Source organism: Benincasa hispida, chromosome 5 (assembly GCF_027475165.1).
Source record: "Benincasa hispida cultivar pf3 chromosome 5, pf3_genome.v1.1, whole genome shotgun sequence".
NCBI lineage: Eukaryota > Viridiplantae > Streptophyta > Magnoliopsida > Cucurbitales > Cucurbitaceae > Benincasa > Benincasa hispida.
Window position 1 is genome coordinate 56,613,149 of NC_143482.1, and position 72,089 is coordinate 56,685,237.

At 33.9% G+C, this 72,089-nt stretch overlaps 5 protein-coding genes across 15 annotated transcripts; 1 reads left to right on the forward strand and 4 right to left on the reverse strand.

Moving 5' to 3' along the window:
- Positions 1 to 218: 218 nt before the first annotated feature.
- On the reverse strand, positions 219 to 3,770 carry MEF7 (Tetratricopeptide repeat (TPR)-like superfamily protein). The gene has a single exon (XM_039031431.2). The coding sequence runs from the start codon at positions 3,542 to 3,544 to the stop codon at positions 341 to 343; it is 3,204 nt and encodes a 1,067-aa protein (XP_038887359.1). The 5' UTR covers positions 3,545 to 3,770; the 3' UTR covers positions 219 to 340.
- Positions 3,771 to 14,864: 11,094 nt separating this feature from the next.
- Positions 14,865 to 21,092, reverse strand: PHYC (phytochrome C). Of its 4 annotated transcripts, none has more exons than XM_090314135.1 (6): positions 20,638 to 20,912; positions 20,329 to 20,493; positions 17,905 to 20,220; positions 16,656 to 17,469; positions 16,255 to 16,545; positions 14,865 to 15,570 (listed from the first exon to the last, which is right to left on the reverse strand). In XM_090314135.1, exons 3-6 carry the CDS (start codon positions 19,946 to 19,948, stop codon positions 15,360 to 15,362), a joined length of 3,360 nt encoding a protein of 1,119 aa, XP_090170261.1. In that variant the 5' UTR covers positions 19,949 to 20,220; positions 20,329 to 20,493; positions 20,638 to 20,912; the 3' UTR covers positions 14,865 to 15,359. The 4 variants fall into 4 exon arrangements, with proteins under 4 accessions (XP_090170261.1, XP_090170262.1, XP_038887328.1 ...); XM_090314136.1 differs by having other exon boundaries at positions 20,634 to 20,894; XM_039031400.2 differs by having other exon boundaries at positions 17,905 to 20,493; positions 20,634 to 20,981.
- A 10,828-nt stretch (positions 21,093 to 31,920) lies between these two features.
- On the forward strand, positions 31,921 to 33,913 carry LOC120077379 (maltose excess protein 1, chloroplastic-like). Its single transcript, XM_090313620.1, has 5 exons — positions 31,921 to 32,142; positions 33,047 to 33,124; positions 33,271 to 33,321; positions 33,616 to 33,717; positions 33,806 to 33,913. Exons 1-5 carry the CDS (start codon positions 31,921 to 31,923, stop codon positions 33,911 to 33,913), a joined length of 561 nt encoding a protein of 186 aa, XP_090169746.1.
- A 3,564-nt stretch (positions 33,914 to 37,477) lies between these two features.
- Positions 37,478 to 39,711, reverse strand: LOC120078267 (beta-1,2-N-acetylglucosaminyltransferase II). The gene has a single exon (XM_039032491.2). The coding sequence runs from the start codon at positions 38,975 to 38,977 to the stop codon at positions 37,667 to 37,669; it is 1,311 nt and encodes a 436-aa protein (XP_038888419.1). The 5' UTR covers positions 38,978 to 39,711; the 3' UTR covers positions 37,478 to 37,666.
- A 20,860-nt stretch (positions 39,712 to 60,571) lies between these two features.
- LOC120078368 (SNF1-related protein kinase regulatory subunit beta-2-like) lies at positions 60,572 to 65,282 on the reverse strand. 8 transcript variants are annotated; one of them, XM_090313678.1, is made up of 6 exons: positions 65,063 to 65,282; positions 64,346 to 64,536; positions 62,382 to 62,575; positions 61,438 to 61,553; positions 61,174 to 61,336; positions 60,572 to 61,080 (listed from the first exon to the last, which is right to left on the reverse strand). In XM_090313678.1, exons 3-6 carry the CDS (start codon positions 62,571 to 62,573, stop codon positions 60,751 to 60,753), a joined length of 801 nt encoding a protein of 266 aa, XP_090169804.1. In that variant the 5' UTR covers positions 62,574 to 62,575; positions 64,346 to 64,536; positions 65,063 to 65,282; the 3' UTR covers positions 60,572 to 60,750. The 8 variants fall into 8 exon arrangements, with proteins under 8 accessions (XP_090169804.1, XP_038888563.2, XP_090169801.1 ...); XM_039032635.2 differs by lacking the exon at positions 64,346 to 64,536 and having other exon boundaries at positions 65,063 to 65,273; XM_090313675.1 differs by lacking the exon at positions 64,346 to 64,536 and having other exon boundaries at positions 61,438 to 61,619; positions 65,063 to 65,273.
- Positions 65,283 to 72,089: the final 6,807 nt, after the last annotated feature.

Below are 72,089 nucleotides of genomic sequence, written 5' to 3' on the forward strand. Positions count from 1 at the left end.
TATACTTTTTTTAAAAAAAAATCAGAGATTCATATCTTTCATACTCATTTGTCGCACTAAAAAAAATAAACTTAGACAAAAGTAACATTAAAAAAAGTGCAATGATATTTATTTTCACTATATCATTAACACCAATACTAATTTAAACTTGAACTCAAGTGAAATAATAAAAACTTCTTTTAAAAAAAAAGTGAAATAATAAAAACTAATGTAGACCGTTTAAAAACATGAAGCAATTGTATATTCATATGTACGAATCTCATGAAACACTATTTTTCATGGGCAATAATATTAATACCACATTTGAATGCGATAAATATCTTCAAAAGAAACTATTGTTTTACCAAAAATCCCCACATGAACATTGACCATTCTCAAAGTGGTGAAATCTATTTGAATCTCTCAAAACTATCTGCCTTCCAACAATCTTTGAAATGTATTTGAAAGCAGAGTGGCAATCCCCACAAACTCTGAGGTTTTTCATTATTCTAATAGCCATTTCTGATGGACGAGTAAGAACAAAAGCAACTGCAATTTTCTCACTGTGATAGCTCAATAGTTCCTCCTTGTTCTCCCCTTCAAGGTCGAAAAGTGCGAATCTCGTCTCCGGTACATACCCGGCTACCCTCATTTTCGCATTCAGTTCCTTTAGTTTTTCATATATTAAGTCCTTTTCAGGGTGTGATTTGTCTCCTGCAACAAACACATGAACACCATCCTTCATTGTCACCCAACTGCATCCAACTTCCTTCTTCACGAAAGCCTTCCTCATTGCCACCCTCGTTTTCGCTACGTCGTCCCACTTTCCGCCTGAAGCATACATGTTTGAGAGAAGAACATAGTTCACTGCATTCCTTGGTTCCATTTCCAGCAGCATTTCGGCTGCTCTCCTCCCAAGCGCTGTGTTGCGACCGTTGGCTCTGCAACAAGCCCCTAAAACAGTCCTCCATATTAGAACATTAGGCTTCACTGGCATCTTGTTGAGAAAATCCTCCACTTTGTTTAGTTCCCCCGCACGGCCGAGAAGATCAACCATACATGAAAAGTGTTCCATTCTAGGAGCTAATCCGTATACTTCACTCATAGAATTGAAATGCCTGAAGCCTTCATCGACTAAACCCACATGACTACATGCTGACAGAACTCCAACAAAAGTGACATGATCTGGGAGTGGACCATGCAACTTCATTCGGGCGAAAAGATCCAAAGATTTTCTTCCATGTCCATGGCGCGCATACCCTGAAATCATGGAGTTCCAGGAATACAAGTTTCTGTCTGGCATCAGTTCAAAGAATCTTGAAGCATAGTCTATCCTTCCACATTTTGCATACATGTCCACGAGTGCACTGCCAATGACAATATCGGATTCTAAACAAGCTCTTACACTGCATCCATGAACTTCCATGCCACGCTCTAATGTTGCAATGGTTGCACAAGCACTAAGCACAGTTGCAAAGGTGAAACCATCCAATCTCTGGCCTCTCTGCATCATAAACCACACCATGTCCATGGCCTTGGGCAAGAGCTCGTTATGTATATAACCCGAAATCATAGAATTCCAACTCACTTCGTCCTGTCTATCGGACATTCTCGAAAAGATTTTCTCACAGTCACTCATATCTCCACACTTCCCATAGCAAGCCAAAAGTGCATTCTCTATAGCAGTGTCAGCTGGAACATTATGCTTTAAGACTAAAGCATGAATCTGCTTGCCTAGTTCATGAAGTGAAAGAGAAGATACTGCTGCAAGTATGCTAATGAAGGTCACTCTATTAGGATGCCAACCGGCTTGCATCATAAGGAGGAAAATTTCAACAGCTTCAAGCATTGATGGTTCTGAATCTGCTAAAACTCCAATCAAAGAGTTCCATGAAACTTGATCGTATTCGAGCATCAAGGAAAAAACTTTCTGGCATTCCTTCACATACCCAGACTCACCATACAAAGCTAAAAGAGCATTTGAAACAGAAACATCCAAATCAAGCCCCAGTTTAAGTCCTTCACAATGTAATTGTTCTCCAACAATGATCCACCCTAAGCTTGCACAGGAACTTAAAGCACTAATCATTGTGAAATTTGAAGGAAATAATTCTGTTCTTCTCATTTCTTGAAATGTTTTAACCGCACCTAAAAAGTGTTCATTTTGGTCAAGACCAGTGATCATGGAGTTCCACGTAATTGAATCCTTATTATCCATGAGCCTAAAAACCACACAAGCATCATCGATAGCTCCACATTTAGCATACATATTTATAAGGCCATTCCCGATTGCAATCATGGCATCGAGTAAGCCTGATCGGATGAGGTACGCATGAACCTCACTACCCTTCCGTATTCCATCTTCCAAAACATAGAACTCAGGAAAGGCAGTCAAAATGATCACATAAGAATTAAGGTTTAGTTCGACCGAATCCTTCATTTCCATGAAAAGTTCAACTGCTTCTTCACCTCTATTCTGTCTAACCAGTCCAATTATCAAACCGTTCAAGGATACTGCATTTCTATAACTCATCTTCTGAAAAATATATTTGGCATAATTCATTGACCCAACCTTCGCAAAACCACTAACCAAAGCACTACCTACATATAAATCATGCGAGAAACCAGATTTTTCCACCATGGTCAGCAGCTGTTCAAGCAAAACCAAACCAGAATCAACCAAAGAACAGGTAGTAGATATTAAACTACTAAAGGTATACTCATTTGGTTTGAGACCATCTCCCATGACTTCCTTTTGCACGGTTGAAAAGATATCAAATGCAGAAACTGCATCTCCCCTTTGGCAATAAACAGAAATCATAGAGTTCCAAGATATCAAATTCCTGGGCCAAATGCTATCAAAAATACGACGTGCATAATCCACAATGCCCAGAACACTTCCATACATTGATATCAGAGCATTACTTGTCGTAACATCAGTAGCATACTGAGTTTTCGACATCAACCCATGAATTTGCATCCCAAATTTCAAGCCGCACTCGCCACACTCTTGGCAAACTCGGATGGCGCTACTAAAAGCGTATTGATTAGGCATAAAACCATCAGAAACCATTCTCCGGAAGAGCTCACAAGCCTCATTTGGCATACGGTTATGAGTATAGCCTGATATCAAGCAAGACCAAGTAACCAAGTTCCTAAGGAGCATTTGGTCGAACACCTTCCGGGCGGAACCCAAATCACCAACTCTAGCATAAATATTAATAAGGGTATTACACAAAAACAAATCATTAACGAACCCATTTTTGCAAACCTGCAAATGAAGCTCTTCTGCATCTTTCGAGCAGCAAGAATACCGGTACCGTTGAGCAAGAGACTCAATCTTTTCATCACGTTGTACAGGATTGGGGTGGAGTTGAGATGACTTGTATTGATCAACTAAGATTTGCAATGGGATTGAAGATGGAGGACGAGGTTTGTTAAAGGGATTGAAGAGAAGAGGGTAATGGTGAGAATGTCGAATTGAAGAAGCAGAGCGTGGAGAGGTGAAAACAGGGCTATGGCTGTAAGCAGCTAGTCTTGTTGTATGGAATAACCAGCGGGACATAATAGTAGGATTACGAAACGAAAGCAGTAAATGCAAGTTTCCACGGTTTGATCACCGATCCATGGGAGCCGGCTGGCATCTACAGCCAATGCCCTTGCATCATCACTTTTGAATATTTGACCAACATAGGGAGTGAAAACTGATTCGGATGACAATTAAGTGTTGAAATAGATGTTACGAAAGTTGTTGTGTCGTAGAAGAATCACTGTCCTGAAAGTAAATACGACACGATCTCGGTACTAATCACTTATGCTAGTTGGTTAGTCCCAAGATTAACACAGTCTAGGCATTTAAATCTATCAATGTGGGACAAAACTTCCCACTCTCTCAACTTTTCCTATAGGCCTAAGCCCAAAAGTCATTTCCAACAATCCCCACAAATGACTACTACAAAAAAGTTAACAAGTAAAGAAAATAAAAGTTTAATTGAAAATAAAAGTTTAATTGAAAATAAGTGTTTTGAGCAAATAAAGGAGATCAGACTTAAACATCAATATCTAACAATTTGAATTATGCATAATGAAGTAGGGCAACAACCTTGTTTGAGAGGATGGGTTATCTCTTGAATTTTCAATAACACTGGTTAAGACCCCTACTAGTCCTCTCGATTTTACGATATAAAGTGCGCTTAATATGGCCATACACACAAACTTCGGGTCATTGTGAAAACTCTAGAAAGAGACCTTTAAACTCTTTCATAGAAGATAGTCACACTTTCACAATCACGTTAATTGCTTCATCAAGTCTATCATAATAGACCACTCAAAACTGAGCTATGAAGACTTCACCTCTAGTCCATACTAGGGCCTACTTCATCAAATATTTCAAAGACAAACCACTCGAAACTGAGCTATGAAGATTTTACACTCATCCATCAAGTCCATATCAGGACCACCCAAAAGAAGGCTATGGAATTTTAAAAGGTTTTAGTTCTTTTTATCAAGTCCGTACCAAATGAAGGGCTATGGACCATCAAGTCTATCGCAATAGACTATCCAGCTAAAGGACTATAGTATCCTATAAGGGTTTAAACCCCATGTTTACTGATGATTCTAAAATTATTTTCCTTATTAGGCCTTTGGTCAAAGGGTTAGCCAAATTTTGCTCAGACCTCACAAAATCCAAGAAAATAATTCCTCCCTTTGACAATTGTTTCACAGCTCCATGTCTAAGACGTATATGTCTCCTTTTAGCATTATATACACTATTCTTGGCAACACCTATGGCAGCCTATGAATCACAGTGCATAGATACTAGTATTGATGCCCCCACAATGGTACATCCCTTAGTAAGCTTCTAAACCATTCAGTCTCTTGTCCTGCTAGTTTTAGAACAATAAATTCTGATTCCATAATGGATCTAGCTATGCAAGTCTGTTTTGTTGACTTCCATGATATTACTCCTCCTCCGAGTAAAAAAAAACATAACCACTTGTAAAATTGACTTCATCATTATCAGATACCCAGTTAGCATCATAATAACTTTCTAATACAACAAGGAATTTGTTAAAATGTAAACAATAGTTCACGGTTCCCTTAAGATATCTTAACAGACGACAAAGAGCACTCCAGGATTATGTATATTTCTACTCAATGTACTAACAACATATGCAATATCAAGTCTAGTATAGTTCATTAAAAACATAATGCTACCTATAATTTTTGCATTTCAGACTACAATCACCTTTATTTTTCTTAAGACTTATACTAGCATCATAAGGAGTTCTTGCAGGAGGATCATCAAAACAATTAAACTTCTTTAGTAATATTTCAATGTAGTGTGATTGGCACAGAGAAAAACTATTTTCAATTTTTCTTATCTTATTACCAATTATTACGTCAGCTTCTCCTAAATCTTTCATTTCGAAATGGGAAGATAATAAATATTTGGTATTCCATATGATCTCTATGTTTGTTCTAAAGATGAGCATATCATTAACATACAAACATATAATCACACACTTAACTCTAAACAATTTTGAATAAACACACGTATCTGAAGAGTTTACCTTTAAATTATTGTTTATCAAAGTATCATTAAATTTTTCATACCATTGTTTGGGAGCTTGTTTAAGACCATAAAGAGGTTTTTTAGTTTACATGCTTTTTTTTCCTTACCGGCTACTGTATAGCCTTCAGGTTGTACCATATAGATTTCTCTTCTAGATCACCATTGAGAAATGTTGTTTTTACATCCATTTGGTGAATTAGAAGTCCATGGATAGCAGCCAACACAGTTAAGGCTCTAATAGTAGTTATTTTGTTACAGGAGAATATGTGTCAAAATAATCAACACCTTGTTTTTTGTATACCCTACTACTACCAATCTACCATTGTATCTTTCAATTGAACCATCTAACCTCATTTTCCTTTTGAAAATTCAGTTACACTTAATAGATTTACTTCTTTTTGGAAGATCTACTAAGTTCCAAGTTTATTTCATGATTAGAAAATCCAATTCACTCTTAATAGCTTCCTTCCATAAGCTAGAGTCTACAGAATTTAAGGCTTCTTGGTAAGATTTAGGATCCTCATCTATAAGGTACATACATGCAAACTAATAGTCAATATCATTTGGTCTCTCAACTAAAAAAGTAGTTAAAAAATCAGGACCAAAATTTTTCTCAGTTCGCTGTCTCTTACTTCTTCTAAGTTCTATAACAAGCATTCTATCCATGTTGTTAACATCTACAATGTCAGACATATTACTAGAAGCTATATCATGCATACTATTAGACAAGAAAGGCATGGAATCAGAATCATTCTCAGAATTAGTTGTTCTAGCAGTTTCAGTGTTTCCCTTTTTCAAAGGAAAAACATGCTCAGAAAATTTTGCATCTCTATATTCACATACAAATCTATCATTCAAGCACATAAATTTGTATGCAGTGCTACTTTGTGCATAACCAATAAACACACAATCAAAAGTTTTAGATCTTACCGTAGATATCTTGAACATAGGATATGAAACCTTAGCCAAACATCCCTACACCTTTAGATAAGAGAGATTAGGTACATATTCTTTTCAAAGTTCGTAAAATGTCTTATCCAGTTTCTTGTGAGGTACTCTATTAAGAATAAAATAGGCAGAAAACACAACTTCCCCCAACATGTTATCAGACAATTCAGAACTTAACAACATAACATTCATCATTTCCTTAAGAGTTCTGTTTTTACTTTCTGCTATACCATTTTGTTGTGGTGAATAAGGAGTAATAAATTCATGAACAATGTCATTTGATTCACAAAAATCTTTCAGTGTATTATCACTATATTCACTATATCTATCTGATCTTAACCTTTTAATCTTCTTATCTAATTGATTCTCTACTTCGCTTTAAATTTCAGAAACATACTACCAACTTCATCTTTTGTCTTTAAAAGATAAATTCTAGTATATCAAGAAAAAATCATCAACAAAAGAAATGTAGTAATTTTTCCCATCTCTACTTGTGGTGTTTTTTAAAACAGCCAAATCAGAGTGAATCAATTCTAGTAAATCTGTAATTCTAGATGTGACAAGTTTAAAAGGTTTCTTGACAAACTTTGTTTCTATATAAACAAGACATTTACTAGTTTCATGTGTTTTAGATGCATTAATCAATTTTAAATCCTTAAGTTTCTTAACTGATGCAACATGCACATGACCTAGTCTACCATGCCACATATCAAGAGACTCAACTATGTAAGCAAAATTGGAAGTACTTGTATTTATCATATTTGAAACGGATATAGTATTCAGTACAAAAAAAATTATCAGCTAGACATCCCTCACCAACAAAGTCTCCATCCTTTGTGAGGACAATCTTAAGGCCAGCCCGATTCAACAGACTCTCAGATACCAAGTTTCTACGTAAAGAAGGTACATACAATACATTATTTAAGGACAAAGTTTTTCCAAAGGTTAATTTTAAAATAACCTTCTGTTTTCCAAGCACTCTTGTTATGCCCGAGTTACCCATGAACACATATTCTCCGTCAGCAGTGTCCTCGTAGTCATGGAAGAGCTCTCGGTTTGAATAGAAATGTCTCGAAGCTCCGATATCAAGTATCCAGTCAATTTTGTTTTCCATAGGTTTGCTTCCACAACAGCAGCAATTATGAGTTCAGCAAGATTAGCTTGTGGTGTGGGTTGCTGATTTGACCTTCCTTTCTTTTGACTGCATTGATAAGATTTATGTCCTGGTTTTTCATAGACATAGCGAATCAATTTTTTCTTCTCAATCGTCTTACCATTAGTTTTGTGATGTCCATTTTTCCGAGAAGAATTATTCTTTCCAAATTGCTTCTTATGATTTTTGGACTTGTCTTTGTTAACAACAGAAGATTCAACCAAGTTAACATTAACTGAATTTAGATTTCCAGAAATTAGCTTATCTTTTAGCTTGTTGGCTTCTTCGGTGCACATGTGACTGATCAAGTTTTGGAGTGTCAGATCCTTCTTTTTGTGTTTCAAGTGATTTCTGTAGTTGCTCAAGGATGGGGGAATTTCTCAAGTAACACATTAGCTTGTAGAATCTCACACATTTTCATGCCCACGACCAGAACGTTCGCCACAAATTTTCCTACTCATGTATCTGCTCCACTACTGGTTTCTCGTTCGCCATTTGGAATTGTAGCCATTTACCAACAATGTATTTTTTTGCAACCAGCATCATCTTCTCCATACCGAGACTCCAATGTACTCCAAATTACCTTTGCTGATTTTTGGACCACGAATAAATCGAACATTGAATTTGTCATATGATTCAACAGATGGCTGTGGACTACTTTGTTGTCTTTATCGTCAAGATCATTTGCGGACTGCTTTGATTGATCAGAGACATCAATGGGTTGGACAGAAGATTCTAGATCAGAGACAGTGCTCACCTTTTCGGTAGACACTTTTGTGGTGAGGATGTAATCAATCTCCAGCTGCTCGAAGAAAATCAATAATTTCTGAGACCAATGACGATAATTTGCTTCGTCCAGTGGTTCAAGCTTGGACAGATCAGGGAGAACCTTACCATTCTTGATCGACATTTGTGTTTTACTTTCAGATTGTTGAAACAAATGTCATGAAAGTTGTTGCATCGTGGAAGAATCACTGCCCTAAAAGCAAATATGGTGCGACCTCGGTGCTAATTGCTTATGCCGGTTTCTCTCTAAGGTTAACACAACCTCCAAATTCAAGCGTGCACTCGTCGGAAAAAGGACTAGAACCGATAAGAAGATTGCTCAGAACAGTAGAAATTGAGTGGAGAGAAAGGAATGAAATTCAATTGTGTGTCCTTTCTCACAGATCTGAATAGTATTATATGATGTGTGAGAGGAGGACACCAAAGGACGGAAAGGAAAGGTCTGTTAACAGACGAAAATCAAAATTCCAACTGTAAATAGTTCGAATGATTAAGTAATAAAAATTTAATTTATAAATAAAATGATAAGTAATAAAAACTTAATTCTTTTTTGTGCAAGCACAATTACTCAAACTCACCCATCTAACCAAATGGATAACAACTACAACGACACATGTGTAATGAAAGGGTTATACTTCCACCACCAACTCACTTTGGATTCTCATCTAGAATCCCTTGGTATTTATACCCTCTAGGAAATTCTAAATCTATCTATGTGGGATAAAACTTCCCATTCTCTTAACCTTTCCTATAGGCCTAAACCCAAAAGTCATTTGCAACATTGAGAAGGCACTGTCTGACTCTTCACCAGCCGAGCACTTTATGGATCCGTATAAAAATCCCCTACTCTATAAACAAATGGTAGGACTCAAGATATTGGTTCGATGAATGAATGGCCAAATTTGAGGGGGGAAAATGAGATATGTTTTGCTTTTTTTTTTTTCTTTCTTTGAAGGTAATTTGTCTCGCTTTTTTAAAATGAGATTTTTTTTACCTTTTGTTCACATCAAATTGGGATGAAATTACCAAAATGAAATATCGCGAATGTGGATTGGGCTTTCTCACTCTCTCATTTTCTAGCTCTCTTTCTTCATTCACAGTCTCACTCTTCAATGTTCGGTTTCGCTCTACAACACAAACTAAAAAGAGGGAGAGAAGAACAAGAAGTCGACCGAAGAACAAGAAGTCGACCAAAGAACAAATGCGTGGACTTGCCGGAGTTGGTCATATGGTCTCACTAAAGCTGGTCGTGTGGTCTCGCTAGAGAAGAAAAGCAAAAGAACAAATGAAAAGAGGGAAAGAGAAAAAAAAAAAAAAAGAAAAAAAAAAGAAATCGAAGGGAGATGAAAGAAGAGAGAAAAAGAAACTAAGAGTAATTTTGTAAAATTACTTGATAATAATGTAAGCAAGATGTCAAAATTCTTAAGTTTTAAAAAATAGGGCAAAAATTGGCTTGGGATTTGGGTCTTTTAATCAATTATCTTCGAAATTTTTGCACAGGTGACCCATACTAAATGTACTAATGCGAAAGGATCAAATCCTACAAACCAATGAAAAGTAACTTTCTATTTACTTCATATAGCACTCAACTACACTTTCTTCTCACGATCACGACTTCTCACTCATGCAAATATTCGGATCCTAACATGGTTATGGTTAAATCCTTAATTTATTAGGATAGGATTAGTTTATTTGATTTATTAGGATTAGAATTAGTTTTTTTTTTATTTATTAGGATTAGGATTAGTTTCTTTTATTAATTAGGATTAGGATTAGTTTACCTTTCATTTATAAATAAAGTACTTGTATTCTTATATTCACAAGTTTTGATTCATTACAAAAATTCTCTCATTTAGTATACACCAAATTGGTATAAGAGCATTAAGATCAATTGGGCTTGATGAAGGGAAAGAAGCCTTCCACAGCATAAACTTCCCAAAACAAAGAAGCAAAGACACCCACCGTCCTACCACTGAAGACTACGACCAAATGCTTGCAGTCGATCGAAGGTTCTGTCGATGGTATCATGAGGTACTAGAGAAAATTTATTTTGAGTTGGATCAATTATCTGAAGGGCAGAAACAACTTCAAGATTTGGTAAATCCCACCCAAAGAATTGAAGTCAAAAGAAATCTTAGTGATCAAGAATGAGAATAGAACACCTACCAACCTTGAATCTTTCCAAGAACGTCCAAAAACCTCTTATACACGTTCAAGAACAACTAAAATTGAGTGCTTATTAGAGGAGACAAAGATAATTTGAAGAACTATCCAGTGAAGAAGAGAATAGGGAGTCAAACTTGGACAAAAGAGCTCGCAAACCATAATTTCAAAAAAAGGAATACAACAACTGCAAAACTATTTTTCAAATTGGAGCTTATGCGACTCAAATTGAAAAGGAAATAAATGTCGAAAATGGAGGAAAGTGACTCAACCCTCTAGTATCACCACAACAAAAGAGATGTTGAAATCGAAGTCGTGGGAGAGGTAGAAGAAGAGAATATCTGTGGGCAAACTTATTTGAACAAACTTGAAAACCTAATTCAAGTCGATTGTGAAGCAACGTGAGAGATGACATGTTTGGAATCGGAAAAATGTGGTTATTATGGTAAAATTGCCAACAAGGCTAGGGTGGCTGAATTATCAGATCCAATGAAGAAAGAAGAAGAAGAAGAAGATTACGTGGCTAACGAAGGAGAACATTGGAGGCCCGTTGACATCCCTTCGCAGTTGTTCACGAGAGAGAGAAAAAAATGAAGCAATGCCAGATGAATTATTTTGCAATTTTCCCACTCGGGTTTTTTTGCAAAATCGACCCAAATTCTTTTTGCCAAACTGACCCATTACCCATATTTTTTAACCTAAAACAACCCTAGACCAATTTTTATTTAGAGCCCATTTTTTTTATTGGAGCTTTCAGACCCACCCATACTCAAACCCATTACAATAAAATATGGCCCAACCTAAGTCAAATTTATTTCAGACTTTGAAACTAAGATTTTCTTCCGACTTGATTATGTTGACAATAGATCTCTTGAACAACATAATGCTTGGATTAATTCATGGTGATTTTGTTGAAAAATTTATTCCGTCTCAAAAGATAAATCTTGGCTCAACTTGTGCAATTTGGACGTTGCTGATATTAGTTTTTCAAAATTGTTTCCATTCAAGTGGCTTACTTTTTTAGTTTTACCTTCATTTTCGTTTTAAAATTGATGACGAGTTTTTTCCCTTAGGAATAGAATGATGTGGTAGGATTAGGATATTATGGTCAAATCCTTGATTTATTAGGATTAGGATTAGTTTCTTTTATTAATTAATAGTTTGCTTTTCATTTATAAATAGAGTACTTGTTTTCTTGTTTTCACAAGTTTTTTATTCATTAATAAAAAAAAAAATAATTCTAATCCTAATAAACTAAAGAAATTAATTCTAATTCTAATAAACAAAAAAAACTAATAATATCCTAATAAATTAAGGATTTGACTATAATATCCTAATCCTACTACATCAATCCCCGTGTTTTTAAAAAGTCTCCTTGATCTTGTTGGTCATGCACAATCACGAGTGCCTAACCATTGCAAAATTATAGTGGAGTCTGGTTGCAATTTTAATGTCAATTGCTATTTTTATGAAATCCATTCTTAGATGGTTGGACACCCGTGACTACAAATGAATTTTAGAAATCACAATTGGTATTGAAATCTTGATTGGGTTGTGCTATAATTTCACTGTGATTGGACACCCATGACTGCAAATGACCTATGAAGGGATCTTTTAGAAAATCCAGATACACATGTAAATCGAGTTAGGGATTCGAATATTTTGTGATGGGCGAGAAGCCACGATCATAAAAAGAAGTTATAGGCTATCAAATGTCTTATAACGTAAACAGAAGATTAGTTTTTATTGATTTCTAGGATTCGATCATTCTACATTAGCACACTTAAGATTGGATCATTTGAACAAAAATCTTATAGAATCAGGTATTAAATTTTCATTCACATGTGTTCCACATCAACTCAAAAAGTAAATAGACATTTTCAATTCATATCTTTAAAAAAATAGAAGAAACATATGAAAGAAACAAGTCTCTTTTGTAAACCATTTAAACTCTCAATTATCCTTTGGTTTTTAGTTTTTAAAATTACTAAGGCCCGTTTAGTAACCATTTATTATTTGGGTTTTAGTTTTTGAAAATTAAGTCTATAAATGTCCCTTCCACCTCTAAAGTTCTCGTTTTGTTATATATTTTCTACTAATATTTAAAAAAATCAAGTCAAGTTTTGAAAACTTTTCTTCATTGGTAACTTTTTCGTTTTTTTTTTTTTTTGTTTTAAAAATGAAGTATATTTTCTCTCAATTTCTTACCATGATTTACATATTTCTTAAGTACAAAAGTTGAAAATTCTAAGTCAAATACCAAAAACAAAACAAATGTTTTAAAAGCTACAATCCCTTTTAGTAACAATTTTGTTTTTTATTTTTGTTTTTGAAAATTAAGCATATAGACACTGTTTCCATCCCCAATTTTTTTCCTTTGTTATCTACTTTTCACCAATAGTTTAAAAAAATCGAGTCAAATTTTGAAAACTAAAAAACATAGCTTTCAAAAAACCTAAAACCAAATAGCTACAAAACGGGGTTTTTAGTTTTTAAAATTTTTCTTAGTTTTTGAAAAGAATGGTAAATAATAGATAACAAAGCAAAAAATTTAGAAGTGAAAAGAGTGTTTACAAACTTAATTTTTAAAAACCAAATAGTTACCAAACATGGCTTAAAAAATAGTTTTTAAAAACTTGTTTTTATTTTTGAAATTTGGCTAAGAATTCAACTCTTTTACTTAAAAAAAATGAAAACCATGATAAGAAATTAAGAGAAAATAGGCTTAATTTTTTTAAGAAACATAAACAAAAACTAAGATCTCGTTTGATAACCATTTAGTTTTTTGTTTTTTGTTTTTGAAAATTAAGTTCAAAGACACTACTTCCGTCTCCAAATTTGTTCATTTGTTATCTACTTTTTACCAATATTTTTTTAAAAAAATCAAATCAAAATTTTAAAACTAAATATAGTAGTTTTTGAAAACTTATTTTTGTTTTTTGAATTTGGTTAAGAATTCAACTATTAGACTTAAGAAATATGCAGATCATTGTAAGAAATGGGGAGAAAATAAGTTTAATTTTCAAAAACCAAAAACTAAAAATTAAAACCTCGTTTGGTAACCATTTGGATTTTGGCTTTTTATTTTTGAAAATTAAGCCTATAGACACTACTTCTACCTCCAAATCTCCTTCTTTGTTATTTATTTTTTCCCAATGGTTTAAAAAACTATGCCAGAATTTGAAAACTAAAAAAACCTTTTAAAATTTTGTTTTTGACTAAGTTTTCAACCATTGTACTTAAGAATGATGCAAATCATTATAAGAAATAAGAATAAAATAGACTTAATTTTTAAAAAACCAAAAATTAAAAACAAAGTGGTTATCAAACGAGGCCTAAATAGTTACCAAACGGGACCTAAAGCCCCATTTAGAAAATATTTGATTTTTAGTTTTTGAAAATTAAATCTATAAACATCCATTCCACCTGTAAATTTCTTAGTTTATGAACTACTTTTTACTAGTGTTTTTAAAACTAAGCCAAATTTTGAGGAAAAAAAAGTAGTTTTTGTTTATTGGATTTGGCTAAAAGTCCAACCCTTTTACTTAAGAAAGATCTAAATAATGATAAGAAATTAAGAAGAAATAAGTTTCATTTTTCAAAAACTAAAAACCAAATAATTAACAAACAAAACCCAAATGATTACCCAACATAATCTAAATAAATACCAAATTCAAACTAAGAATTAAAAAAATATATATATTATGCTCTCTTTTTTTTTAGAGTTGATTTTGATTTTTTAAATATATATTCTTAAACTAAAGGATTGAAAGGGTAGTAACCTCCCCACCTCCTCCAGTCTAAAGTTTAATTTAATCAAATTGGAACTATAAAGTTAAAACTCATCTTCATGTCATGAACTTTAAAGTTAAAATCCACTAAGACAATACAAATATACAGAGAAAATGAAACCTATTTCTTCTTCATTTCTTAACAAATGGGAACTAAATGATTACAAATAAATCAAATCTGAAAAGGAAAAAGAAGCAAAAGAAAGAAACCCACTTAAACATGTATTGCCATTTGACACTTTCAATTTCCATCTCTCAAGACTTTGTGCATTTATATGGCAAAAGAGTGTCTAAATCATATTTTCCATCACTGCCCTTTTCTCTATTCAAATGGAAAAAGACAATGTTTTAAGATATGTTTGAATTGACTTTCTAAGTACTTAAAAACCGTATTTTTTTTTTTAATTTAAACTACGTTTTTAAGTACTTAGAAAGACATTTCAAACATAGAGAGAGAGGAGATTGTAACTTTGTGGGAAAATCAACCAAAAACTGCATATTATTTCAGCTGAAGATGAGATGATGGGTATTTGCCCATCCATTACAAACAAGTTTACAACTCTATTTTACTCACTTATTTTCAGGTGCTTCCCATCCCATTTAAACTTGAAAATTGCAACATCCCCCTGCATTTTGGGAGTTTCTGATCTAAACTTCTAAGTCAACTATTTCGGGAATGAACTACGAAAGAGCTCTCGGATTTGTGACACCCCAAAAATGGTCGAAAAAGATGTCTTTTGGTTCTTTGAAGCTTGAAACTAATCTCCCTGCAAGAACGTTTATTATAATCTCTGATCATTCCTTCTAATATCTACTCATATTCTCAAACAATCCCAACCTGATACGGAGTAGCGACAAGGCTCGTCCTATGGTTATACTAGAGGGATGAGATCAAGAAAAAAGGCATCTTTAAGTAAATCACGCAATGAAGGCAGAAGAGTAAAGTCGTTGTCATTGTCAATCGTCATCTAGCAATATGCTCTACCAAGGGGAATTCTATGACGATGATGAATGATGAGGTTTCGGACTCTCGAAGATACTGTACAGTGCCATTCATGATCTTCACAAGCTTCTGGCTTATGTATAAGCCAAGACCTTCCTTCGAGCTATCATTGTTGTCATCGAACATCTCTCGGATTAAGTGTGCAGGAATTCCTGGGGTGGGATGGGTTATCCTACATAATATGACAACCATACCTCAATAAACATTAGCTCCTATTCATCTTAGAATACTCAATCTTAATGTTTACACAAGAATGCCATTCTCTTTTTCTTTTTCAGGTACCATATTTTCCAACAAGAAGCCAAAAAAATCTACGCCAAAAAAAGGATAATGTTTTACAAGTAGAGAAAGCAAAACCCATGTACTCAGTAAACATGTATACATGAAAATGCATTTATTGTTAAGATGTTATTCTAGATCTGACATCAAAATCATGAAGCATATCAGACCATATACTCAGAAACAGTTTTCAAAACTCGGGTACGTCTAGCGTATTCAGTGCTATCATCTAAGCATTATAAGTCTGAATAACTTGAACTTCAAATTTCCAGTCATGAAAGAAGACAATATTTTACTTATCCCTGAAGGGGCCAACTCCAAGACCTCTCTGTCATGACAGGACATGACCATTCTACAAATGACTAAACCTTTAAAAAACAATGAGAACTAAGAAATTTTAGGGATTATTAAGATGTAAAATTTCAAGACAGTCTCTAAAATATCTCCAAGATTACCTTCTATAACATGCCACTAATATAATGCAAAAACTATTCCTTGCTGTTGATTGTGGTGGTGGGTTGAGGAGGAGGATCAAACAACATAAACAGCATGATCATACACCAAAATGAGATTTTACCTCAATTCAAGATGAACAATGTGGATTCCCTTCCCAATGCGCTCCTTCCTTGGATTTGCTTTGAAGACAATGGATGATTCTTTGCAAGTGAAGAGAAGTGTGTTAGTCAAGAACTCAGAGAGCACTTGCTGTAGCCTCATGTTATCTCCATATAAGTGCAGAGATGCCACGTCAGTAGGTGATTCACAAATGATCTTCACCCCACGCTCTTGGCTCAAAATCATGTTTTGATTCGTTACAACGTCAAGAACATCGCCAAGGTTGAATTCATTACAGTTTGTTTCCATGTAACTGCAAGGGATTACCCAAATAATCAAAGATTATAGCAACAAGAGGACAGCACAATGTATTGAAGTCAAAAAAGAAAAAGAAAAGTCTTTTTGATGTATCTATAATCATACCACTCCTCAATACTCTGGATATCAGTATCATCAACAATCTGGTGCAGTTGTTCCCGACTCAAAGTGTTCATTTTATGTAGCTGCTTTTGCTCTTTGCTTAAGTCAGATGAACTCATTAGATTCTGCATAAATGTAATCCCATCAAGGGGTTTTCGAAATTCTTGACGTAGATATGCCAATTTATTGAGATTTTCAGCTGTAGCTTGTTCTGAAATCCGTTGCATTTCCAAAGCATATTGAAGTTCTGGACTAGCCACGTGCAAGAAGAAGAAAACCCCAGTGATATTACCCTCTGCATCAGTCCTTTTGTTTGCAGTGAGCAACGTTTCAACATAATTTCCTTCACGATCATGGAACCTAAACAAAAATTTCTCTGTATCCTGGCCTAAAATTACTCTATGCAGTATTATCCTAAGCTTAGTCAATGTGTGATCTTTCACACGGCAGCCAAAGTTTTCAAGCGTGAAAACCTCCCCAAGAAGCATCCTATTTGTCATCTCTATCCTTCTAAAACCAGACAACTTTTCCATTGCATCATTCCATTCCAAGCACCGGCCATCGCCATCAGTCATAAAAATGGGAGGAATAAGTGCAGATGGGTTTCGCATAATCCCCGTGTAATCGCCTTGGATTTGGGTGTATTGGTTCATAACCAGTTTTTGCTTTGTAACATCCTGCCCTATAAAAGAAACTCCTACAACATTATTGTTTAGGTCCCGGCTACAACACGAGTTAACTTCTAAGATCACTGGATCATTTTGTACTGCAGTTCCAAATGTTTTGAGTTTGATTTCAATGTTCTTCTCTTCGATACCTGACAATATCCACAAAAAAAATCATCAAATGAGGGATGCAGAATATTAGTACTAGACTGACTATTCTCTTTTAATCATCCATGCCAATTAGAGGGGTTTACCGAAACTCTTTTAACTTTTTGGGAATCTCCCTCTGTATATGCCATTTTAACAGTGAAACCTTTAGTTCCTTATCATGTAAACAAATAACTAAATGAACTATACCAACACGTGATCATTAATGAGTTAGCTTCAAATTCTAGTTGCCTTTTCTGTATCTCATCCTATTTTTTACTGTGACGAAATGACCAACAAATATATCACAATGAACCTTTGACCAGAGTCAAATTGAAATCATATTATGGTATTAAAAGAAAGATATATACACTTAATGCAAAAGTAACTAACGGTTAAATCAATGGAACAACAGATAATATCTTAAGATGCAAATTCACCTTGAATGGCCAAGGACAGCATTTTCTTTACCACCTTAACAGAATCATTCACCAGACAATCAACTAAGGGCATGCCAATGGCTTGCTGGATAGACAATCCTGTAAGCTCAGTGGCTTTGGAGTTCCAACCATTGATCTTGCCAAAGACATCTACAGCCAAGATGGGCACTGCAGCTGTCTCAATTAGGCGAACCATCTCATTTGTTATGACACGCAATTCATCCAACTGTTGTGTCTTCTCATCAACTGGTGGGACATTTGTAATCACCTTGCATTCTTCTTCAATTTCATCTTGTAAAGAACCTCGTAATATTAATTGCAGTGAATGAATGGCATCCATTTCCACATCTTCCCAAGGTTCACTACGTCGCTTCACCACTTCGAGAAAAGCCTTGAATGATGATCTCGGATGCATCTTTCTTCCATCATCCTCATCACCAGGATCATGTTTTGCACCACCCCACCTGATTTCTTTAGCCATATGTGACCGAAACCAGAAAAGGAAGTCCTTAGACGTAATCCTAACAGCAGCCATCCCACAGACCTCATCACCAAGTGCAGAAGCACCATAGAAACCAGCTTCAGTAAGGCTATCAGTACTTAAACCTGTGCTTCCACCATGGTCTTTCAGAAGCCATTCAGCTATATTTCTAATTTGTGCCTCTGTGGGGGTGACTCCAAGTAACCAAAATTTCTTTCTGAAATATAAGGCCGCACCATCACACTTAACAAGATCCATAATATTGGGAGATTGAGTAACAATCCCTACCGGAGCATCTCTTAGCAGCATATCACAAAGAACTGTTTGAATTCGCAATATGTGTTTTTCCTTCAACTGAGCTTGCAACTCCACCTCTTTGTTAATCTGTATACCAAAAACTTGAATCAAGAATTCACAAGCATATCGCAAAGGAAATGGAACAAACCTAGGGCTTGTGTGATGGCAAACTACTAAACCCCACAACTTTCTATCCTTTTCTTGATCATTCTCTGATTCACTATCATTCTCATTGATTGTAATAGACATCACAAGAGATGCAATAGAACCCATATTCATCATATACCGAGCATGACAACCATGAGGAGCCCTCAATGCAGACCCACACAGACTTAATGGCTGAGTCAATCTCCTGTCTTGAAGCACTTTAACTGGAGGTGCCAAACAATCACATATCATTCTAACTTTATTCTTCAAAAAAAGAAACCTTGAAGCTTGAGGTATGTCAGTAGCTGGGTAGTGCAAGCCAAGATATGGTTCTAAATCAGATCGACAGCACTCAGCTACAACTTCTCCATGCTCATCATCGTGGAATTTATACACCATTACTCGATCGTAACCTGTCAAATCGCTAACCTCCTTAACCAATACCTCACATAAAAGATATATATTCCCACTTGGCAAGGACTGCAATTTTGAGATGGCTTTAGCTGCTAGCTTATAAGATTTCAATGCCCCAGCTGCAGTCACTGGCACATCAGCCGGGTTTACTGGTTCAAGATCTATAATTAGGCCCACATCTACTCGATGCAAAATTGCATAAAATGGTTTACCTGAAGTTTTACAATGGACTAGAATAGGATTGAGAAGATTAACTTCCTTAAAGTCAGCTGCTTTCTGTAAAGCTGCAGCTCCAGGGGAACGAAAAAGTGTTCGTACATCTGTTCCAAAAGTTAGAGCTTCTTGCTGCTCGATGTTAGGCACAGCGTGTGGGGCCAAGTCCAACATTTCGGGGGCATTTTCACTATATGCAAGGACAGACAAGTTTTCCCCATCCACAGAAATCATACAACCAAATGGTTGAACTAGACTTCCTCTCTGAATGTTTTGAAGGTATGACTGTACAGTGGAGGCATGAACATTGCTAGTGGAACATGCGGCGTTGAAATCAACCGATGCAGAGTAATCAAAGAACCTTTCGGAACCTTCAAAGTCTACATGAAGCTTTGCATCAATTGGGGTCTGTGCAACCACATGAGCCCCATGTTTTGACCGGTCGCAGCTGGTCTTAGAACACACAGTCTTATTTGTTGACGTTGAGGACATCTTTCTACTTTGTTTCCAATTTCTTGTTTTCTACCACTAACCAAACCAATCACCTATATCCCCAAACATAAAATTCCCAATTGAGGACTTTCTAAATCCTTGCCCAACAGCCACCAAATTCAACAAAAAACCATCACAACATTACTTACTACTCATCACGGAACCCACCAGCAGAAACGAAGTAACAAAAGAGACAGGACTAAAATCTTCCCATGATTCTATTTCCAGAAACACAACCCCATAGACTTCAAATTCATCGACCCAGAAAGAAGCTACAAACAAGAACTAGACAGTAAAATCCTTTCCAGATTTTCATATATAAAAGGGGTATCATAAAATAAAACTCAAAACAACAAGAAGTAAGAACAGAATCAACTAACGATCTTTGAAGCACAACTCAGAGCAATTCTTCCACTTCTTCGTCACAGTTCCACCACTCTACTCCGTCGAAGAATCAACAAACTAAGACACTTCTAGAAACTCAAGCAGCCCTTCTGAAAGGGTACTTTTCCAAAGCAATCACAGCCATTCGTTGGAATAACAAGCTGGCAAGCACATCAACATAAGCCTCTAATTTCCCAAAACCCACATAGTTCCCAGAATAACAAAATTAAGAAAATGGGAAAAACAGAAAAGACATAAACTAATCAATAATAGTCAATACAGATTAGACGAAAATGCATACATACAAAATGGGGTGAACAGATACGGGTCCGACGGAGGACCCAACTTGCGGAATACGGATTTAGCTACACGTGAAAACGGCAATAGGTTGCTGATGAAAATAGGGGACTCCAAAAACCTGCGGATTTCATCCATTTGAAATGATTTTGAAGATGGGTTTTGACAAATTTCTGCAGTCCGCACGCACTCTTTGCAAAAAAGATTGAAAAAATTTTCGTCATCGTCCTCGAGACGTGAGCTAAGTGGCCGTAGTTCGGTTCTTTTTTGAGGGAGGTAAGGTAAAATGGGAAGAAGGGACAGCATTTTTTGGACTGATACGAGTAGCGAATGAATCATATTGGCCCACGCCACCACATCAGGAAAATTTTTAGTTTGTTAAAGGGAAAATATTCAATACGTAGTAATGCTTCTTTGATTAAGTCTTGAAAGTTTCAAACTTCTCTCTTTTTGACTTTCTTTCAAGTTTGTGAAATGATTTTGCACTTGATTTTGGATTATAACATATGGGACTTGAAATCTATTTTAATGAATTTGATCCCTATAATTAATCTAAAAAAAGTCATAATTATTTTTTTATTTGAATAGTTCCTATAATCTAATAAATTCTTTATAAATAGTTTCTACTCTAAAGATTATTTAAACGGTTGGGACAAAATTATAATTTTTTTTTCCAAATTATAAGGATCAAATTTGTACTATAAACAATGTATAATTGTAACAATGATGTGATAGTTTTTAATTATTTCTACCAACTTAAACAAAGTTTAAAATTAAGTAGAACCGACTAGAAGGAAATTTGGAAAAACTAATTGAAAAACTGAGTTGATTGTGATTCTTGACTCGCTGATTACACGTGGGTATGAACTGGTCGGGGAGGTGGGAACAAACATTTTTTTCTTAAGTACAAATAAAATATTACATACCCTCATAATTGAACTCACGACCTAGAGGTTATTTGGATACTTTCTCGCCAATCTGGAGGATTTTTTGTCTAACTCGAATCTAACTGAAATTTTCAATTTTTATATTTTTCAACCCAAAACTGCCAAACTAACCAGTTTCAACCCAAACTAAACTTTTTTTTTTCAATCTTTCCTTACACCACTAGGCGGGACAGGGTTGAAGATGGCTTGCTCCCCATTTCATTCACCATCCCAAAAATTCTTCATGAGAGATCATGTCATGGATTCCCCAATGGGTATTGAATTCCCCATAAAAATTTTTCCTGTTTGGTTTTTTTAAGAAAAAAAAGCAATTAACTTAAATCACTGCTCTAAAAAGTTTTAATTAAATTAAATTTCTTGCTAAACATTTTTATGTTTAGTTCCACATGAACAATTTGAATTTAAAGAAAAATTTCTCTACTTTTCTAGTAAAAGAAATGATTGTCAACCAAATTATTCATATATATAATCTAAATTTGAATGTTTAATTCAAACATATTAATTATCTTGACCATTGACAATAAAACTTAAAAATTTAAATATAATATTTATATAATGATATAACATTAAATTATTATAATAAATAAAAACTAAGCTATCGAGGTAGGGACGAGAACCATTTATTTAGCTTATATGGATTTTTTTTTTCTCTACTCTCCTTCCTCCGTCCTTACAGAAAAAAATGAATATCTCTATTTATACCCCTAATATTTACTAGTGATACAAAGTTATAAGTTCAAATTCTTCGACCTCTTTCTTAAATTAACCACTCTCTTCCCTCTTCTTGACTTTGTTTGCATTTTATTATTCTGTCTTTATCTGTGTTTTGTTGCGTTGATGTCTTAATCCCGTACTGTGGGATGCTCCTTGTTGTTGTATAATAATATCATCTATTCTAAAAAAAATCCAATAAATTTCTAATTAGGTTGAGAGATCGTTAAGATGTAGAAAGATTTTGAAATCTATTTTTTTTCCCTTTTTAACCCCATCTCTCCCCACTGTTCTTCTTTGGAGGGAGGAATTGAAGGGTATAGAGAGAACAAATCCATTTTCGTGTCATTGTCATGTCCAAACAAAAATGGTATAAAATAAAATATACTTTTTTTTTCATGTCTCTTAGAATAAGCACTTCAATATAATGTCATGCTGACTCAATCATGATATCTCCATCAATCATGTATTACATTTAGGGGCAATTGCCCATTTAGCAAAGCATGTTCGCAAAAGAGTTTTTTAACATAAAATATTCCCTTTATGTCGTATATTTAAAAAATGTCTTTAAAATTAAACTTTTTCAAAAAAGATTTTAAGATTATTTTTGGACAAATTTACCTTTTTATTATTTTTGTGTCCAATTTTTTGTATATATTTTCCTATTTACGAAGTCTCATAGAGAGAGAAAAATGTATTTATTATGGAGAGAGAAAATGCATTTAATATAAAATTTTCTATTTTAAATTTGAGAGAGAAAATGCATTTAACGTTTGAGTCTTTATATTATGTGATATATTCTATTGTTTGTTTTGAGTACCTTTTGTTTTCATGTAATATATTCCATTGTTTATTTGGTATATATCTGAGATATTCTGATATGTATGCATTTCTAATTAGATATTGCTTGTGTGCCTATAATATATTCCCCTGAAGGGAATCGAATTCTTGCAAAAACGTGTGGTCGTCTTACAATTTTGAAAAACGATTTTGTGAGAAACTAAAATCAGTAAACTCATGGAAATATTCAAAGGATAAACATACAAAATGATCTAAGCATGCTTCAACGAAGAAGAAGAGAAGAAATAAACTCACCTTGTGGATTTTTTTCCTTCTTCACGTTTTCTCCTCCAAAGGTCATGAACAATCTCGAGCTTCTCAACGAACAAGAACACCACCTATAAGGCTACCTTGTTATTCCCTTGGAATAAAAAAGGAATTGGAAGTATGGGCTCCGAGACCTTTTGATAGAGGAATTTTTTAGAGAGAAATTCTCTTTGAAGAAGAGAGATCAGAGAGGAAGAATGGAGTCTAGGTTGTTTTTCATAAAAATAAAACCTTACCCTAAAAAGGATTATAATAGTATATTTATAGGGAGAGAGAGTAACCTTTTCTCCAAGCATTTTCACTTTCCTCCTTTTAGCTAATTAATTAACTAACTATTATTTAATTAATTAGCTACAAATTAAATAACTATATGATAAATCAAATTTAATTTGAAGTTGATTAATTAATTAACATATAAATATCGCATATTATATGCATATATCTCTTTAGAATCCAATTCATATAAATCTAATATTTGAATTTCATTCAAATATATCTCTATTATAATATAGTATGGACTATAGATCATATCTATCAGAATTCACTATACTTTATAGCAATCATATTAATATAAAATTCTTTTAATTAATTTGAAAAATTCAAATTGTTCATTTTTATTTTTCTTAGTGAGCTAACAAGGGGACCTTATGGACCTACAAATTAGAAGCTTCAATGATATGAGATTAATTTAATCAAATCAATCAATATTCATTAACTACCGATCACTTCACTAAAGATCGATAGATGCACTCTTCATACTATAGATGTATTTCTGTGTCAATGGATATAACCAATCAACAGTAAGTTGACCCATAACAAATTGTTCATAATTACAGTTGGATGGAAATACCCTTTTACCCTTGTAGTTACATCTAACTCCTTAAGTATAATTGATTCCTCTAATGAACAAAAAGTTTATAGTCCAGCTAACACGTCTCGGGCCAGTGAGAGGTTGAGGCTTCATTGTTCAAGACCCGAAATCAGCTGTTAAGGAAGCAATTTATCTACTTTTCCTATGCTCAGGAATGAGTGAATTCCTTTTTGTGTAGGTATGTTCTCAGCTCCGTATTTGGACACATCCTCAAAATGGTAGGCTTGTTAAGTCGGCTAACATGATCACTCTTACCAATATAAATCAAAGGATTTCCCTCATAAACAGGAGTTCACAACTCACTTAGGATTAAGGTCAAGTTACCTATGGTCATCCTAGCGAAATATTGGTTTCTTCGAGTAACGGTGTTATAAAGAGAAACTAATTATTTCGCGGTCCGGTCTAGTTTATACAGGATACCTTCACTCACATGTCTCCACACGAACAATATGACCCATATTGTCTATAACATTTACAACTCATGTAACAATTACAAAGTGGGTTATTTCCGTAGCCTTACTAAGATAAGGCACCCAACTTTATCCATTTACTACCGACCTTTTAGGTTATAACTTGAACATGAATCACTTGTATGTCTATCACATACTATTCAAATGACATCACATAACCTTGAATCTTAGTTTATTTGATTGATTTGATCCAGTATGAATGTCAAATAAAATACCTCTTATTTTATTAAATAAATAATTTTTCTTTCAAAATACAAACTATAAGATATACGAGATTTAGAATACTAACCCTTAAAATTTGGGTTGGATTGGAGACCCTATTCGAGTTATTCGGGTAGCCAATCCGACCAACCCGAATTATCGAGTGATCCAAAAAATTCTCCCAACACAACCCATGTACATCCCTACTCACCAATGTGTGTGTCTCTATAAAATCCACCAAATGTCATTATTTATAGAAAATTTGACAAGTAGAAGATAGAATGACTTGGACACTAATGTTTTGTATTTACAAGACACATGATCAACATGACACATAAGATGATGGAAGTATGACACATAGACTATTAGGATACCAAGTATGAGTATCTAAATTACACATATTTTAGAACATTTATGATAAGATAAACATTATAAAAACTTTAGTGAGAGAAAATCATGGAGAGTCTAAAATTTAGAGAGAAATAAAAACAAAAAAATGGACACAAGTTTTAAAAAGAATAAATTAAAAAAACAATATCTCATAAAAATAAAAAAGTGTAAATTAAAATATCTCATTTATATAAAAATAATTACAAGAATTAATGTGTCCCATAAGGCAGACGTCGTCGATTTCGAGCTGGTTATCGTCGACTTCAAATTTGAGGTTGCTCTGGTTCTTCTTGTTGTTGCTCTGGTACCTCAAGCGCTTCATGATATAAATATTTATTATGCTCTCCACAACCCCGACCATGTCCATGCACATATGAAGACGAAGGATCAGCCTCTGAGTCATAATGTCCTAGACCAAATGTTGGCATCATCATCATCGGACTAACATAATCAGTTTGACTATGCGTCTGCATCACATGGGAAACTCTTCCACATTATGGGCAATCTCATCAAACTTATCCTCTTCCCATATAAGTCTTCTATGTCTAGGAGCTGGTGGAGGAACAATAGGTATATCGTACATATAATGTATCTCCTCCATATAGCTTTGGTTGTCACTACATATAGCAAGAACCTAGTTCAGATCATTCGCAACATCACGGAGTCTACTGTTGTTCGATCTCTGTGAATTATAAAATAATTAGATAATATTTAAAATAAATTTAAATAAAAAATAATTAGATAATATTTAAAATAAATTTAAATAAAAAATAATTAGATAATATTCATTCATTTACCAGATGACCCACAGTTGCTCCCGAACGAGTGACGTAGCGCCTTGTGATATTATTATACTAATGAATGTAGTCTTGAGTGACATCCTGTCAAACTATTCAATAGAAACCCCCACTACAATAAACCTTGCACGATAGTGCCATCGCACTACCAAATGTGCAACTTTTTCAGACCAATTTACAGTCCTTAAGACGATATCATGCAGTAGGGGTTCAGTATTACAAGACGATGGGACATCCTGCTAAAAACCGAATTGTCTCATTACCCTATCAGGAAGATGCCATTCACCAATATGAAAATATATGAGAGGACTCATTGTCCACCATATATTTGACCATTCGTACAGAAATTGGGCAAAATGTGTATAATAATTTTGTACGACTCCTAAATAACCTGAAACACAAAATATTATATTAGAGAACATTAAAGACAAATACAATAAAATTGTATATAAAATAATCAGTTAGGTTCAGTGTAATGTACCTGATCAGGTTGAAGCAGATCAAACATGTATCTGTATTGGCTTACTACATGTGTGGCTGTCCTAGTCACACAAAATTTGTCTCTCCACCTAAAATTTTAGTTTGATAATTTAGAATCTAAATTAACTAGATCAGTGATATAAAAATTAAATTGAATTAAAATAACATACCGAAAACCGTAAGTTCATCCAACTAATTGAGCATCATTAACATGTTATAGTTGTGGAGCCATTGTTGGAAATCACTCTCAAGCCCATAGTTGCAAAAGTATGAGAGGCTCAGCTATCTCTCGAACCTCAGGTTTTGTTGCTTTGCATAGTTGTCTATACAACCATGCCAAACATGCTCTTATGCAGCTAGGAGTGTAGGGACGGAGTGAGTTTTGTTGTTTTTCAGCGAATGAAAGAAACTCGGAATCCCGTGCAATTGAGATTTGATAATTGAATTCATTCACAAAACCCCGGGAATTTTAGATGAATCACTCCATAACAAAAAGTGCTAAGGTCCTCTCATTTACTATTTGCGTAAGTTAGTTTTTTCTAGAAAAGAGGGAAAAACTGTATGAAAAAGTTGCTCAAACCCGTCTTTTTTCGTTACTTTGACCAGGATGTAAAGATGTATTTTAGAACCTTGTCTGATGCTGACCCCACAAATACCATCCTGCATCATAGAGATTAGTTAATAGTGGCAGGAACATCAAGTAAACAAAATGACTTAATTTGTCGGAAAACAGACTTCCACCCATCATTTGTAGTATATATGCTTGCGCATATCTTATAACAGTTTCCTCGTCTGTATCATCTATGAGCTCACAGAATTATGTTCCTAACCATATTAAACTTAACCTCGATCCTTTAATTTTGTTGACAGGTGAGGTCACACCGAGGTACAGTTGACAAACTTGTGACCAGTCATCGTACATCCCTCTGATGACCGGCTCATCGTCAACAGGTAACCCTAACAACACTTTTATGTCTTGTAGAGTGATAGTGTACTCTCCAACAGACATATGAAATGTATGCATCTTAGGGCTCCATCTCTCGACCATGACTGTGATCTATCAGTCCAACTGAATAAATCCCAATCTGGCAACCCATAGAATCCAGATGTTCGCAGTAGCAGTAGTATTCGAGGGTGGAGTGAGATAGTGCGTTGGAGAACTACCTATCGACGACTACAAGATATTTCTCCAGTAGTATGATCTCGCCATACAACAGATGATCAATGAATGGACTGGTCGTACAAAACATTGGGATCAACAGGTCCTGGGTTTAAAGCCATGATCTGAAAGAAAAAAAATATTTATTTCTCAATTAAAAAAATATTTATTTCTCAATTAGAAGAATAATATACAACTTAATTAAAAGAATAATGTATAACTTTATAAATTATAATAAAGAAATTGAATATACAATAAAAGTATCTACACTTAAATAAATATACATGATAAAAAGATTATTTATTTCTCAATAAAATAATGTACAACTTAATTAAAAGAATAATGTACAATTTTATAAATTATAATGTAGAACTTAATTATACGATCGTGTAGCATTTGGTATACGATCGTATAGTAAAAGGTAGGCGATCGTATAGGTTTTGAGAAGGCCATCGTCTATTTGTAATAGGTAAGCGATCGTGTAAGAGTTTGTGGGCGATCGTGTAGTGAGGAAAGAGAGCTCTCGAGAGACCATCGCAACGTGTCGCTCATCGTGTACTTCCACTATGTGATCGTGTAGTAAAGCTTAGCAATCGTGTAGTGGTATACGATCGTATAGTAAAAGGTAGACGATCGTATAGGTTTTCAGAAGACGATCGTCTAATTGTAATAACTAAGCGATCGTGTAGAAGTTTGTAGGCGATTATGTAGTAAGGAAAGAAAGCTCTCGAGAGGCCATTTCAACGTGCAGCTCATCGTATACTTCCACTATGTGATCGTGTATTAAAGCTTAGCGATCGTGTAGCATTTGGTATACGATCGTATAGGTTTTGAGAAGGCGATCGTCTAATTGTAATAGCTAAGCGATTGTGTAGGAGTTTGTGGGCGATTGTGTAGTAGGGAAAGAGAGCTCTCGAGAGGCCATCGCAGCGTGCAGCTCATCGTGTACTTCCACTATGCGATCTGAGTAAAGCTTAGCGATCATGTAGCATTTGGTATACGATCGTGTAGTAAAAGGTATGCGATCATATAGGTTTTGAGAAGGCGATCGTCTATTTGTAATAGCTAAGCGATCGTGTAGGAGCTTGTGAGCGATCGTGTAGTGGGGAAAGAGAGCTCTCGAGAGGCCATCGCAGCGTGCCGCTCATCGTGTACTTCCACTATGCGATCGTATAGTAAAGTTTAGCGATCGTGTAGTATTTGGTATACAATCGTATAGTAAAAGGTAGGCGATCGTATAGGTTTTGAGAAGGCGATCGTCTAATTGTAATAGCTAAGCGATCGTGTAGAAGTTTGTGGGCGATCGTGAAGTGAGGAAAGAGAGCTTTCGAGAAGCCATCGCAGCATGCTGCTCATCGTGTACTTCCACCCGACGAGTGTGTAGTAGCTCAGCGATCGTGTAGTAAAGCTTAGCAATCGTGTAGCACTTGGTACACAATTGTATAGGTTTTGAGAAGGCGATCGTCTAATTATAATAGCTAAGCAATCGTGTAGGAGTTTGTGGGCGATTGTGTAGTGAGGAAAAAGAGCTCTCGAGAGTGGGAATTCGAAAGACACTGTCGCGGAGAGGCCATCATAGCATGCCGCTCATCGTCTATTTCTACTAGGCGATCGTGTAGCATTTGATATACGATTGTATAGTAGAAGGTATGCGATCATATAGGTTCTGAGAATGCGATCGTGTAATAGTAATAGTTAAGCGATCGTTTAAGAGTTTGTGGTCGATCGCAGAGGATTTAGTAAATGATCGTTTAGTCATACTGAGCGATCGTGGAGAGATTGTAAACGATCGTTTATCTTCTAATAAAGAAGTTGTTCATCGTTCACTTGTTCTTTCCGGAAGTATGCATTTATTATTACGTTAATAAAGAATTACTAAAGGATTGCATAGTAATTTTATTAAACGATTGTGTGCGATACATTACTAAACGATTCTTTAATTTCCTTTAGGTCGAGGGTTTGTTCTATAATTTTCTAGAGGTCGAGGGTTGAACCTTCGTCCTCTTCTCAATTTCCTTTAGGTCAAGGGTCAAACCCTCGATCTCTTCTTTAGTTTTCGACAGATCGAGTGTTGAACCCTCATCCTCTTCTTAGGTCGAGGGTCAAACTCTCAATCTCTTCTTTAATTTTCGACAGGTCGAGGGTTGAACTCTCGAAAAAATATTTTAAACTAAATCCCCGCCTCGAAATCTCCAAAACAACCATAGATTTCTAAATAGTTTCAAAACCACTATATTTCCCTAAATAGTTTTCCTAATCACAATATTAAAAAAAAAAAAGAATATTTAAAAGAAATAAGAAAGTAGTACACAAAATTAAATATTGACCAATAAAGAATTGTAGTCACGTGTGTAAAGGTGAGAGAAAAAAGGAGATGAAAAGCTACACTTCCAAGTTCCACGTGTATAAATGAGTGGAAAAAAAAAAGAGATGGCTTAACCTTTTAAAAATAGTTTTAGGTTTAAATTTTATTTTACATTGAATCTTATTCTATTTTGGTCTTTAAATTTTTAAAAAGAATCGGTTTATCCTTGAGTTTTCTAAAAATATTTATTTTGGTCCATACTATTAAGATTTTGTTAACTCTTTGATGAAGTTACATCTAACATGCGTCAAGCAAAAGGAAGGGGAAGTAAAATGTCAACAACTAACATGCCAAAATACTAAACGACCAAAATTTTGAACGCAAATTGACTTTTGAGTTTTATAGAAAATTGTTTTACCACCTAATTCAAAATTGAAACCCTCCATTTTTTAGCGTGACTAACTTATTTAATAGTCTAGTTATCTAAATATACAAATTATCTCTTCATTTTGTTTAAGAATTAATAAAATTTTAACATTGGAAACCAAAATAAACATTTTTTAAAAGTTCAGAGATTAGAATAGTCGTTTTTAAAGTCTAAGGACCAAAATAGACCAAATTTCAAAGTTCATATATCAAAATAAGATATAGAACACAGTTTTAATTATAATTTGATAAATACTCTATTAAATATTATGTTGAGTATTGCAAATATCTAGAAATTTTTTATCTTCTACTTTTAAGTTTCTCTTTCTTCTCCTTCATCTTCTTCAAAACTCTGCAACTTTCCCTTTCCATTTTTCTTTCTCATCGCTGACAAGGATATTTTTTGGTTCGTGATTTTCGTCCACGCAATGTTGTCATCAGCCATCCACGATTTCTTCTTCTCCGATGTTGACAACTAAACCCTAATAGTAATATTTTGTTGTCTTCATTTTTTTTTTTTTTTTTTTTTTGCAGATATCTTGAATCAAACGACTCGATTAAAAAACGATTCGCACATTTATAATCTTGAATTGTAGAATACTTGTTATTTCCGATTCAAATTCACAATTTGTATCGTTTTCCTTAAGTTTCGAGTTGAATCGTACAAGATTTAGACAGGTCAAAAGTGATTTTGATCATTCCGAAATCCCTACCAAACATGCCCTAAAGACTTTAATTATGGAAGGGAAATTTATAGGCCCAAAATGTCAAATGACCCTTTTTTAAAAAATAATGTCAATTGACCCTCTACTAACATCATCGCCCTACCAAATTACTTAATTTTCCCTTACTTCGTGTTCTTACCTTTTTACTGAGAAAACCTACCAAAACTAAACTATTATTCATTCAAATTTTCCAAGGCATGCTTGTATTGCTCATAAACGAAAAAAAACTATTTCCAGCTTGCAAACGATTTTACTTCCGGCTTTCAATCGAATCTTATCGGTAAATCTTTCTTTCAATATGGTTTTTTTGTTTTTTTTTTTTGGTTTTCGATGTGTTTTGCGGTTGAAGACGAGTAGAAAGAGTTTGTGAGCGAGATAAGTGAGAGTGAAATCGGTAGAGCGAGGCCGGAGAGAGCGACACTGAAGAGATAAGTGAACCTATGGTTTTTTTGTTTGTTTTTTTGGTTTTCGATGTGTCGTGGTCGAAGACGAGTAAAAAGAGAGAATGTGAGGGAGATAAGAGAGAGCGACATTGGAGAGAGCGATACTAGAGAGAGCGAGATTGTGAGAGAGAGCGATGCCAGTGAGAGCCGTTCTAGCGAGAGCGATGCCAGCGAGATTTAAACACAATGTTTTTTTACATTTTTTTTTCTAAAGGAGTTTACTAATTGAATTTTTTAATAAATGCAGGAGTGATTTAAGATGGCTACACGTTTCAGAATAGCTGAAGGTGACAGATTTCTCGGTCAAGTAACCAACTTGGCCCACATTGCCAATGCAAACAAGATTGTCAAAGAGAAGCTCACACCAACGCAGTTGGCCATGTTCAAAAGAACAGTTTTTAGGCGATTTGTTGACGTTGATATGGTGTTCAACAGCTCAATTATCCATCACATGTTGCTCAGAGAAGTGAAGAGGACAATTGTATTTTTTATTCTTTGTAAAAACATTCATTTATTTTTTATATATGTAAAAACATTCATTTATTTTTTATGTATGTAAAAACATTCATTGTATAATTGAACATATATTTTTTATGAAAGTTCAAAGTTCAAAGTTCAAAGTTCATAGTTCAAAGTTCAGTATCAGAATTTTATCAGAACACCTGGCTATTGCTCTTTTTATTGTATAATTGAATTTTATCAATATCAGAACAGAGTACATCCAAAACCAATTATACAACACATCCAATTGAAAGAACATTCATTGTATAATCTTTGTTTGTTATCCATTTTATTTTAAGTATGTGTTCTATAAAAACATTCATTGTATAATTGGTTTTGCATGTGTTCTGCTACTGCTCTTATCAGTATCAGAATTTTATCAGAACATGTAAGTTCAAAGTTCAACATCAGAATTTTATCAGAACATGCATTATTGAGCTTAGAACATTATAAGGTTCAAGGTTCAAAGTTCAAAGATTGAGAGAGCGAGATGTTGAGAGAGAGCGAGATTGTAAGAGAGAGCGAGTTTGAGAGCGAGATATTCAGAGAGATCGAGATTGTGAGAGATAGCGAGATGCTCAGAAAGAGTGAGATTTAGAGAGCGAGATGTTTAGAGAGAGCGAGATGTTCAGAGAGAGCAAGATTTAGAGAACGAGATGTTCAGAGAGAGTGAGATTGAGAGAGTATGAATTATCCATTTTGTTACAAGTATGAGGATTGAAAGAGTATGAAGTCATTGTTTTTACACTTATGAAGATTGAGATACGTGTAACAACATATATAGTTTTTACCCAGCTTGCAATAGCAGGGGATTGCCCCTGCCTTATTTTGCAGCCATGTCGGCTGTTGTGGCTTCTGGTCTTCTTATAAACTTTATGAATTAGTTTAATGTTCTTCCTGTACAAATCTTGAAATTTTGGGAAGACTTTATCACTGTTGGTGGATTTTTTATTCTCCCCCAGGTAATCTCTCTTCTAGCCCCAGCTTCATTCAAGAGATGATAACATTTAATAGTAAAATTTGTCTCAAAAAGATGGAATTTTAGTTTTGAAATTTTTTCTTTTTTGCAAGTTATGTGGTCTACTTTTGTTCCATTCATATCGAATAGTATCTTGCCTGGAGTAACTGCTTTGGTTGCAGCACTGCTAGCAGTTGCTTGGTAGATTTTTTCTTGCCTGTGTTTTGTTTTTTTCTTGCATTTGCTAATCTTTTAATGAAATATGTCAGCACAGGAATCTCATGTTTTGAGGATTGAATCTCTTTCAATAATGATATACAAATTGGACCAAATTCTTCCTGACAACAACTTTTTTTAGATGTATATAGTTATTAAATGGGATATTGTGAAATTGAGATCTGAAACCAAGATAATCTTTCCTCATGGTGTTGCTAAAAACGTTATCACTCTAATATAGTTCAACATCCCTTAAAAGTGTCCTTGTAATATTTACAGGCACGAGCAGGAAAACTTCCTGAGAAAGGTGTGAAAGTTGTTGGAGCATTATTAGGATGGACAACAACCCTCCTCTTTATGTGGATGCTAGTTTCGCAAATGGTATTTATCCTGTTTGAACTCTTAGAATGATAAAAGTATATATCTTCATCTTTATTTTATCACTAACCATCATATGCTATTTGTTCAGTGGACTAATTATCTGAATCCTGAGAACATTAAAGGCTTATCAGCTCTCACAATGCTTTTTGCCCTGATTGGAAATGGTCTTGTACTTCCACGAGCGTTATTCATTTGAGACTTCATGTGGTAAAGCTATTACCTGCCCGATCAAAACTTTCATGTCTGTTTTTTTATCATTATTTTGTTTTCAATCAACTTGAATGTCACAATAGGTAGGATGTTAAAATTATGATGTGTTTAGGATGGCTTTGAGAAGCACGGGCAAATCTCCTTGAGAAGCTTCCAAACTACATCCATATTTTGTTACAATGACTTCATACTCTCTCAATCCTCATACTTGTAACAAAATGGATAATTCGTACTCTCTCAATCTCGCTCTCTCTGAACATCTCGCTCTCTCTTATAATCTCGCTCTCTCTCAATCTCGCTCTCTCTCACAATCTCGCTCTCTCTGAACATCTCGCTCTCTCTCAATCTCGCTCTCTCTCACAATCTCGCTCTCTCTGAACATCTCGCTCTCTAAATCTTTCTCTCTCTGAACATCTCGCTCTCTCTGAACATCTCGCTCTCTCAATCTCGCTCTATCTTATAATCTCGCTCTCTCTCATAATCTCGCTTTCTCTCAACATCTCGCTCTCTCAATCCATTTTGAACCTTGAACCATATAATGTTCTAAGCTCAATTATGCATGTTCTGATAAAATTCTGATGTTGAACTTTGAACTTTGAACTTACATGTTCTGATAAAATTCTGATATTGATAAGAGCAGTAGCAAAACACATCCAAAACCAATTATACAATGAATGTTTTTACAGAACACATACTTGAAACAAAATAGATAACAAACAAAGATTATATAATGAATGTTCTTATAATTGGTTTTGGATGTGCTCTGTTCTGATACTGATAAAATTCAATTATACGATGAAAAGAGCAGTAGCCATGTGTTCTGATAAAATTCTGACACTGAACGTTGAACTTTCAACTTTCAACTTTCATAAAAAATATATGTTCAATTATACAACAAATGTTTTTACATACATAAAAAATAAATGATTATTTTTACATACATAAAAAATAAATGAATGTTTTTACAAAGAATAAAAAATACAATTGTCCTCTTCACTTCTCTGAGCAACATGTGATGGACAATTGGGCTGTTGAACACCATATCAACGTCAACAAATCGCCCAAAAACTGTTCTCTTGAACATGACCAACTACGTTGGCGTGAGCTTCTCTTTGACAATCTTGTTTGCATTGGCAATGTGGGCCAAGCTGGTTACTTGATCGGAAAATCTGTCACCTTCAGCTATTCTGAAATGTGTAGCCATCTTAAATCACTCCTGCATTTATTAAAAAATTCAATCAGTAAACTCCTTCAGAAAAAAAAATGTAAAAAAACATTATGTTTAAATCTCGCTAGAATGGATCTCGTTGGCATCGCTCTCGCTAGAACGGCTCTCGCTGGCATCGCTCTTGCTGGTGTCGCTCTCCCTTATCTCCCTCACATTCTCTCTTTTTACTCGTCTTCAACCACAACACATCGAAAACCAGAAAAACAAACAAAAAAACCATAGGTTCACTTATCTCTCCGGTGTCGCTTTCTCTGGCGTCGCTCTACCGATTTCACTCTCACTTATCTCGCTCACAAACTCTTTCTACTCGTCTTCAACCACAGAACACATCCAAAACCAAAAAAACAAACAAAAAAAACATATTGAAAGAAAGATTTACCGATAAGATTCGATTGAAAGCCGAAAGTAGAATCGTTTGCAAGCCGGAAATAGTTTTTTTTTCGTTTATGAGCAATACAACCGTTAGTCTTGGAAAATTTGAATGAATAATAGATTAGTTTTGGTAGGTTTTCTCAGTAAAAAGGTAAGAACATGAAGTAAGGGCAAATTAAGTAACTTGGTAGGGCGATGACGTTAGCAGATAGTCAATTGACATTATTTTTTAAAAAATGGTCATTTGACATTTTGGGCCTAATTTTTGGATCATCCGTACAAATTTTCCAAACGTATTTGTAAGTCCAATATTCAAAGTGAAAGGTTATGAGCATTAATTAGATTATTTAATTATAAGTTAACTTGTTTTAAGCGCTACTTTAGTTAAGTTAGGTTCAAGTTTGTCTCTCACATGTAGTTGACTTTTCTTTCCCAAGGCAATTTAAAAGTCATTGTTGGTTCTTTCTTCTTCTTTGAGAGATTTTGGCTTATTTTGGGACTACTATAACTTTTTAAAATAATTACGGACAATTGTTGTATTTATTAAATTTTTGTTTTAATTAAAAAAAACTAATTATTATGTTTGATAAATTAATATTAAACTTTTATAATTTAGTTATACGAACCAAATTGGACTTATTATTTCAATTATTTTTGTATTTGATATTTAATTTGTAATTTATCATAATATAATTATTTGAAATTTTATATGATTTGAATTGCAACTAATCTAAATTATTAGATAAAAATTTAAGTAAAATAATTGTTATAAAAGATTTGAGAATAGATCGACAAGAGTATGGAAAGATTAATAAATAATTTGTTTTATCAAACAACCTAAGTAATTAAGATTTTTCCATAACTACCTTTTCCACTTGCAAACGTCATCCCAAACGATATGAAAATCAAACTAGAGTAACATTTAAACTTGAACCTATCTTAATCTTTGAATTTTCAAATTTGTTATATTTGAGTTTGAACTCTTAAAATGTCTATTTTAGTCCTCGAACTTGAAGAAACTTCAAAGTAAATCTATTTCAAGAAACTTCAAAGTAAAATTTAAGTTTATGAATAAATCTTTTTCAAAAGTATAATTCCAAGTAAATTTTGAAGTCATAGAAATCGTTTGGTAATGTTCTCTAACTCGAGCAATAGAATCGATACCGAGTAACAATTTCCCGAACTGAAAAAACACTCAGATATGAAAATGGGAGATGTTTTTGGGGAAGTTATAACCAAAGCTGCCTGATTTGGAAGACATGACAGCCTCAAGAGAGCACATTGTCATGAAACTTGAAAGTAAACATTCCCAATTTCTTGGTTAGGCACTGGGAAAACGAAACCAAATAGTCGAACTCGAGCAAACGAAACCAAGCAAGCTTAAACTGAGTGGCAGAAAGCGAGTATGGGTGAGAATACATACTAGGTACTACAGAGATTTAATACCTCGATGGTGTTTTGTTGCTGATTGCCATTGTAATTCTGCTGTCACCTCTTGTCTGTCTAATGCGTTTCATAGCATCACTAGCTAGATGCCTGTTGAAAACCAAACCATAATGTACGAACAACATTGTTACAATGTGGTTCAAATCACAGATACAATCGTACATGTTAAACGGAGTGATACAATAAATCTAAAGTCCTTGATACGTGAAGAAAAATAGCGAGGGATGTCAAGAAGTAGTTTCGAGATGAAGATGCATAAGCAACTAGAAGCAGTAATACCTGTTTGTCAGCTTCAAAGATTGAAAGAACAAACAAAGCTTGCAAAAAATTAATGTTCGTCTCCTTAGCAATCAGCAAGTCTGATTTTCTAAATTCTTATAAAGTAATCATCCTCTTGAGCACCTCAAGGATGTTCTAGTAAGACCATTTTAGAAAGGAAAACAGTCCTGAAGATTATTGTCACTCAAACACAAACACTGCAGGAGGAATAGTTCTACAATATCATTTTTCATAAGCATCAAAATCTCATTCCCATTAAACGTATGATCGAAAATGTGAAACTTTAGTGTAGTACAGACACAGTCAATAGACCTAAGATAATGATTCTTTGAGTAATCATGTCAATAAACCACAAAAAAGTGAATCTAGGCTACTTCAAGTTGACAATCTATTCCCTATTCCATCACCGAATCTTCAGGAATGTGATACGTTTGTGCCGTTTAGTGTGGAATGATACATGTGAGCAAAATTTAGACACAACTGACGGTCTCTTTCATCTCCCCAACCTCCCCAACCCCTGAACCCAGCCCCATAGCCAGGCTGATGTCTGAAGACGTCAACTTGCCATTCAGAATTAATGTTGGCAACTTTGTCAATATCTCTAACATCAATGTTCAACGCACCATTATCAATACAAACATCCCTGTCCCCCTGACCCTGGTGTAAACCACATTTCCCAAAGTGAACTGCACTCGCCCAAGGTCCTCGTAATGAATAAACGGGCTTACCAAACGAGGGGTAAACGGTTGCCCACATCGTTATATCCCAATTGTAATCATCGAAAAAACAGAACTCCTTTGCTTGTTTATGGATCTTCCTCCAAATAGTCCGATTGAAAGCATAACCGATATTACCCATCCTCTCTGCAACTAGAAAATTGTTACCCTCTCCTCTTGACTTCACATCACTTGGAGCTAGATTCACAGAATAGCAATGAGGACATTTTTTAGGATTCAATGTCACAAGTAATTGCAGATTCCGATATGCATTTGGCAAAATAAAATGATCTTCCTCAATAAACAAAATATGACCTGATATCCCCCGCGTCTCCTTCAATCCATCCCACACCGTGTTCATCATCCACCACCAATGATGCTTTAACGAAACAATTTTAGGCAACCGATGGTTTCCATACTGATCGGGATTCCCTCTGCAATGTATTGTCTTAGGATCATCCTTGCCCTTACAATCTGAAGGCGAGACTCCAGGAAAGCTGTTGGGAAAGAGATGTGGAGAGTAGGGAGCAAAAATCTGTTTCACTTGGCAAAACCTGATGCTCCGGACAAGCTTGTCCATTTCTTCAAAGTACCCATCATGGCTAACAATTAGCAAGGTTTCACTTATTCCTATAACTTTGGACAGGCTATCGACTACCACTCGAAGATACTGTGGTCGGTTGTGCACGTAAAGTACTATAGGTATATGATCCTTGGCTAGTTTTGGATATAGATCTAAGTTTTGAGGCGGCAACCAATTTCGCTTTTCTAAACGAATTGACAACTCACTTTGTTTTGGCAGCCTGAGTACATCATTAGAATCAAAACGATCAAAACCAAGATATGGATCCTCATCAATATCATCAGAAGACCAAGCAGCAAAATTCCGAAACGAATTCGTTTCCATAAGAATCATAAACAGCAATAACCCCAATAATGCCACAAAAACAACCAATTTAAAACGTCTAAGAGCAGCATCTTTGAAGCGAGGTTTCTGATTAATAGCCATAATTAACTTAGCACAAAAAAGAACACCAGTTCTCAAATACCACTATTCAAAGCAGCAGCAAAGGAATCCATGGCTTCAAAACACAAACATACAAAACAGCCTATACCCATTTGAGAAGAGACTAAATATTCAAAAGGGTAAGGACCAAAAACCTCCATCAAAACCTCCACGGTCGGAAGCAAGCAGATCTTCGTCTTAACTCATGACTCAGAATCAAAGCTCAATTCCACAGACAGACCCAAATCCGGTTTCACCATCCAAGCTTCTATCACTGCAGGAACAAGATGAAAGAAACAAACAAAAACACAAAACCAAGGCTGTGTTATAACAAGAACCTCACAGGACTAACTATTAACAACGTGGGGTCATCGGAAAATTGGATTTGAAGCATCAAATTGCTTCGAAAAAAGGGTTATGTTATGGATCGATGGCGGCGATTCGAGGGTTTGGTGAAAATGTGGGAAAGAGTGGAAGTGAAGACGAAGAAGGGGAAATTTCCCACTTCAAAAGTTGGAAATAAATTGTGGGTTTTCTTGGAAGCAATCAACGGAGTGGAAGTTGAAGGGAAGACTTAGCTGAAGAGTGAATATGAAAGGGATTTGATTGGAGGTAAAGACTAGAAAGAGAGGGATTCGTCTCATCAGCGAGGAATTTTCTTTGTTCACAACTATGGAGTCAATCAAAACGGTAGCTTGGCTTCCCCCAAATTTGGGGAAATGGCATGATGGTCCATAATAAATGGTAAAAATGAAAAATGGGTTCTCTTTTGAAAATCAATGAATTTTGATCTTATGTTCAGTATGTTCACGAGACGAAGCGAAGACGGAAAATTACTATGGTATGAAATTACTACGAAAAATTTGTACGAATGACCCAATTTTTTGGTCCAAAATGTCAAATGACCCATTTTTAAAAAATAATGTCAATTGACCCTCTACTGATATCATCATCATATCAAATTACGTAAATTGCCCTTACACCAGCCTCACGAGGTAAATCTCGCTCTCGTCTGATTAAACGCTCTCGCTCTCGCTTGAAATTCCCTGGTTTGATGTGATTGCTTGTCAGTGTACGAATGATTTGATAATTTTCATGACAGAAGCCTCAAATCAAATCAATAATACCTAAACACAATATAATGGTGATTTCTTTAAACTCTAGACTCAATTTCAAAGGTGATTACTTCTCTGGTTTTCAACAGTGTTTTGTTGAACGGAGATTTTTCGAACGAGAATTTTCAAAACGAGGCTTTTTCAGAACGGAATAGCTTTTTCAGAAAGGTGAATTATTTTTAGTCTGTTTAATTATTTTTGCTGTGTTATTTCTGAAAAGGTAGCATTACAAAATTTTATATTGGGAGAGAGTAAGAAAGAGGAAGAGTAAGAGAGAGAGCGAGATTACGAAAGAGAGCGAGATTTTGAGAGAGAGCGAGATTAAGAGAGAAAGCGTGATTGAGAGCGAGAGTACACTTCAATTGCTTGTACAACTTAATGAAAAATGTTCTCTTGCTTTGTAGGATGACAAAAAATTATCTATTTATTCGATTTAGAGGTGATTGGGATGAGAATGAAAGTTCGTATATTGGGGGACAGTTGAGAAGAATCATTATGCCTCATATATTGAATTATGAAGAATTTAAATCTCGCATTTACAGGGTTACAAATGTCAAAGAGTTTGATCTTATACTGAAAGTTAAATATAAGCTTGAATTTGAAGCCCTTCCACAATGCATAATGAATGATGATGATGTTTGCTTCCTTCTTTTGCGAGAAGAGCTTAGTAGACTTTAGATAGTTGTAACGTTGAAATCTAATCAAGACGAAAATATTGGAATGGGGTTTGGAAATGTGAGTTATGATGATACGGTTGTGGACAGACAATGCGAGGAATCATATCAGTTTCATCGAGAAGAGAATGATATTCCATTGTCTACCAATACTGTACCATCAACATTCGATTATATGGATTGTGGTCCTTCAGTGGATGTGAATGAGCAACCAGTAGGATTGAATGAAATGGATCGTGATCATGAAGATGTGTGTCGTTCTACAGCAACTTCAGTGGTTCCACCATCTGTGTCTTCAAGTCATAGGACAGAGTTGATTATGCCTGGCACCTCTTCATCTGGGATAGAGGACGTTGAAGTTGGTCAACTATTTTTTAGCAAAAAGGACTTAAAAATGAGATTATCTATTCTGTCAATCAACAAAAATTTTAAATTTAATGTCAGGAAATCAACCAAATCTCTGTTCACTATCAAATGTATTGGGGAGACATGTAAGTGGAGCCTTCGTGCAGTCAAAATGGAAGGGTCTGATGTATTCAAGATCATAAAGTACTGCAGTTCGCACACATGTTCTATTGGAATTTTGAATCACGATCATAGACAAGCAACTGCTACGATTGTTGGTCAGCTCATTAAAGATAAGTTCACGGGAATAGGACGTATTTATAAACCTTGTCATATCATTGAGGATATGAGAAGAGATTATGGCGTGAACGTAAGTTATGATAAAGCGTGGCATGCAAGGGAAGTCGCGTATGATCTCACTAGAGGTACTCCAGAATACTCATACTCCATATTACATGCTTATGGAGAAGCGCTAAAAATAGAGAATCCGGGTACAATCTTTGAGATTGAACTTGAAGATGAGGTGCATTTCAAGTATATGTTTATGGAATTAGGGCCTTGTATTAGAGGTTTCGCAAGTTTTCGGCCTTGTATTATTGTTAATGGGTCGCACTTGAAAGAAAAATACAAAGGCACCATGTTGGTTGCGGTTTCTATGGATGGGAACAATCAATTATACCCACTAGCGTATGCAATAGTGGACAATGAAACCGATTGATCATGGAAATGGTTTATGTCAAACTTGAAATGCAGTATCGGAAAACCCGATAATCTGGTATTTGTGTTTGATCGGATGGTATCTATCAACAATGTTATTCGTGCATTTTTCTCCACAACATTTCATGGATTGTGCACATGGCATATAGAACAAAATCTGGTTACAAACTTTAAGGATAGCACGGTTGTTGGGATATTTAGAGATGCAGCAAGGGCATTTCGCATGACAGAGTTCCAGACAAAATGGGACGAACTCCGCAGTTTTAGAGACGGTGTTGTCATGAAATATTTGGAAGACATCGGTCTTCAAAGGTGGGCATAGGTTTACCAAATAGAACGAAGATATGATAACATGACATCCAACAGTGCAGAGTGTTTCAATTCCTTAACTAAAAAGTATCGACTATTGCCCATAGTATGCTTGATTGAACATGTTAGAGGAATGCTCCAATCGTGGTTCTATGAATAGAGGAATTACTGGGCATCTCGAACGACATTGCACTCTGACTACTGTGAAACCCGATTGGCAAGTGAGGTCGATAAGGGCAGACGATATCGGGTGGAGCCTATTGATTAAATCGGGTACACGTGCGAGATAATCGATTGGACGGTATTTTCAATCTTCACACGAAGTAATGCACGTGTAAGGAATTTGACTCACTTGGTGTCCTGTGTTCACATGCAATTGTTGCTGCCAAGGAAATAAATATACCCATCCATAGTCTTTGTAGTCGATTTTATACAGTGGACTTTCTAATGATTGCGTATACGGAGCCTATAAATCCACTTGGCCACATATCTGAATGGAAAAAACCTCCTACGTAGAAAAGATTATCCTTCCTCCGAAGTTTTTGTCATAAGCCGAGCGACGAAGAGTGAGAAGAATACTATCCAGAGGAGAATTTCGCAGATAAATGAAATGTGGTCGGTGTGGGAATTATGGGCATAACCGCCAAAATTGTACTGAACCGCTTATAACCGTGCGACATGCTGTAAATGCCAGAAATCGAGACACAAACACCCCTTATTTAGTTTAGTTTGTAACTAACTTGTAACATTTCACTTGTTATAAATACCATTGATCAGTTTTTCATACATCATACTTGTAACATACTTCATACTTTTTCATACTTATAACATACTTCATACTTTTTCACACTTATAACATACTTCATACTTTTTCATACTTCATACTTGTAATACTTCATACTTCATACTTTCATCTTGTAAACAAAAAACAATAACAAGCTGGAGTATTTCTATAATAGTAATCTTCATACTCTCTCAATCTTCATACTTGTGACAAAAAACAATAACTTCATACTCTCTCAATCTCGCTCTCTCTCAAAATATCGGTCTCTCACAAAATTTTGGTCTCTCTCAACATCTCGGTCTCTCAATCTCACCCTCTCTCAACATCTCGTTCTCTTTCAAAATCTCACTCTCTCTCAACATCTCGCTCTCTCTCAACATCTCACTCTCTCAATGTTTGAACTTTTAACCTTTAACCATATAATGTTCTACATACCATTGATACAATGAAAAGAGCAGTAGCTCAATTATGCATGTTCTGATACAATTCTGATATTGAACTTTGAACTTTGAACTTACATAAAAAATACATGTTCAATTATACAATGAAAAGAGGTGTAGCTTCATTATACATAAAAAATACATGTTCTAATAAAATTCTGATATTGAACTTTGAACTTTGAACTTACATAAAAATGCGTCCCCTTTACTAATAAAGGAAAGAAAGCCTCAACCAGAACCACATTCCTTCAATTATACAATGAAAAGAGCAGTAGTTCCATTATACATAAAAAATAAATGTTTTTACATACATAAAAAATACGTGTTCTATACACATAAAAAATATGGAGTGTTTGCCCATAGTTGACATGCTAACTGCATCCTATATTCACTCATCTTCTCCTGAGTGATTACGGACGGATCAGCACCAGTCACCAGGTGTTTTAGTAATTTGATTGCGAAGATGCCACAATCAAGCGACCCATGTTCTATGCTGACATTCATAGGTTGCGAGATTTTCCAATGGGCTGTGGATAGGTCCGACTTTGAACGATCCACGTCATAGTAGTAAAGTAGGGATGGTACTGTGACCATCAATAGCTCTAGCCAATTCACCAGCTTTGTCATTGGTGTGTATGACGGAAGTGAATCGAACACGAATATGTGGCCTCTGTTAATGTCCATTGCAAGGACCATCCAGTGGTCAATGATATTCATCGCCGTATAAACGAAATCCACATTTGCCCATTTGACATCGAATTTACTGGTGACGTAGTCCTTATACGTGTCTTCATCTTCCCATACTAGGGCAGCCTCCAGAAGTGTTTTATTCTTTATTCGTTTAAATACCCCGCCATGAGCATTAAGGTAACTCTGTCAAATAAAATGAGAAGTTAAGTAAAGAAGTAAAGACTAGGAAACTTAATGAAATATAATGAGAAGTTAAGAAACGAAATATCAAAATTTACCGTTACACTAATTGGCAAGATGGTGAACTTGTGCATGCACATGTCGGACCGGGTATAAAATTTTTCTTTCATAAAATAAAATAAAGTATTTATGGTCTGCACGAAAAATTACTATGTTAGTAAAAGTACAAGATAGCTAACATGTAAAGAAGTAAAGACTAGGAAACTTACATCGCACTCGACCAATGAATTCGGGGTAATCAATTCCTTGAAGAATTGTTTGGCGAGTGGTTTAAACTAGAACCTCGTTGTCCGTATTGTCGTCCAAGATCTAGCCCATCATTTCTGTAAGGATATTGTGTGGAACATCATGTGCTACGTTATATGTGACGATCGCTCTGGATAGTGACGTAGCTACACCTGGGAGAGGATGTTTAACCATACTTTTCTTCTTTACTTGAGCTGGGGGTGTATATTTATCAACAAGGTTTCTCTTATGACTAATTCTTCGAGATTCCTACATAAACAGATAACAAAATGTTACTGATCAAGAAATATAAAAATATAAACAAAGATTACTGATCAATAAATTATTCACCAGCATAACTTCTTTTGTGGTCGTAACAATCCCAGAAGTGTCGGCCTCTAGGATGCCAAACATGTCAGCCTTTGTATGTGGCATGGTGAGTAAGGCAGATGTGTCGGACTCTGTTTGTGGTACGTTGGCCTCTATAGGTTCGATGTCAATTGGTGATGTCGTGGTGGTATCGGGTTGTAGAGGGGGAGTGAGAGTAGGTGAAGTGGTGGTATCGGGCTGTAGAGGGGGATGAGAGTGTCAGAGGCAGTCGCATTATTGGTATCAGGATCCCAAGATGGGATGGGTGACCTGGTCGTCTTCTTATTCACCGTGGAACCCTTCATTAGTAAAGTAAAATGATGAGTTCACGAACACGTAAAAACTAAACACATAAAGACATAAAATGATAGTAAATGCAAACCTTGCACATAAGTAAATGCAAACCTTGCATATAGACTGCAACAATGACAGGATGGCTGACAATTGCCTTTTCATGTCCGTCATGTTTTCTCCCATACTGGATACACGACCATCTAAACCCGATATATGGCCATCCAACCTCGATAGTGAGTTGTCAATGGTCTATAGGTACGAATAAATAGACTCGTCGGGATTGGCTCCCTCCCTGCAGCGGGCAGCATACTTAGGACACTCCTCATCCACAAGTCGCTCTCTACGGGTGTCCGCAAGATAGACATCAAGTTGGTTCAACTCGTCCTCATCGCGTACATCCCCTAGAACATATCATCACTAGGTGTGTATGTCCCTCATTCCACCCTTCCATATTCAGCATCCTCGTGCTCAGAATGCTCAGGTTCATCCCCTCCCTCCACCTTGAAAACTTTATCATTGTCATCTCCACGATGATCATCACCGTCACTTTCACTTTCAGGACTACCCCCATCACTAATTGACCTATTGCCACTTTCAGAACTATCATCATCCGCACCTAGATCAAATATAGGTCGTTTGTCCACTGGGGTATCCCGAAACTCCCTCTTAGCATCTGACATGATAGTGCCCTCTTTAACTTTTATCTGCATTAACAACCCAGTAAACTGGTTAGTGTCAATTTAACAACCAAATAAACATATTATGCATAGAGTAAACACGCATTGTTAGACTTGAATATCTCTCTCTCGAGTACTTTGAAGGACACTGAGTGGGAGCATGACCATCGTAATATGCGGGGCAAAGCCACCTTGCTCCTTTGCTCCGCAATGTTCTCAGCTATCGATGAAGTTAGGATCTCGTACGTCCATACCTAAATAAAATTTATAATATATTAAAAACAAAATTAATGTTAAATCAAACAACACGATTATTATGTTAAGCAAATTTACCTAGAATGCTTGTGGAAATCCACGTAAAGAGTATTTCACAACGTAATTTTTATTTCCTTTGATCCTCATCTTGTATAGATTGCTCTTATCATTCAATGCAGTCTTTAGAGCATTCAATGTCTTCTCCCAAATAATGGTACCCCAATCAAGACTGTTGTAGTACTCTAAGTTTTGAACGTCCTAGAAACGTTTAAGGTCCACTGCATTTTTCTGTTTGTTTTTCCCCATCATTGCAACCTCAGTATAGTAAACTATTGTGATCTTCACAGTATCATCATCATTTTCAAACTCCATGTCCTTGTATTTTTCTTCAAGTTGACAGAGATGTAAGGTGTCCTTCGTCACTCGATTACCAAAATACTTGATAGCAAGTTCATACAAGGACTGTTGGTTCTGATCAACTTGTGTTAGAGATTGCCACAAACCAGTCATCAACAAAAAGTCATCCTTCGAAAAAGTGACAATCTTTCCACAAACAGAGAATGACATTGAGTCTGATCTCGTCCTCTTCACTTCTCTCAGCAATATGTGATGGATAATTGGGTTGTTAAACACCATGTCAACGTCTACAAATCGTACAAAAATTGTTCTTTTGAATATGTCCAACTGTCTTGGCGTAAGCTTCTCTTTCACAATCTTGTTTGCATTAGCAATGTGGACCAAGCTGGTTACTTGACCAGGAAATCGGTCGACTTCGAGTAATCTGAAACGTGTTGCCATCTTAAATCACTCCTGCATGAAATAAAGATTCAACCAATAAATTCCTTCAGAAAAAAAAAATTGTAAAACGACATTTTGTTTAAATCTCGCTGGACTCGCTCTCGCTAGACCCGCTCTCTCCAATGTCGCTCTCTCCGGTATCGCTCTCTCCGATGTCGCTCTCACTTATCTCGCTCACATTCTCTCAATTTACTCGTCATCAACCATATAACACATCGAAAACCAGAAAGCAAACAAAAAAACTATAGGTTCACTTATATCGCTCACATTCGCTCTCTCTGGTGTCGCTCTACCGATTTCACTCTCACTTATCTCACTCACAAACTCTTTCTACTCGTCTTCAACCATAGAACACATCGAAAACCAAAAAAAACCATATCAGTGTATTTCTAAACCCAGAACGACCCACAAAGCCCCATTACCGATCAGTGTAAGATATTTTCAGGCACATATTGAAAGATTTACCGATCAAATTCGATTTGTCGGTGGCAGTAGAATCGTTTGCAAGCCGAAATGATGGATTCTAAAGAGTTTTTTGGTTTATGAGCGATACGAAGCCATTAGCCTTGGAAAATTTGAATGAAGAGTTTTTAGTTTTGGTGGGTTCTTAGTAAAAAGGTAAAAAGACGAAGAAATAAGGGCAATTTACATAATTGGTATGGTGATGATGTCAACAGAGGGTCAATTGACTTATTTTTTAAAAATGGGTCATTTGACATTTTGAACCCAAAAATTGGGTCATCCGTACAAATTTCCCAATTACTACTTGAACCTTAAATGCATTTTTCTTCTATTTTCTTTGTTTTGCAGCGTTTCCTTGTTTTCTTTTTTGGTTTTTTTAAGTTTTTTTTTTATCTAAATTTTTTGTACATTTTTTCTTTCGTTATTTTTCTTTTGTTCTTTTTTTTTTTTTTTGCATTTCTTCTTCTTTTTTTCTGTTTTTTCTGCGTTTATTCTTCTTTCTTTCTTTCTTTCTTTATGTTTCTTTGCATCAAACATCAAACCTAGAATATAGAGCATTAGAGTATCGAGCATAAAGCATACAACACTGAGCGTAGAGTATCGAGGATCGAATAACATATAGTTAGTATATAGCATAGATCATATAACATATAGCATCGAGTATCGAGCATCAAGTACGGAGGATCATGGATCAAGGAACGAGGATGAAGGATCGAGTATCGAGTATCAAGAAAACTTATGAATCATAGTGCGCGAATGGTTTCTAGGGTCAAATTGATAATTCACATGGTGCTGAAATAAAGTAGAATGCCATTTTTCATTCAATTTTAAAAAGGTACCAATTTTTCATCTGGTCCCCCAAGGTCATCCATAAAAAAAACCCATCAAATTTGTCCATAAGTTGGAATTTTCCCTTTTATGGAACAATTTTTTTCTTTTTTTTTCCCCCAAATGATCCAACTCTCACTCAATCTCAAAATCGGGCTTTGGGAGGTTTAGGAGCGTTTGGTGGCAGAGTCGAATTGAGTTGGTAATAATTATCTGGAAAGTTAGATTATCTGTGGAGTTAAATTGTTAGTGTATGTTGTTGAAGAGTTGGGTTAGATTGAGTTGGAGCGCCTGTGTTTAGAGTGCAGAATTGAGATGGGTATAGTTAGGTATTTGGTGCAATTTTTTTAAACAAAAATGATTTTATCTTGATTTTTTTAATTTCCAACCACAGAGATATTTTTCTAAATTTTTTAACACTAAAAAATGATTTATTCTTTTTTCCCATTTTTAAAACACAACAAATTTCTACAAAGTAAACATATACTAAACACAAATTTTGAATTCAATTTTTGAACACTCAATTACATAATATATATTTTTTCCATTCCTAAACACGAAATATATTCCAAACAAATGAAAAAATTTCACAACTACTTAAAAATTGAACAACTTTTTATTTTTCATTCTTGAAAAATATAATATATTTTCACTACACAACTTAAACGCTCAACTGCATAACAATTTTATCTACATTCTCAAAGATGTGTCATATTCCAATAAAATAAACATTTTCTCTACTCTCTAACCCTCAATCAATTTTAGTTCAACCATAAATATTAATTAAAAAATAAAAATAAATCATTATCTTATTTTTTGTCCATTTGTGTAATATGAATCAATTTTTATGGTTAATGATTTTGTTCTTGTGCAAACATTTGATTCTTTACATTTTACACTAATACAACGAAATATTTTTTGTATGTGAACTCATTTTTTGCAAACATTTTTTTATGGCCAAGTCTTATTTGCCACTTACAATTGAAATAATAATATCTACAAAAATGTCTATATACATGTTAAAAAATACATAACAATGAATAGCACTCGGTACATCACAAGCTATTCCCCAACAATTAAAAAAAATTGGACTATAAAAAATAGACTCTGAACTTAAAACTAATGAATCTCAAACTAATTATTGGAGGAATTGTACAATTAGTTTGGGCTCTACAAGTAAGATAACAAACTATAGCTAGATTAGAATAAAGCTAAATGCAAATAAAATTAAAATCAAACATACTACAACATACCTCCAAAGATTCAAAATAAATTAGACCGAAACACCAAGACTAAAAAAGGTTGTCATTAAGGGTCTCGTTTGATGTAGTCTTCATCGGAGTTGGTCGTCTGATGTGAATGTTAGTGTTGGTTGACAGAAGTAGTATCCACCGGAGTTGATCATTGAAGATGGTTTTTGTTGGAGTTGTCATTGAAGGTGGTTTCTGAAGCACAAAGTTGGTCGTCAAAGTTGGGCAAGCGAAGGTGGTTGTCGGAGTATGTCGTCGGAGTTGCTTATGCGAAGGTGGTCCTCATAATTGGTCACTGATGTTGTCGTCAGAGGTGGTTTTCAGAGCCCAAAGTTGGTTGTCGGAGTTGGCTGACGAAAGTGATCGTCGAAGTATTGTAGTGGTAGTCACCGACCATGGCCGATGGGTGGAGTCATTGAAAACATTGGAGGGAGGGAGAGAATTGGATTGAGTTGAAAGAAGAGTTGAGGTGAGTTGGAGTGAGTTGGTTAAAAAGCCAACTCAACTCCACCAACATTTAAAGTTGGTGAGATAAATATTGAGTTGGTAATTTTTACCAACTCAACTCAACCCATGTTGGTGTGTCAAACACCCTCTTAAGGTTGTCTTTGAGTTGCTTTTCTAAATAAAAATTGGATTTTTTTTAGTACAACAATTATGGGATTGGAGATTGTATCTCCGATCCAACCGATCAGAGTGCATGACAATACCATTGAGTCAAACTCACGTTGGCAAAATTGAGTTAAATTATGGGGGAAAATACTCCTTTTAGTTTTAACCTAAATATTAAATTTGATGTTTTTATGGATTTGACCTCGATTAGTTGTGAATCAATATTTTCATTATATCATAAAACAGTACAAAAGATAAAAAAAAATAAGCAACAAAACATCACTAATGTAGATATAATATAAGTAATAGACCTGTTAATTTGTTTAAAAATCATAAAATGTTTATTTACTAATTTAAACTTTTTTTGTATTTTTTGTTTTTATAATTTTTTCAAAAATATCCATCGATATTTTTGTTAAATTAAAACCTCGACATTTTCGTTAATATCAACCTTTTAAATCTTACCTTTAATTATAAAATTAGTTTCATTCCAAGAGTTTTAGGATATCAGAAATATCCATGGACAATTTTGAAATCCTTATTTGATACACAAACATTCTCTTTTTCTGTTAAATAAGGGTATTTCATGCCCTTACAAAAAAGTGTTTTCGATTTTACTCCTCATTCATTACTTTTTATTTTGGATATGGTTAATCAATTAAAATTAATTGATAATCATTTACTAAAATCAATAGAATTAATTATGTAACTAGTCAAACAAAACTAAGCTAAGTGGTAATTAACACAATCTTCTTTTTTAGAAATAAAAAAATTTGATCATTCATCCATGCCATCGATGTACTAAAAAAACTATTTAACTTAATCTTTTCTTGTTGGCTTTGTTTTGGTTTTGTTGCCCTGTCTTTACTTGTGCTTTGTTGCTTTGATACCTTGATTCCGGGCTGTGGAATCCCTTTGTTATTGTATAATAATATCACATATTCTAAAAAAAAATCTATTTAGCTAGAGTAACTCAATAATATTTTATTAAGGTATACTTGATTTAATTTTACAAATCAAAGCACATTAAACGAATGTAACCATTCATACAAATGGTTAGATGGAGTCCCCTCAAAGGAGTCATCTTGGGGGAGATTCGTGATTGTATGATAAAGCCTCATATTAAGGAGGTGTTTAGGACAATGAGTTGGTTATTGTAGTTCTAGGTTATTATAGTTATGTTATAATAGTTTGTATCTTGAGGTAGATTATTTTAATTTGGGTTAGAATAGTATGTGTTTGAGATGTAAACTATTTTAGTTTGAGAAGAAAATAATAAATATTGTAGCCAAGAATAGAAAAATAATGAATGTAAAATAGTAAAACCGGTAGCAAATAGTAAATATTTTAATAAATTGAGGTTTTAAAATAGTATTGACTGTAGTTATTTAAAAAATACAAAATAGTGTTTATTGTAACAAGAGGTGGTTATTATAGTTTTAGGATAATCTTGACCCAATCGTCCTTTAAAGGTTTCTAATTAGCTTTCTCCCATTATCATTGGCCATTGGGGAGATCTCGGGTTTTGGCCCTTTGAGCAATACTATTTTCTAATTAAGTTTGATTAATCTCAACAATATATTAATTATTTCAAATTATTTAAATTAAGCTAATATATAATTTTCATTTTTCAATATTCATAATTAATCACTTATTCATTATTTATAATCAATTAATTATTTTGTTTGATTAGTTTTTTTTATTGACATATCATATTTTTCTCTCATTTTTCACTTTCTATATAATATATAAATTATTAAAATATATTTTTTTAATCATTTAGTTAAACTAAAATTAATTTTAGGGAGATTTTCAAAAATAGAAAAATAAAGGAAACTATTTACACAAAATAACAAATTTTTAATCTTTTTTTATGGATGCTAAGTCTATCAAGGATAGAAATTGATAAAAGTCTATCACTAATGAATACTAATAGAAGTCTATTAATGTCCATCAGTTTTTTTTTTTTTTTTTTTTGTTATTTCTGTAAATAGTCTGACCTTTTTTCTATTTGCAAAAATTTTTCTTAATTTTATAATTACTGGCACTAAACTTAATTAATTTAAAATAAGTAAATGTTAGATTATAATTAATAAAGCATTCATTAAATATATTATTGGGTTAATTTTAATTATAAATTATTGTTGGATTCTTATTTAATTAATTTTTCTATACATTGAATGATGTTTGTTGTTAATTAATTGATTTATTAAAATTACGTAAGTTCACATGTTTAATTCCATAATGCACATACAAACATTTTTTTTTTTTTTTTATAGAATTCTGATAGCATTTTTCTACACAACCAAGTACGATCATCTTTGATTCTCAGACATATTATTTTCCCTCATCATTTATTCTTAAGCATCTACAAAACCTTAAACCAAACGGTCATTTAAGAGTTTCATTTTAATAGTAGAAATTTGAAGTTTGTTTGAAAACAATTTCGTAGATATTTATCGTCAAATTCATAGAAAGAATAGTTTGTATTTACTTATATGAACAATTTTGAATACATACATGAAAAAAATAAAGACATATAACCACATTTATTGTATTTATACTTATAGTTCTTTCTTTTGAAAATGTCTCGTTTAGGGTTTGAGATTGTTTAAGAGTGGAGTATGGAAGGATGTTGGAAATGTTTCTAGTTCTTGTTTCTTGTTTCCTATTTTTTTAAAAACGAGAAACAAGAATATGTTTGGTAACTATTTCTGTTTTTTATTTATCAAAATAAAGAAACAGAAACTTGTTTAATAACCATTCCCATTTCTCATTTCTTATATTTTTCCCATAATCTTTTCTCTTATTTTATAGTTAAATATAAATTAATTATGTAAAATAAAAAATATATAGCATGCATTAAAATATAAAAAATAATTATATAACATTTACATTGTTAAATACACATAAATCTCAATGCAAGATTAATAACTATAACACAATTCTTTTATCATTCATATATTGCTACAATTTTATTTGCAATATTATTTTTCACTCAAGTCACTTATCTAATGTTGACTAAAATCCAACTTAATTGTATTATTATGTAAATGTCGTGGTTATAAAATATTAAAGTGGACCTAAGTTAATGTTTTAGTAAAAAGAAAATTATATATTGTAAAATTCTAACCGATTTCAAATGTACTAAAGATAACAATTTTAAATTTAAAATATTATATAAATATGCATATTTCAAAATTCAAAAAATAATTAAGTTTGCATATTGAAATCACTACTACAAATTGGTTTTCATGTCGGTTTAAAACTGACATTATAGGGGTACAATGCCCGTTGAAAATTGACATCGAAAATCGTGTTATAAAAGGCCTATAATGTCGGTCATTTGTAGATGACCAAGATTTCAATGTCAATTATCTTCAATGTTAATTCTCGACCGACATTGAATACTATTTTCAATGACGGTTGAACATCATCTTTAGTGTTTGTTTTTTACCTATTTTTTGTCAGTAATTGTCCGATAAATGTCTGTCATCGTTTTGTTATTGGAAAAAAAAAATATTAGGCACACGCAAATCGTAATTGCTTTCACAAATTCCCAATAAGTCACAAAAGAGGAATTAGATGATAATTTAACTCCAAAACGAAGATAAAATATATTTTTCATCTATATTAACTCCATATGGTTTAGACAGCAAATCCCCACCTACCAACCGTGAAGTATACATATATATTCTACATTGAACAAGTAGATTATACGTATTAAGTTGCACACAATAATAGAATTCAAAATAGATGAATTACAAAATAGTTAAATAAATTTAATGTTGTCCTCGTGCTGCTTTATGTCAAACCAAATGATGCTACAATGCATATCATACATGTAGCTCCATCAATCTAGACTATAACATTCTAGGTTCGTTTAAAAAAACTAGAACTTTCAATCAAAGCATGTTGAAAATTAGTCAAAAGTTTATTGCATAGTCAACCAAAGCTTGTTGTGAAGTCAAGTAATCAAATGTTTCTATCGAGTTATACGAGTTCTTTCCAAACGGCTTTCGATTCTCCATAAAATCTATGCTTGTCAACCAAGAAAAAAGGCTATATAGAGATATAATCTCAAATTCTCAAACATATAAAAACCTATTAATTTTGAGTCTTATGAAGCCAAGAACAAGCCACTCAGATCTCACACCAAAAGGCAATTTCAAATAAAGAAATGCATGGCAAATAATTTCATGTTTGTTCTAAGAACAATAGACAAATGCATCCAAGCTAACTCATAGGGCCCATTTATATAAAGTGATTTAATGGCTAAGTGGCACTTAAATAATACAAACTGAAAATAATAGAAAAATAACATAATAAAAGAATGCTTAGTAAACAATAAAACTAATGCATCTTTGTTATTCAATGCCAACTTCTACATTGAAATTTCTGACATTCACATCCTATATGAAGAACATCAAATATATATAAAAAAGTAAAAGTAAGAAATAAAAAAAAAATTATTAGAATAGAAAGGAAAAAAATAAATAAAAGAAATATTAGGAAAATTAATTTCTTTGAAAAAGAAAGAAATAAAAACAAAATGGCATACAAGAGGCTTGAACAAGGACGTGGAGGTAAAAAAAATGGGGTGAGATTCGTTAAAGAAACAAAGTATAAATTAGAAATAGAACTAGGAAAAACTACTTTTAGTAGATCCTCTAATTTGGTCTAGTTTTTAGAAACGTTTCTCAAATTTTAGAAACAACAAACATAAACGATTATCAAATAAGTCAGTTTCTTCAAAAATAAGAAATAGAAATAGAAAACAAGAAACAGAAACGTTATCAAATGAGCCCTAAGAGTCTTGTTACCCCAATCAATTGGAGGTTATGCTTAAAATTCCTCTCATTAGGATTGCTTATGAGGATCAATAGATTTGACATTATGACAAGTGGGGTAAGTATTCTGTTAAGACGGGTTATGAGTTAGCCTATAAGTTGTCGAGGAGGATCATTTCTTCATCATCGAGTGATGACACTTTCTGAGGAGGGTGTTCCACGGCTAATTGCCTTCAAATTTGTTCTTGAGACGGAGACACATGGAAGTCTCTCCCTCTTGCCCGGTTTTCAATTTTGTTTCATTTTGGTCTAATTTGAAATTACTATCAATTTATTTTATATAATTCTAATAGTCTATTAGGGTATGTGTTTGGATTGACTTTCCAAGTGTTTAAATAAGTGTTTATAAGATTCACTAATCATAGAAGTATTATTACTATATACTTAGATCCAAACTTTAATACATATAGTTATTATAATCAATAAAATATCAATTGATTAAGACATTATAACTTTGACCAAAATGTCAGATATTTGAATCTCAATTCTTATATTTTGTAGAATTTCAAGATAAATTAAAGAAAAAACACGATCAATTAATTTTTTTTAAAAAAAAAAAAAACATGAACTCATTACTATATGAATTGATTCCATAATAACCATCAAAGTAAATATGTTTTAATTAGTTGAGTTATCACCTTCAACCAAAAAAAAGAAAAGTGAATTATGCTCAAATTGATGGTTATGTAAAAGTAAACATCTTCATAAATAACCATTAAAGTATAATGATTAAATTTTAATATAAGACCTAAATTATATTATTGATAAAAGAATTTTAAAAAATGAAAAATGACTAAAATATTGCTACATACAAAGTCAGAAAAGATCTACAAAAGTCTATGGGGAATTCTTTAAACTATAATTTAAAGTTTCTCCTTTAAATTATTAATATTTAAAACCAGAAGAAATAATTGAACCATTTCTTAATCAAACTTCCTTTTACTATTTTTCTTTCCCAAGAGGACAATTAATAAGGACTATATTCAACATCTCAATGATATCATTAATTTTTATCAATTAAAATTGTCCTTACAAAATAATTTCTCTTTTTTTTTCATTTTTTTAATTCATCTCTCTCAATATTAGATTTTAAATATAAAATGATGTGATGTAATATGCCCATTTCCTTATTATTTGATCGTTTAGGCATTTTTAACAAACAAAAATACTATTTCAAATATTTGCAAATATAGAATAATGTAAAAAAAAAAAAATTTTAAAAAAACAAATAAAGCAAAATTTGCTTTCGAAATCTATCCATGATAGATCATATCATAGGTAAGAGTCTATCAGTTATAGAGTCTATTGCCGATAAATTTTATTATATTTGTAATAAAGTATTACTTTCACTTAATTATTATCCCTAAGTGGGTGTTTGGTTCACCAACATGATATGAGTTGAGTTGATATAATATACCAACTCAATGTTTGACCTACCAATTTTAACTATTGGTGGAGTTGAGTTGGTATATATTTTACCAACTCACCCCAACTCTCATTTTTTCCAATGTTTTTAATGACTCCACTCATCTGTCACTGTCGATGACTATCACTATCACCCCTTCAAAGTTAACTCTGCACTCCGATAACTACCTCCAATGACAACTCTGGCGAACAACTCCAGTTTATGACAACCACCTCCGATGACAACTCCGATGACTAATGCTGATTTCCGCACAACCTTCGCGCGACCAACGAAGACAACCAATTCCGAGCTCCGATAATCACCTCCGATGACAACTCTGACAACTACCTTCGTGCGACCAACTCCAACAACCAATTTCAAGCTCTGGCAACCACCTTCAACGACAAACTCTGAAAACCACCTTCGTACGCTCCGACAACCACCTCTAACTATAAACTCTGACGAAAATCATCTTTGACGATTAATTTCGATGACTATCTTCGAGCGAGCAACTCTAACGACTAACTCTTCGATAACCACCTCCAACGATAAACTCCAGCAACCAACTCTAATATCATCTTCATGCGACCAACTTCATGCACCGACAACCACCTCCAACTACAAACTCTGAAAAAAATCATCTTCGATGATCAACTTCAACGACTACCTTCACCCAACCAACTTCGGGTTCTAAAAATCACCTCCGACAACAAACTTCGACGACCAACTACGATACCACCTTCATCGAACTACAAACTCCAGCGTAAATCATCTTTGATAATTAATTTCGAAAACCACTTCCAACTATTATAAGACTGATGACTATTAAAGTATGTTGTAGGGTTGTATATAAATAATAGTAATTTGTCTACAATAAATGCAATATTAATACGTAAAAAATTGAAATATATATTTTTATTTAATTGAATTCACATATCAAATGAGTGTTAAGAATATTTAGACGAAATGTATATATGTAGTTGAAAATTATGTAACATATAACAAAAAAAATCGATAAAATTAAGATTTTTTTCCTGGAACATTTTCTAGCAAGAATTAGTGAAAATGGAGATTTGTTCTCTGATGATCCTCCAAATTTAGAGAAATTGAAAGCGAAATTATTGAAGACATGTGGTGACATTTCATTGCCTGCTATGATGATGGGGGAGATTCAATTAAAAAAAAATTCATGACAAAGTAAAAATACAAAACAACAATAGGAAGAAGAAGAAAAAGAAAATGATAAGAAATTCATTAAGAAAAATTAGGAATAAAAAGTTTCAACTTCTCTTTGGTTTTTCATTTTATTTAACCATATTTCTTCAAAAAAAAAATGTAACAGGTTAATTGTTGTTTATTACCCAAAGAAGAAAGAAAGAAAGAAAGAACGAAAGAAAGAAAAACTTTAAAAATTAAAATAAAAATTGCAATTCATATCTTATTCAACTAAATATGGGTAAAATTATTGAATAACAAAATTTCAAAATAAAAATAAATAATCATAAAAATTGATTATTTAGAATTCAAAAAACTGCACCAGATACCTCCAAACATATAAACTCAATAGTGCACCCTAAACACAGACAAATGAACTAAGACCAAATAACTATGCACCCCAAACACATCCATGAATTCCACAAATATATGAACTTCATAGAAATATAAATTCCGACATCTTTTCTCAACTCAAGGCCCCAAACAATCCCTAAAAGTGTTACCCAATTTAATTAACCTTTGTCCAATTATTTCTTCTTAGGGTGATCCTTTTGTCGACGGATGCTCTTATTTTAATCTTAAAATGTTATAAATCTTATTTTCTTTGTATTTTAAATTTTCATATATTAGTTGTTTTTGGTTTATATCGTTGAATTCTTTCAATAGAGAATTATGTGGTATCAAGTTTTTTGTTTTCAAAAAAAAAAAATAGTAAGGATGAAATGTGGATTTTTCTTTTTTTTTTTTTTTTTTTTTTTGAAAAGTTGAAAAGTGGGCTTGTTATTACAAAGTTCTAAGTATAAAATAAAAATACTTGAAAGTATAAAGATCCAATTTTATTTTTGAATGAAAGAAAGCACAACTAAACAGAAATCATCTTGATTAAGGCACTAAAGGATAATATGAAAATTTTAGTTTTATATCCATCTATCTAATTGAACAAGTCAAATTTAAGCACAAAGTTTTAATTCCATTCTAAATAAATTAGACTCCGTTTTGATAATCATTTGATTTTTTATTTTTGTTTTTGAAAATTAAGCCTATAGACGCTATTTCCACTTCTAAATTACTTCATTTGTTATCTATTTTTTATCAATGGTTTGAAAAACCAAGCCAAATTTTGAAAACTATAAAAAATATCTTTTAAAAATTTGTTTTGCTTTTTAAATTTGACTAAGAATTCAACTATCTATTTAAAAAAGATACAAATCATTGTAAGAAATTAAAAGAACATAGGCTTAATTGTCAAAAATCAAAAACACAAAAACGAAATGAGTAGTGTTAGTGTTTGCGTTTTTATATATTAGAAAGAAAAAAAACTAAAATTAAAACTCTTACTGTGAACTTCTGGCTAAATTTTACTACTTTTGTGAATTTTGATTCTTTTTTATTTGGCAAATTAGTGAAAGATAATTTGTATTATATTTTTCCCCTTGTTTTATATGAAGTCAGAATAGTTTATAAACTACTTCGAATCTTTACTCTCTTTTCTGAGCCATCTAACAAAGGACAACCTTTTCAAGTGCCACCTTTGTTGGCTTTCCCCAATTTCAACATAATGGATTTCCCTTTTTGCTTTGCCTTCTCTCTGTCACTGAATGAACCAACAATATTTAAAGTCAGTTTAGAATGAGTTCTGGAAAAACAAGATGTTTTAAGCGCTTTCTCCACAAGCATTTCAGATGATGTTTGAGACGTTGAGTTGATTATAATAGTCTTTATTTGGAGTATTAGTTTGAGTAGGAATTAGTAAATACTATAACAAATAGTAAAGAAAGATTTGAAATATTGTAGTTAATTGTAGGTTATTTATTTATTTTGAAAAGGATATTAATTAATCACAACAAAAAATACTCACATCCCCAATTAAAATATTTAACGACCAAGAGGAGAAGCGAGAATCCCAACGGACTCTTCTATCTTCAGAATTGGAAGACAGATCTACACAAAATCAAATTTCAACCCAACAAGTGCACAAGCTAAGAAGTGTGTAATGCGATTTACATCTTGGTTACAAAATGAGTAACACAACAAGAGGGGCACGAAGATTTGCCAGCCCTACGATTTCATTGATGGAATAATAGTTGGTTATAATAGTTGCACGTTCCAAATATTATAATTAGAGCCCTACACATAAAATGTGTTATAATAACCCACTCCACCCATTTGGAGTTTGAAGCTCAAACACCCTATTACAGTTTTTGTTTGATTTCTTAAAACCACATTTGATCCTCTAATAATCCCGTGAAAATTTTATAGAGTACTTCGAACTGTCTAAAGAGCACTTTTCACCATTTCAGAAGTCATCATCTAAGAAATGACAAAAAAAACTTTACACAAGGGACAAAAGTCATAAATTAAGCCATTTTAAAGTAAGAAGAAAATAGAGGGTGGGAAGTGAAGGGGTTGGTGTATCAAAAAGGACCAAAAGTTTGCTTAGTTCATCCATCCCCCCTGAGAAGAAAGACAGGTTCAGCCCTGACTATGGGCCATTACTACACAGCAGAGACTGCAGTTGATGCTGCTATCTCTCCATTCCTCTCACTGCCTCAGATAGTGATGTTTCAGACCATAAATTTGAAAGAAATGGCATCACTATGGCTTAGCCTACTTCTCCATTCCTTGGCTACATTCAGTTTCCATCCACAATCCCAAATGTGATTGGCCAAGAAAAGGGATGACTAAGAACATCATACATTTTCTACCAAAATGGCTTACTGATTTGTGCTAGTACTAACTCAAGTGTATAGGTAAGCAAATACATATAGTTATGCATCATGATCTCAAATCGGTTTTACCTAAGACTATAAATCGAAAAGATTGTTTGAGAGTAGACGAAAATCACTCTCATAATTTAGCAAAAAATTTTCAAATGGACAACTATTTATGTTAAGTTGAATCGGATAATCCTGTTTATGTTATCTGATAAAATGATTAATTACAGCTAATATGTGAAATTTCGACTTCGGTAATTGACTTCAAGCAGAACATATTAATACAGATAATTGAAGGGAAGAGAGAAGTTTTGCAAGAGTGACAGTAGTTTTCAGAGTGAATACTGTAGCAATTGAATTAATGATGCACAGTGTGAAAGAATCTTTCTTTAGCTACACTAACTTCCTCAACTCATAGAACTCACGAGGATGGCAACTTTTCCAGCAATATTGAGATTCGGTTTTGAAAATGAAAATGTGGGTGGAGGGAGGAAAAAGAGTATGGATGTCACCTTGTTCTTGACAAAGGCTTGAATAGAAACATTGTAACATACTTTTCCTGAATCCTGAGAGTAGAGCCAAGTGCTACAAACTGATCTTGGACATTGCTCTGAAGATAGAGATGATTTAATTCGGTACTTTGAGGCGTAACTGGCAACGGTCGACCATCAACTGAAGAAGATGGATCATTTAAAATGGTTCCTTGTAGTTGTGGAGGTAGTTCTGGTGGTGGTCTGCTGAAATCATCTTCATGCAAGTATTGATTGTCATAACTCGATGGCGGGGATGGAGGAGTTTCAAACTCGGACATACTTTCAGGAAATTCAGAAACATGCCCCTGGAAAACATAATTCAATGAGAATTATGTGGAGCAGCAGCAATGCCATTCTTGAGGAACAAGAAATTCTCAATGGGAACCCATGAAACTTACCTGCAAGTCCAAAATATTGTAAGCATTCCCTGAATCATCACGAAACCAGGGTAGATCTGGAGCATAAATCAACCAACCATCAACTATGAAGTGATAGTGGTAGATACCGACTGGCAGAGTCTTTATAACCACAAACTTCTCACCTGTGTTCTGCAGGAGCTCTCTAAAAGAAATACATGAAACTCAACACACTTGAAAGGTTGTTTGAGTTAAAAAATGAAAAAGAACAATAAAGAAGAAAAGCACATCATCAAAGTCGAATACCTCGTCTGCCAGTTGTCCCATGATCCAACGATGGCCACTTGATTGTCGCCATGATTCCAAGAGATCGTCACTCGCGTCCTTGTTCCATACAACACATTTTCACTGAATGCAGCACTCTGAGGCAAAGATTGAGGTTGAGGTTGTAGCATCAGACCAGGACTTGACAAGGAAACTGTAGCGTACTAGAAATGGAGTGAATGAAAACAGGACTATGAGAGGTGAATTTGAGAGTGTTATTGGTGGTTCAATAAACCGAAGTAGGTACAATATTTTTGGCGGATTTGTTCTTATAAATACAAGGTCCCACTCAGTGTAGGAGACCCTCTTTTGGCATAGTTATTAGGCAATTAATGCCAATTTTAGGTGCTCTATTTTCTTTTGTACTTTCAAACAAAAAATAATAAAAAAGGAAAATCGATTATCTTTACAGCTTGAATTGCACTTAATATTAATCATAAAAAGAAAAATGAAGAGTTTTCCTTTCCTATAAAGAAAGAAATATCAGAAGAGCAATTTGTTACATGTAGCTAACTAACCATGAATTACAATTTTCAGGACAAAGTTAAAGACCGTGATTTTCTTGACACAAAATATTGGAAGCAAAGCTTTTCTAACAAGTAGTCTTCATCTGGAGTGAAGAGAGGAGAAGAATATATCCAACAATTCGCAGAAAAGTGAGCAGTTACGAAGATTGACCCATCGTCTGTAATGCAACCAAGTCATTAACGAAAAAGCTTAAAAGAGACAATAATCTGCATATTCGATTATTTAGCATATCAGGATGCTTAGAACAAATTCTCATAGTTTTAAAAAGAAAATGCGGATGCACCCAATTAACAAGGTCCAGAAATATTCCTTAGTTCAAAGAATCAACGAAGTGGGAGAGAGAGAGAGAGTGCATAATCATGAACTTAAAAAACGAAGAAAGATATGGAAGAACAAACCTCAGGATTAGAGATGAGCTCTGAGCCTAAGATTTGTGGAGAAATCTGAATTCTGGACTCAAAAAAGGTGCAAGTGTTGTAACTGGTATGTGCAACATCGTCTACACAGTCCATCCTTTGGTCATGATTCTCCTGAAACTTATGGACTCCAGAGGGGCCTTCTTCATTTTTCCTACCCTCAGCATTGTCCATAACTGAAAAACAGCACAAGAACCAGGGTATATATAACGACAACCCAAATCAAAATTCTAATTAAAAAATTGGGTAAATTGAAAGAATAAGGAAAGCCATCAGGAGATACAGGCAAACAACAAAAACCCACAAAAGCATAAGTTTTTTACACATACTTACGTCAGTCGATCAATCCCATAAAAATTTAGAATCCAAACCAAGAGTTGGGTAAAGGTAGGATTCTGTTAGCATCTTCCTTATGCAGGCTGCAGCTGTGTATTAATGGAGTTCGGCTATGTTTTATTTTGGAAAGTGCAATTTGTCTTCTCTCTCCCTCTCTCTCTTCCTTCAGAAGGGCACTTTCTCTCCCTTATTTTCCTTCTTTTCAGCCCAAACCCCTCTAGCTGTGATTAAAAAAAATCCAACTGAACGATAAACAGTGGTTTTTTATTCTCCAATGAATTTGGAAGATTCCTTCAGTGGGTTGGTAATTATGATGATTTAAAAGGGAATGTTGCCTCGTCATCAACATTATTACTTATTTTCCTACGTCTGCGAGGGGTCTTTTGGAGGCTTCAACAGCCACTCCTGAATAGCCACTGCATTGAGATTGGCTCCAAATCATAGTTCAAAATTACTGTTTTTACCTATCTGGGCTAATGGGACCTCGAATTCATGCTCATGGCCATGGGTAACTCATTAATTAATAGATTATGTTAGAAAATTGCCAAAAATGGCTTGAAAAGACAGAAAACTCCCGCTTAGAACAAGCAAGCATGAGCTGTTGATTAGAACTAGATGTTGCTTTCAGATAACAACTTCTTGTACATATTTGAGAAACCTTCTACAAGAAAACTGTAGAACTCATCTTACAAACATTTGTAAGAGAAATATTATATGATATTAGGCCTGACCTCGATCTGGTTTGCTTAAGGAAGAAGATGTTAGCTAAGAAAACTTGTACTTGTTATTGTATGAAAGAAAAATACTCAATGTGGGTGGAAATCCAAGTAACTGAAAGCAGCAAAAGCGCTACTTTTGCAAGCCCACGAAGCGCTGTCTTTCTTTCTCTCACTTACCCCCCCGGAAAGACATTCCTAAAGTAAAATTGCCTCCCCATTCAAATCAATCTCAAGGAAAACCCTTTTGACAGCAAGTCAGCAGATGGATCAACGCTCAAATGTGCTGTAAGGTTACAGAAAGCAGATCAAAACATTGAGATCACTCAATTAGTGTTGTCCAAATCACTTAATACCTTGAGAGAGACTGAAGTTGAGGGAACGCTGGATTAAGCACTTTTCATTCAAGAGAGGATCCTCTTATTAGAAATACTGAGTGACGTCCTCTCTATATGATGTGATAATATAATATTTAAATATATTAGAAAAAGAACTTCAAAACAAACCCAATGGCCAAACCCAGAGGAACCAGACTAAGGTGTAGAGAAGTATCAAAAGGAAAAGGTAAAGTGGCATCTCGTTCTTTTGTCCATCCAATCAACAATAGACAGTTAAAAGTTGAGGGGAAATTAGTTGAGGGGAAATGATACCAATTCTAGGCTTAAACTTTTGCAATCATTTGGTCCTTTGGGAAAAAGGCAGTGCAGGAATCTAATGAAAGTGATTTTTCTCTCTCAACAATCAACAACCAGAGCAGAAGCAGAGTGAAAAAAAAAAAAAGAAAAAAGAAAAAGAAAAAGAAGAAGAGAGATAGGTAGAGAGAGATATATAGAGGGAGAGGGATGTAAAAACCCCCCAAAATAAATGCAGGCCATGTTAGGAGGTAGCACGTACATCGTAAACTTCCACTGCCCTCCTTTTGCGTATGGAGTTGAGAGTTTGGTGGTTATATGTTGGCATCACCAAGTTGGAGATGCTGACACTGCCACTCGGTGGAGCATCTACATGAGTCTGCTCCTTCTTTCGTTGGCCCATCCTGATAGCAATGTGCTCGATCTAGATCTTCTAAAGAGACATCTCCATTGCTGCCATAAAAATCTTCACTGTTTCTTAACATTCAAAGCAATCCCATTCACAATTATCTGGATTTGGTGATTACAGGGTCCAAGTTTAATGTAACATATCTTACTAACTCTAGTACAAATATACAATACAACAAACAACTACCAATTATTGATATAAAATAAACATTTTTTCCCTTCAACCTGTAGTTTCTATAGACTATAGTGATTTAGACTGATGGGATTCATTCACAACTACAATTGCTGTCGTATTAATTCAAAAGAATCAAACCATTTTTCCAACTCGGTTGATAATTGATTAGCAAGTTGTAAAGTGGACCCATTAAAGAAAAACTTTTTTACTTACCCATTGAGGCATTTTGTCAAACGCCTTGCAAGTGGTTCCGATGAAAAATAAGAAAAGGGTAACAATATTTGTATGGTTGCAGAACTGCCACGGCTTATTCAGTTCAATTTCAATTTCAATTTCCATTCAATCTGAGGGGGAAAGAATGTGGGTATGACAGAAAGCTACAGTGTGAGGCACTACCTTGTTTGGACCGTCCATTTAGCTTGGAATTTTCGATGCTTCCATCTCTTCTTTCGATGGTCATATGCAATTCCAGCCCCAATTGACTATGGTTGTGCAATTTCCTTGAAAACTTTGATATGTAATTCTTGTCCTCAACCTCGTTGAAGAGAATTACGAGAAGGCTCCACTTCTCTACTCTACTCCCTGTAGCTTACCCAGAAGTCCAAAGCTTTCCTCCGAGTGTAGAGAATACAAGTAGGGATAATGGTACAAATAATCCAAAATTTTGGACTAAAATGAAATTGGACCAAATTTCTAATTTTCAAGATTGTGTCCTTTAGGTTACATCATATTCGAGAGTGGGTCGAGTGAAATTATCAAAATAGATTATTGTGCCTTCAAGTTGGTCTCTCCCTCTCACACTCTCATTCCCCCGCTCTCCTCTCTCACTCTTTGCAAATAGATCTAACGAACCAATTTCAACTAAAACTCAAAAAAGACATTTAAAATAATTTGGTAACAACCACTAAAAAAAATAGAGAAAGGAGAAAATCAAGCACAACAAAACTAAGGGCATTATGGTAATGTTGGTTGATGATGACGTAAGCAAAAGCGGCAAAAATCTAGTTTCAAACCGTATGACAAATTTCATTTTGGACTCTCTTTTTTTTTTTTTTTTTTTTTTTGGCCTCTATACAATTGTCTCATAAAAGTAACAACGAAAAAAAATTGTCTCTAGATTTTGGGTTTACCTTTTATTTGGTTCATAAATTTCAAAATGTTAATTCTTAAATTTTAAATTTAATTTTAATTTAATTTCTAAGTTTCAAAATATTACCAATTTATTCTTAATATCTAAGTTTAGTTTCAATTTTGTCATTAGGTTTTGAGATCTACTCTCTTTAGTATTTGGTATAATATTTAATAATTAATTTATAATAATCATCAAGTGAAAATTATAAAATTAATTCATAATAGTTATGGAAATAGTGAAACTTAATTGATTATAATTCTTTAATTTCTTTTGAATTAATTAATAAACGTTAATATTAAAGACTGAAAAAAAATATTTAGTGAAAAATCGAGGTTAAAAATGTAAATTTTGACACTTATGGACCAAATTGAAACAAAACTAGAGGGTAAAATTGTAACATTTTGAAACCTATGTACTAAATTAAAATCAAACTCAAAACCTGAAAACGAAAAATGTAGGTCCCATTTGGTAATTATTTTGTTTTTTGTTTTTGTTTTTAAAACTAAGTCCAAGAACACTATTTCCACCTCTAAATTTCTTCCTTTGTTATCTACTTTTCACCAATGGTTTAAAAAATCAAGCAAAATTTTAAGAACTAAAAAAAAAGTAAATTTCAAAAAGTTGTTTTTGTTTTTGGAAATTAGTTAGGAATTTAAAGAAAGATGCAAATTATGGTAAGAAATGTAGATTAAATAGACTTAATTTTCAAAAACAAAATAAAAAAATCAAATAATTACCAAACATGGTCGTAACATTTTGAAATATAGAAACCAAATGGAAGCTATACCCAAAAGTCAAGGACTAAAAAGATTTTTTTTTTCTTTTTTCCAAATATCAATTATAGGCTCAAAAATCATCTTTTAACTTAGCATTTTCTTTTTTTTCTTAAGAAAAGGAAAAAAAAAACTTAACCTAAACTTCTTAATCCTGAATATTTTCATTCCCAACTTTCAATTTCAACGGATAGAATTCTATATTTAGATAAATATTGCAATTTTATTTTTTAGATAAAATTTGAGGTAAAGGATTTCAAACCACATACCCATGGATACTAACGCACTCGTATATCAATTGAGCTATGCTCGGTTTGTCAAATGTTGTAATTCTTATAATGTATGCTAAATCAACATTTAGAATTCCATATTTAGACAAATATTGCATTTTTTTTAATTGGAGGTAGGGGGATTCAAACCACATACTTCATAGTTACTAATGCATTCCTAAGTTAATTGAGCTATGTTCGATTTGTCGAATGTTACAATTCTTATAACATACGCTAAATCAACATTTAAATTTATCATTAAATTGTACAAAATATATCAATGAATTATATATAAGTTTCAATTATGTCTCTAGGTTTTGAAAAATTGCAACTTTGAAATTGATCCAAGAAAATCCTTGAAGAGCTTTTCTATCAAAATGATGTATAAAATAGATACAAGTGTTGATATGTGAAAATTAGAAGGTATGGTTAAATTATTTACAATATTATTATTCATGTAATTGATATATAAAAGTCGATGTAGTAAAATATATATAAAAGTTGATTTAATGAATGATTTTGTAAATGATATCAAAGATACCTTTTAAACTGAAATAAATTGTGTGACAACGATAATCTTAATCTAATATATAATTGAAATTAAGTTGTAAATAATATCACATAAGCTTTTTTTTTTTAACCATTTCAAAATTCAAAGGTTAAAATGAAACTTTTCAAAATTTAAAGAGCACAAGTAAAATCTATTTACCTTAAAGTTCAAGACTCTCACTAAGTCTGACACAAATGTCGTTTAATTACTTAAGATGTTAGTAACCTGTTTTTTTGAAAGTCGTAGATAGTTTCTATCCTTTGAGTATTTTTAGAATTTATAATTTAAATGAAGGATGGAGAGATTCGAACGTGTAACCTTTCTTTATAATTAGATGAAATTTTTCAATAGTCTCTTATGTGACTGCGTTAAGCACATGAGAAGGTATTTGGAAACATGTTGGGAGATATTTTCTTTTGATTGAATTGGCCCATATTTGAATGTTGAATTAGAGTTTGGAGACAAAATAGTTTGAGGAAAAATTCTTTTGTATATTCCTTTTTACCTTTTATTTTTGTAGTTCAGCTATATGGGTTGTTATATACCTTTTGTTTCTTTGACCCCTATCTTGGTCTTTTTCCTTCTCCTAATATACTTAAAGAGGGTTTCCTTTTTCTTTCTTTCTCTTTTCTTTTCTTTTTTACTATTTTTTTTAAGAATAGAGATTTAAGAGGCATTTGAGGAGCTATATTAGTTTGAAGGATCCTTTTGAAGGGTCCGCAGCGGAAGCGGATCGTCCAATTTTCAATATTTTACAGAACATTAACTTTATAGTAAATGGAACAAAAATTATGCATTTAAGAAGACAATACAACATACATAAGAAATTAGAAGAGAAAAGGGGAAGGAAAAGTCTTGTCCTTGAAGAATCCAAAATCTTCACGTTTCCTCTTCTCTGTGAAAAACACGTACAATTTGTAAGGCCAATTGGGCACCACTACTAGGAAACCTTAGTATTCTTAGGTAGAGAACCCAAGAGGTGTGGGCTTTGGCTATTTTGGATTTTGTGAGCGAATGAAATTGATTGAAAAAAGAGAGTAGGAGGATGGGAATTTCTCTTAAACAAAAGCACTGGAAAAAAATCTATTGTCTTCTCACTTCTATTTCTTTTTGCTGGAAGAAGACTCAACCACCTCACCATTCACACGATAAAGAAAAGAGGGGGAGAGACTCCCTCCCATTAATTAATGCAAAATTAATTAATTTAATTTAAAAACTTAATTTATTTTAATAAATAATTATATATATATTAAACTATATGTTATATCAAACATAATATATAATCTATAATTTATATATTGTATCAAATGCAATATAACCTAATTGTTTCTTTTTTCTCATCAATGACATTTAATATAAATCATATTTACATTAAATTTAACAATATAAATCCAATTCATATAATTAACATTTGAATCATATTCAAATATTTATTTCCTCTCATAAATGATTAATATTATAATGTATCAAATATATTATAGTAATTATATCATGTATAATTAAAATTAAATTAATTATATCATATATAATTAATTTGAACAATTCAAATTATTCCAAAAACTGATTCTCATTTATTCCCATTGAGCTATCAAGGAGACCTCATGAACCTGTAGCTTGAAGCTCCAACGGTATATGAATAATTAACTAAACTCTTTAACTAAATTATTCACCATTCGTTAACTTTCAGGCACTCCGCTAAAGACTGACAATTGCACTCTTCGCACTACAGATGTATTTTTGTGTCCATTGGATATAACCAGTCAACAGTACGATGACCCTTCACAAATTGCTCGTTAGTACAGGTAGACCAACATTATCGTTTTACCCCTGTAGTTCCATTGAACTCCTTAAGAACCACTGATCACTCTAATGAACAATAAATCATAGTCCAACTATGACCCCTCTTGAGTCAGGAGAGGGTGTGGCGCCATATTGTTAAGGCCACGAAATCAGCCTTTAAGAGATCAATTTATCTACTTGCCCTGACATTAGGGAATGAGTGAATTCCTTCTTGTGTAGTTATGTTCCCAGTTCCCCAATCTAACGAATCCCCAAAATGGTAGGCTTATTGAGTCGGCGATTTGGCCACTTTCACCCATACAAATCAAAGGACCTGAAGGAAACCACAAACGGGGATTGGTGTCCTAATTCTCCCAGAGTCTCATAGTTCGTAAACTTTGTACACATTGTTATTAATAAAATAAGAGTTATTTTATTTGCATTTACTCATATCCAATAAACAAAAATCCATGGTTATTGTATGTAAACTTATGTATATAAGATATACAAGTTGATCATACCTTAAGTAATAACCTAAAAGGTTTGTATTATAAGGATAAATGAGGGATACCTTATCCTGGTGACACTACGGTTATAGCCCGCTTTATAGAGGTTTACAAGTATTGTGAACTACTACAGATGGTCAAATCCTGACCATTCATGTGGAGACATGCAAGTGGACGTGTCCTATACAAAGAGTTTATATAAGACCAGACCATGAGATGATTCGTCTCTTTATATAACACCGTTGATAATTGAGACTTACATCTCACTTAAACGACCATAGGTGACATGACCTTAATCCTGAGTGTTTTGGAAACTTCTGCCTATCAAGGCGGTCCTTTGATTAGTATGGGTGAGAATGGCAAGATTGCCAACTCAACAAGCCTACCTTTTTGGGGATTTGTCTGATTGGAGAGTTGAGAACTCAGTTACACAAGACGGAATTTACTCCTTTCTCGAAGCAGGGATAAGTAGATAGATTGCTCCCTAAAGGGCTGATCCCGGGTCTTGAACATAGTGGTCACATCCTCTCTTTGGAAAAGGGGACTCAGTCATAGTAGGACTATGACTTATTGTTCATTAGAGGAATCAGTGGTACTTAAGGAGTTAAATGTGACTACAGGGGCAAAACGGTAAATTGACCCAGATGTACGTAAGAGCGATCTGTGAAGGGTTATCGCACTGTTGATTGGTTGATATGGACACAAAATATATCTGTAGTGAGAAGAGTGCAGCTGTCAGTCTTTAGTGGAGTGCCCGATAGTTAATGGATGGTGGATCTCGTGACTAAAGAATTTAGTTAGGTATTCATGTACCGTTACAGCTTCAAGCTATAGGTCCATAAGCTCCCCTTGGTAGCTCAATGGATTCAAGTTGAGAATCAGTTCTTGGGGTTAGTTTGAAGTACTCAAATTAACAAAAGGAAATTCAATTATATATGATATAATTGGTGTGATGTATGAGATACATCAAATGGAGGAATTAATGTAAATATGATTATAAATAGAAAAAGAACTATGATTTACATTAATTACCATAAAATAGAAAAAGAACTATGGTTTATATGTTTCACGAGATGAAATATTAAAACTATAGGTTATAAATATAATATGGTAAGTTGGTTATCATATTTATTTATAATATATAAATTATATGATAATTAATTTCTTTTTCTCTAATAACCGATTGAGTGGGAGGTTATTGGTGGTTTTATGGTAATCGTGAGATAAAAGAAAAATGGTTTTCCTAAAATTAGGAGTTGCCTCATTCGGAAAGAACTCACAGTGACAAGCTATCAAGTGAAAGAGTTTCACTAAGCGATAGTTGTGTAAAGATTAAACGATCGTGGAGCATTGACTATATGATAGTCATTCAGCTGATCATAGCTAAACGATCGAGTGGCTTTGTCTATATGATAGGTTGTTGTTTACTAAACAATCGAGCACATTGTCTATACGATAGACGATGTCTTATTTTCCACTTGTTCGATCGTCTACTCGATCATAGTTCTTCGTCTTTTCCTCAAGTCAAGATCATACAGAGCGCACAACTCCTGGATTCTCACACCGAGAATACCAAGGTAACCATTATGGTGGTGTCCTCACTCAGTTCGTGGATTGAGTTAGACTCGATTGGTTTTGAGGAGCTGTTGATCGTTCGTTGTGGTCATTTTCTGTTTCGGTCGTTGCACTCGAGGCTTACTGTTCTTGGATACTTGTAGATTGATCGAGGGATTTATGAAGAATGTTCCTTCAAAGGTATGCATCCTTTATCCCTTGTATCATCGTTTAGCATGTTGTGATTTCTTGTTGTGCATGACTTATTAGTTTCCGTTCTTGTAATGTAATTGTTTATATTCAATCTGAATGGAATTTGGAATGATCCCTTCCGCTGCACATGGAAATCCTCGTGCTTAATTTTCTTCAATTGGTATCAGAGCCAGGATGCGAGACTCTAAGAGGGATTTATTACCCTTCAGGCATGGAATTGTTTTGTCTAAGGATCAATGTCCTAAGACACCTCAAGAGGTTGAGGAGATGAGACAGATTCCCTATGCTCCGATTGTTGGAAGCTTAATGTATGCAATGCTATGTACTAGACCTGACATTTGTTATGCAATAGGGATTGTCAGTCGTTATCAGTCCAATCCAGAATTAGATCACTGGATGGAAGTCAAAACAATCCTCGAGTATCTTCGGAGAACGAGGGACTACATGCTCGTGTATGGAGATAAGGATTTGATCCTTACAAGATACACTAACTCTGGCTTTTAGACTGATAGAGATTCTCGTAAAACGACATCAGGATCAGTGTTCACTCTAAATGGAGGGGTTGTAGTTTGGCGAAGTATCAAGCAAGGATACATCACAGACTCCACTATGGAAGTCGAATACGTAGCCACTTGTGAAGCTGCTAA

Excerpts from the sequence above, each read along its gene's own strand:
- LOC120078368 (XM_090313675.1), bottom strand. The coding sequence starts at position 65,126 with ATGACCATCGAAAGAAGAGATGGAAGCATCGAAAATTCCAAGCTAAAT. Across the intron at positions 62,576-65,062 it reads AAATGGACGGTCCAAACAAG|TTATGGACAATGCTGAGGGT; the intron begins GTAGTGCCTCAC and ends GCTGTTTTTCAG. Across the intron at positions 61,620-62,381 it reads AGCTCATCTCTAATCCTGAG|TACGCTACAGTTTCCTTGTC; the intron begins GTTTGTTCTTCC and ends CTCCATTTCTAG.
- PHYC (XM_090314134.1), bottom strand. The coding sequence starts at position 19,948 with ATGTCCTCAACGTCAACAAATAAGACTGTGTGTTCTAAGACCAGCTGC. Across the intron at positions 17,470-17,904 it reads GCTGTCCTTGGCCATTCAAG|GTATCGAAGAGAAGAACATT; the intron begins GTGAATTTGCAT and ends GGATATTGTCAG. Across the intron at positions 16,546-16,655 it reads ATCCAGAGTATTGAGGAGTG|TTACATGGAAACAAACTGTA; the intron begins GTATGATTATAG and ends AATCCCTTGCAG.
- LOC120078267 (XM_039032491.2), bottom strand. The coding sequence starts at position 38,977 with ATGGCTATTAATCAGAAACCTCGCTTCAAAGATGCTGCTCTTAGACGT.
- MEF7 (XM_039031431.2), bottom strand. The coding sequence starts at position 3,544 with ATGTCCCGCTGGTTATTCCATACAACAAGACTAGCTGCTTACAGCCAT.
- LOC120077379 (XM_090313620.1), top strand. The coding sequence starts at position 31,921 with ATGGCTACACGTTTCAGAATAGCTGAAGGTGACAGATTTCTCGGTCAA. Across the intron at positions 32,143-33,046 it reads GAGAAGTGAAGAGGACAATT|TTTAATGTTCTTCCTGTACA; the intron begins GTATTTTTTATT and ends TTTATGAATTAG. Across the intron at positions 33,322-33,615 it reads GCACTGCTAGCAGTTGCTTG|GCACGAGCAGGAAAACTTCC; the intron begins GTAGATTTTTTC and ends TAATATTTACAG.